General features: G+C 34.9%; 1 protein-coding gene and 1 pseudogene across 1 annotated transcript; one reads left to right on the forward strand and one right to left on the reverse strand.

Annotated features, from left to right (window-relative positions):
* The first annotated feature begins 344 nt into the window (after nucleotides 1-344).
* On the forward strand, nucleotides 345-11250 carry LOC107897660 (protein HEAT INTOLERANT 4). The gene is made up of 14 exons (XM_016823177.2): nucleotides 345-793; nucleotides 1174-1212; nucleotides 1316-1369; nucleotides 1503-1566; nucleotides 1842-1900; nucleotides 2596-2720; nucleotides 2905-2964; nucleotides 7873-7931; nucleotides 8074-8153; nucleotides 8904-8942; nucleotides 9153-9215; nucleotides 9304-9351; nucleotides 9444-9572; nucleotides 10754-11250. Exons 1-14 carry the CDS (start codon nucleotides 611-613, stop codon nucleotides 10799-10801), a joined length of 1050 nt encoding a protein of 349 aa, XP_016678666.1. The 5' UTR covers nucleotides 345-610; the 3' UTR covers nucleotides 10802-11250.
* A 14676-nt stretch (nucleotides 11251-25926) lies between these two features.
* LOC107958789 (protein argonaute 4A-like) lies at nucleotides 25927-30496 on the reverse strand (annotated as a pseudogene).
* Nucleotides 30497-72089: the final 41593 nt, after the last annotated feature.

Here is a 72089-nt window from a genome sequence, read left to right on the forward strand (position 1 = left end):
CAGCTAATCTGACTTGAAAGTTTTGTTGGATTGGATTTTTAAGTGATGTCTCCCCTAGTAGGGCCGAACAAAATTGAAAAATAGAAAATTTATTTAAATTGTAGTGTCTGGTTTGAGTTTTCTAATATTACTATTATTTGAAATGAACCGAATTATATATTTGATTTAATTTATAATTTTATTATATAAATTAAAAAAATAAAAAACCAATAAATAAATTAGGCTCAATTACCTTTAATATTCGACTTAGATGTAGTTTCCTTTATATTCTTTCAATTTTACCCATTGGGCAAAACTTTTGAAAACGTTTCAAAAAGGCCCGTGAATTTCAATACCCGCGCCTGCCCCCTCAAAACGACAAAAAGGGAAAAAAAAGACCTAAAAATTGGCGTTGGATTGACGCTCAGAAAACGCCCTGGCAGCAGCGCCCATATATTCAATTTTGTCCAAATACTATACTATAGATTTTGAATCCGGATCCACCGCCATCCCCCATAATTACACACTCACCCCTTTTTCTTTCTCCCTCTCTCGGCTCAGCTTTGCCGTTGCCGTTGCCGTTGCCGTTGCCGTTGCTGGTGCTTTTCTTCTTTTTCCCTTTAATAACCAAATGAGGAAGGGAGCTAAGAGAAAAGCCGCTTCTCATGAGCAAGAGGAGAAGCAAGTAAAGGCTTCGTCTTCTTCGCAAGAGAATCTCAACAACAACAACCGTAAACCTGCTCCCAAAGCTAAGCTTGCTAAGACCTCCAAGCCTCAGCCCGAGCCTGAGTATTTCGAAGATAAGCGTAACTTGGTATTATTATTTTTCTCTACATTTCCCTCCAAGTTTTACATTTGTTGTTTTGGATTGCCTTTAGGGGTTTTCTTTTATGACTTCACTGTTTTGGTTTATTGAATATCTGGATAGATACGAGGTTAAAACATTAGGTTTTAAGGTTAATTTCTTGGCGCTATTGACTTTTTTTTCCTAATTAAATTTGAGCTTTTAATTCTGGATACCACCGCGGTTAAATTTAAAATTTTATTATATAAGCTTTCGCATTCTTATGTGAAGTGTAGAGTTTAATGGATTCGAGGTTGGAACTTAAATGTTATTTATTTAGATAATTAAATGGGTGAAGTTTTGCTTTGTTAAATTTGTTTTGATGAAAATTGTCGATTTGTGTTGCGCAGGAAGATTTATGGAAAGCTGCATTCCCTGTTGGAACAGAGGTTGGAATTTTGAATTTCGATTTGAATGTTGAATATTTGGTAGTGTTTTTTAAATGAATTTAAGTTCTGTTGCTTATATCGTTTTCCTTTTGTTGTTTGGAAGTGGGATCAACTGGACTCTGTTTACCAATTCAACTGGAACTTTTCGAATTTAGAAGTGAGTTGCAAGAACTTTTTTGCCTTAACTCTTTTCTAATTTTAGCTGCTACTTTGCTACTTTTGTTTTCCCTGTATCATGTGAAACTTGGTGTAGAGCTAACTGAATATTTTACTGTTCTTTTTCTGGTCAGGATGCATTTGAAGAGGGGGGGAAACTATATGGAAAGAAAGTTTATCTCTTTGGTTGTACAGAGCGTAAGTAGCCACGGTCCTCGTACTTTATACATTTCTATGGACACTTTGCGGGTACTTGTGGTGATATTTTTTTTTTTAAATGCTGTTGCATGCTTTACCTCTTGTATTGTTATTTAACTTTACTGTGCTGAAAAGTAAGAATGCTTGTCCTAGGTTCTTAATTTGACCTTAGTTCTCATAAGTTTCTTTCTTGCATCATGTAGTTTCAATTTCTCTGACCTGTCTTTTTGTTCAACAATTACATACTTAATTTTAATTGTTTTCTATTTGTGCAGCTCAATTGGTCCCTTACAAAGGAGAAAACAAAGTCATTTGTATACCTGTGATTGTGGCTGTAAGTTGTCAAACATTGTTAAGAAGTGATTTTAATGCTTGTCACGCTAAATTGATTCAAGGGATTTTTCTTTCTTCATCATGTGATTAGTGGGCAGAGTGATAATAGCATCTTTAACCATCTTTTATGTTAAAGGCTTATTCAATGGTACCTTTATGTGGCTTTGAAGTTATATATTCCCTTGCTGTTCCAATTTTGACATTTTCCTCTGACAGTTCACTCTAGCTGTTTCTTTGAGGTGCAAATCTCAAGCTTAGAATCTCATAACTAGGAGCTTTTGCCCCTTGGATAAATGGTTTCTTTACTTCACCTCTATAGCCGTGGATGTGATTTTGTCACACAGCTTTTGATGGCCATAAAAAAATACGTGTTCTGGGCCACTTTCCATATATATATATTTTTCAATGCAGAAGGCCATCTCTGTAAATTATAATTTTCTTTTGACAGAAAGAGTTTATAATTACTATATTGTTGCTTATCTAGTGTGGACCAAATTATTAACTGTCTAGAATGTTAATAGTTAAAATCCACATAACTTCCCTTTAGTTCTCTTTGTTGCTTTTTCACTGATTTATTATTCTCGACAATTGCAATGACAAATATTAATGTTTAATGAGATTGGTTTGTTGAAAATAGTTCTTTATTGGTTTGTTGAAAATAGTTCTTTCTGCCATGATCTGATTGTATCTTTTCAGGTTGAGTCTCCTTTCCCACCTTCAGATAAGATTGGTATTAACTCAGTGCAGAGAGAAGCTGAAGAGATTGTTCCCATGAAACAAATGAAAATGGACTGGGTTCCATATATTCCACTTGAGAAAAGGTACCCAATTTTGATCTTTTTTTAGTCATATACAAAGTAGACCTTTAATTATTTAATTTAATTTGTCTGAATAGTATGCCAAATTGATAAATGAAATTTTATCTAATTTTCATTTTATTATTCTGCATTTGAATTGATTTAAAATCAACTTTTGAGGTGATTGTATATTTTTATTGCTCGACAGAGACAGCCAAGTTGATAGATTGAAATCTCAAATATTCATCTTAAGCTGCACTCAAAGAAGGTATGATTGGCACACTAACACTTACAATCCTCTTTATTTTTGTTTCTTTTGTATGCAATGGTCAACTACTTCCAATCACAGTGTCTTTATCTCAACTGCTTTTTGTTTGAGACTGCCAACTGGGTTACACTCACTTATGCTTCCTTTGAATATTTATAAAAAAATTGCTATGTTAAAGGTAGGCTTCTATATTTTGTTGTGTGGCCGGGGTTTTAAGTGTTGGAATCAGGTTTGCTTTTTGTGAGAATTCGCTCCATGCATTCTGATCAGCTTGTTGTGGTGCCAAACCAATACTTGCAGAGTACATTAAATAAGTGCTGAGTATTCAGTTCTGTTTACTCGGGAATAACAATATAATAGAAATATCTGGTCATCCAGAGGCTTGAATGCTTAGCAATATGCATTTCTAATAATTGGACCCTCTTGGTTTCATGGTTTCCTAATGGTCCATGTTTGGAGACACTATTTCTATGTTTTAGCCAAGCAGTATTGTGAAGGCATGTGCCTAGGTGTGCCTGATTGTCAGTGTGCATTTCTAATAATTGGACCCTTTTGTTTTTGTTGTTTCCTATTGAATTGTCCATGTCTGGAGATTACTGTTTCTGTGTCTATGTATGAGCTAAGCAGTATGGTGAAGGCATGTGCCTAAGTGTGCCTGAAAACAGAAGCTCCTTAAACCCTTTCGGGTGAGGCACAGTTGATTAGGTGCACAGTTCTTGCACCTAGGTGCATATTTTTTCATTAGAGGTTAGGTGCAGGAAAAAAGTCTTTGTGATTGCAGTTCTCTTTAATTTATTTTATTTTGAAGTTCTTTCATTAGCTGTACCTTTACTAGTAATAAATGGGATATTATACTCTTATATTTCAAACATGGGACCATAAGGAACTATTTCAACAACAGACGTGGGACATTGAACTTTCTTCATTCAACAATAGACACGGGACTATAAGAAATCATTTACACTGGCCAATAAAGAAAAATAAATATCTCATGTTTTGTAGATGAACAAGTTTTAGGAAGAAGAATGATTCTCTCTTATTACTTCTAATCTCAATACAGCCTTTTAAAGAATAGCAGGAAAAAATAAAAAAGGAAATAATCTCTAGAAATTAGCCTATACCTAAAAATTAGTAATTTGATTATGGCTAATAGTACAAGGAAATTCCTAGCACTAATGTAGAAAATCTGCTTAATTTAAGGAATTCCAACACTCCCCCTCAAGCTGGAGTGTAGATGTGAATCCAACCCAGCTTGCCTATAATTTCTTCGAACATTTTTCTTGAAATGCAACCCCTTACCAAGAGTCCCTTTTAAGTATCTCAATATCCTGTAGGCAGCTTCCAAATGTTTCTTCCGTTGATATCTCCCCCTGTCTACTTCTTCTCCATCCTTATCAGTTCCTAATTTAAGGTTGGGTTCCATAGGAGTCTTGTCTATGTTCTTTGGAGTTTCTACAGAGTCAACATTAGAAACAAAGGCATTGTAGGATTTAGACAAGTTTCCATAGGATACAAACCGAGAAATGGGATGTTGAGTGCAGCTCCTAGTGCCCTTTCTTACTGCAATTGGAAGATGGATGGAAGATGAAGGAGGTGAAACTTCTTCCTTAGGACAGTCCTCGGGTAAAGATGGCATAGGCACTGCTGTTTTGGTCTTAGGCAGCTGATGTCTCCGAGAGTATACACGAAGTCCCTGAGTTTTTCCTTGTTGTTTTTCAGAATGAGTGGGCTGTTTTTCTTCATTAGTATGATTAATCACCCTTGTTTCTTGTTGCTGAACAGTGGAGATAGGAAAAACAGGTTCCAAAACAGGAATAACAGTGGCTGTAGGATTTTCAGCAGGTTTTGTAGTTGTGGTAGGGCTGACAGGTTCCAAAACAGGAATAATAGTGGCTGTAGGATTTTCAGCAGGTTTTGTAGTGGTGGTAGGGCTGATAGAGTCTTGAGGTATAATGAGAAGATTGCTCAAGGTCTCATCTTCACTAAGTATCTCCCCCTGAAGATGAGAGGCTGAAAAATATGGCTCGTTTTCGAAGAAAGTAACATCAAGGGACACAAACATCCGGTGTAAGGTTGGAGAGTAGCACTTGTACCCTTTTTGTGCAGGTGAGTAACCAATAAAGACACAAGTGTGAGCTCTAGGATCAAGTTTAGATCGGTTAGGTTGATGGTTGTGGACAAATGCTTTGCAACCAAATGTTTTGGTTGGGAGATTAGGAACACGAAACAAGGGAAAATTTTTTTGAGAAGTATGTAAAGGTGTTTGAAAGTTTAATACCTTTGATGGGAGTCGGTTTATAAGATAACAAGCAGTGAGGACAGCTTCTCCCCATAAATACTTTGGTACACCCATAGTAAACATAAGGGCACGAGCCACGGCTACAAGGTGTCTGTTTTTCCTCTCGGAAACCCCGTTTTGTTGAGGGGTGTCAGGACAAGAACTTTGATGTATGATTCCTTGCTCAGAAAGATAAGGACTTAGGATAGAATTAAAGTACTCTCTCCCATTATCAGTTCTAAGGGTGTGAATATTTGAATTGAACTGAGTTCGAATCATTGAATGAAAATTTTTGAAGACTCTAGAGACTTCGGATTTTTCTTTAAGGAGATAGACCCAACAAACTCTAGTGTGGTCATCAATGAAAGTTATGAACCACCTAGCCCCTGTGATGTTTTTTACTCGACTGGCTCCCCATAGATCGTTGTGAATTAAAGAGAAAGGTTGAGATTGAACATAAGGTTTCAAAGGATAAGGGACACAAGTGTGTTTAGACAGTTGGCAAACTTCACAGTTCAATGAACTAATTTTCTTATTTAGAAATAGTAGAGGAAACAGTTTCTTCAAGTACATGAAATTCGGGTGTCCTAGTCTACAATGCCATAGCATGATAGAATCGTCTTTTGATGTAGATAAGGCCATCCCTTCTTTTGAACTGTTTTTGTTCCAAACATATAAGCCATCATTAACTTTAGCAGTGCTAATCATCTTCCCCGATTCCTGTTCTGTCCCCATTCCAGCCACCGGCGAGTAAGATCCATCAGCTATGCGAATCCGAGAGTGATCATAACAAGGTAAATAGGTGTGAAACAAACTTAGATTACCTGTCATGTGGTCGGATGCACCCGAGTCTAGTATCCAGGAAGTTGTGATAGGTTCGTGTGTAGTATTTAAAGCAGTACCTTGAATAGCTAGTGACCCACTGGCTGTAGGAGTCCCAAGTAGTTTATGAAGAGCCTCAAGTTGAGTTTTGGTTAGCCTAACATTCTGAGCATCTTCTTCAGTAGTAGATATCATTGCTGCCTTGTTTTCTTTCTGTTTTTTTTCTTCAGGATAGCCATGGAGTTTGAAGCATTTCTCCTTGGTATGCCCAACCCGATTACAGTGGCTACACCATGGCCTTTTTGAACCAGAATCAATTCCATCTTTGAACCCTTGAGATTGAGGGCCTCTTGAAATAAGAGCAGAGTTCTCGGAAGGATGATGACCAGCTACGGTCAATGGTTTTAATTCTCTTGCGTCTCCCAACATAATAAGACGCCGTTTCTCTTCCCTCCTTACTTCAGCAAATGCTTCTCCTATGGTTGGCAGTGTGGTTCTGCCTAGTATTCGTCCTCGGACCTCATCAAGATCACGATTTAGTCCTGCTAGGAACTCATAGAGACGTTCTTTGTTAAGATGATCCATGAACTTGGTGTGTTCCAAGCCCTCGCCCCAATCAACTTCATAATACATGTCTAACTCCTGCCATAAGATCTTTAGGTTGTAATATTGAGTGACTTCAAGTGTTCCTTGTCGAATATCTTTCAACTTTAATTTGATCTCGAATACTTGGGAAGTATTTCCAAGATCCGAGTAATTCTCCTTGATTGCATCCCACATTTCTTTGGCGGTTTTGAAAAAAAGATATGTTCGGCTTATATGACCTTCCATCGAATTTATAAGCCAAGCCATAACCATTGAGTTGTTAAGCTCCCAAGTTGCATAACCAGAGTCAGTTGATGCTGGTCGAGGAATTTGTCCATTAATGTACCCAATTTTTCCTCGGCCACGAAGAACCATAAGGACAGATTGTGACCATTGCAGGAAATTTTTTCCATCTAATCGATGATTTGTGATTATAAGAGAAGAGTTAAGGTCACCTTGTGGGATTCCTTGACTGTGATTTTGAGTTATTTGTGAGATCTCAGTCTCAGAGAAATTTTCGGTGTGACCCATGGGAGTAGGGTTTCTAAGAACAAGAGAAGAGAAGAAAGAGCAGGATCAAATGGATTCCTGATGCTCTTGATACCATGAACAAGTTTTAGGAAGAAGAATGATTCTCTCTTATTACTTCTAATCTGAATACAGCCTTTTAAAGAATAGCAGGAAAAAATAAAAAAGGAAATAATCTCTAGAAATTAGCCTATCCCTAAAAATTAGTAATTTGATTATGGCTAATAGTACAAGGAAATTCCTAGCACTAATGTAGAAAATCTGCTTAATTTAAGGAATTCCAACAGTAGATAAACTGGATAACACTTTAGAGTTTCTTATCATAATTATATATCAACTTTATTTATATATAGACACACACACACATACACTCACAAATACAATGACACATGAATATATTATGCGTTGCTTCAGTTAGGTGAGCGCTTCTTTAGTTCTTTTGTGCCTTAGGCAACATTGGGTTTTAGGTGCCTAGAGTGCACCCTTGTGTCCTTGACAACTTTGGAGCTAAGTCAACCATTTGATATTTAAACAATTCTTAAATTTCTATCTTCAGAGTGTAAGAAATTATTTTCAGTGCAAGCTTATGGACTTCAATTTTCTTTATATTATTTCATCTCTCCTGAGAGTGGGTCTGTATGTGTTTGGATGCTTGCATTTCAGCTTACCTTTTGTATTTGGTATTCTTTCTGCAGGGTTGCTTTGAAACAAATGAAAATAGATCGTCTCAAGAAATACGAGTATTGTCTGCCTTGTGAGTCTCTAGATACCTCTGGATGTTAAATTGCTTCATATGTCTGCTGCTTGTTATAATGACTTGTCAAATAGGAGACTGAAAAAGAAGGAAAAGAACCCCTTATTTATTGCAATGTTGTTTGGCCTGTCCCTATTGACAGATTTTTACCAGCCTTTGAAGGAAGATGAGCTTGAACAAAGCACTGAGGTTCAAATAATTTTTCCAGCAGAACAAAAGCCGGTAAGTTCTTTGTATTTTCTGAGAACATTAATTATGACTGATACTTGACTTTATGGATATTAATTTGTTTATGGGTTGGATAGAGTTCTTTGTAAGGGTTGAGCTTATCATGCTTTGGTGAATGGACTGTTGCATTCAGTGTAGTTGGAGGTACCATTTTATGGCTTGTGGCACATGCTTACATGAGTTAAGCAAAGATTTGATTGCTAAAAAATTGATTCACACCATAAGCATGTGCATATGTACTTATGCATTCGTCTATGATGCTCCCAACAGTTAAAAGTAGGAGGTTTGAAGTTCAAACCTTGTGAGGAGTGGGTTTTCCAAATGTACCCTTGCATCTTTTATTCTTATAAACTTGAAATAGAGATTCATTTATAAATGTTGAAAAATCAGTCTTCTCCTTAGCATGATATAGAAGTCAAGCATAACTAAGCATCATTAGTCTCCTAAGTTTTCTTCACCTATGGACATAATCCACTTCTTTTTTTTGAATCATGTACTGCCCTTCATCAAATGAAAATATATCATTTAAAGAAAAAGAATTGAGAACCAAAAGGCAACTTATTTGAGGTATGCATTGCACCTTAATAGAGTATCTTCATTGGAGTTTGTTTTGCTATAATGTATTGTGCCTTGGTGTATAGGAAATCCTTGATTCCACAGCCTGTAATAATTTTTATTGGGATAACCAAGGCAGCTATTCTGCAAGATATTATGTAAATTGACACATCCTTTCTGTTCTTGCAGGTTTTTTGTGAATTTGATTGGGAGTTGGATGAACTTGATGTAAGACTCTTAACTCTTTCATCATTATGCTGTAGTCTAACTAGCATGACTTTTTTGGTGGTGATGTTTGAATTATTTGAATTGGTAGCTTGGAATGTTTTCAAAAATAAGTTATTTATGCATTAGACTTTAGTCAATCATTTTACTTTTTGGCTGCTGTTTGCTATTGTCATAGTAATTAGGTACTAAGCTGTATCTACCATTCTGCAGGAGTTTACTGATAAACTGATAGAAGCAGATGAATTAGATAAAGATCAAAAGGATGCTTTTAAGGTGAAGCTGATTGAAGATCTACCAATGTCCTTTGGATTTTATGTATTTCCAACTACTAGTTCAACCTGACATACTTTGGGTTTTGTAGGATTTTGTCAAAGAGAAAGTTCGAGAAGCAAAAAAAGCTAATCGGCAGGTATTTTTTTTTTGGCAACATTGCTTCTTCGATTTGGTTGGGGAGCATGATTTTGGATAGGTTGATTAATTTGGCCAATTCAATTCTTATAGGCAAGAGAAGCTCGCAGAAAAGCCCTTGAAGAAATGAGTGAGGAAACTAAAGCAGCATTTCAGAACATGAGATTTTACAAGTTCTATCCTGTTCACACTCCGGATACTCCTGATGTGTCAAATGTAAAGGTAAGGTTTTACGAGTTACTGCTTTATCTATATTTTTGTGTTAGAAAAAGGAAGTATTTTTAATCATTTATTTTGCTAAATAATGCCTTAGAGCAATATTTAACTTGTTTTATTAGCCCTAGTTATTTCTCATGCATAAAGTTGTAATAGTTATGAGTAGATTTTCTTTATAGTAGTCATGGTGTTATCAGAGCTTGTTGCATAATAAATTAAAGCCTTTTGATTTCTTAGAGGACACTGTCAATGATAAGTAGCGATTACATGATTTACTTAAAGTGTCTGAATGATAACATTGGCTTGGTTTTATTTAACCAGTAATGTTGGCTAAGTTTATGTTAAACTGAATGGGTTTGATGGTGGCACGAATCATAAAATTTTCTGTAGCACCTATACTCTTTGTTGGATTAAGTTTTATTCCCAGTGCTTTGTAGTTTTCTCTTGGAAATCAATTGAATTACATACTTCCTCTTTAAGTCATTCAGATACAAAACAATGAAAGGTGTCTGTAACTTCTCCTCCAGGACCTACCCCCGCCCTAGAGTAGTTAGGTGGGAAATTAAAATTAATCTTTTTTTGCACATGGTTCAATTTTTGGTCCAGGGTACAATTAATTTGGCATGGGCTACAATTGTTGCTATAGCCTTTTATTTGTCCTCTTAATTCTGGTAGTATAATTCTGTCTGGCCAGAAGATCCTAATCCCTTGCGCATCCATGTTGTATATAACCCCTAGAAATACTCGTAAAACATTTCTTAGTAAAATTCATTAATTTTCATGTCACTTTTTTGAATTTGAATTCTAACCAACTTCACATTGTTGCCAAGACTTGGTTGGAGTATTGGTTAAAGCTGTTGTCTATTACCCAGGTGGCATGGGTTCAAACCTTGTCAACCCCTTGCCCCTCCCCCAATATTGTTTCATAAAGATAGCCAAATTTGCATTGTTAACCATAACAATTCAGTCATGCATTTCATGAATTGAAGTTCTCAATAAGAAATTTCTTTACTAGGTAGCAGCTCATCTTCAGTCACTTGTCCACTAAAGATTTAGAATTCCAGATGTCAGATTTATATTTTTAGTTGCCAGAGGCATAATACATTCGCCTTACTGATTCTATTTAGAATAACAGCATGACTAGTGACTTAAATTCGTTTTTTCTTATTGGCGATTCTACCTTGCAGGCTCCTTTCATAAACAGGTATTACGGGAAGGCACATGAGATTCTCTAATGGAACCTTTATATTAAAGCATGAAGATGTAGTGCAGTTTGAGGGGTGCTCTGAAAAGCCTGCTTCGCTTGTAAGAGTGTCATTTGTATGTTACCAGGAAGTTTTGGGAGTATGCCTCTGGTGCCCCATCACACTCATTTCCTAGGAGAAAAGGGTTAAACTTAAAAAAACTCCATAACTCTTAGATAATTAAAACCAGGCCCTTTGCAACCATCGCAGGAATTAGTAGAATACTCTATTGAGGCTTTATTTTTTTCCCCCACAATTTGTAGAATATTCAACTGAGCCTTTTATTTTTCTCCCAAAAATTTTGAAGGAATTTTTAAGGCTTGAGGTGCTTAAATCGGCCCACAGCTTGACATGTCATGGTTTTACACTTATTAGCGATCTTCTGTTCCGACTTAATTGTAATAGTAGAGTATTCAAATGCATTTTTCCCCCTTATTAAATCTCTGAATCATTTCTGTTGACACCATTTTTTGATGAAAACGGGGTCGACTTGGATTTTGGAAAAAAGAATGAAAACGGGAGTCGCCACCAATCTTTTTTGATGAGGTGTGATCGGGTCACCTCGAAGAGTGGTTATTTTTAATAAACGATTTAATTTTTATTAAAATAACGATTTTGGTCTACGAAATTCAGAAAAAAGGGTTCGGGAGTCGGTTACGCACGAGGAAGGATTAGCACCCTCGACACGTCCAAAATTGGTACCTTAGTTGATTATTTAATGTCTTTATGTCGAAAATTAAAAACTCGAAAAGAATTTAAAAATAAGATCCTTCTTTATATTGCGTTATTTTTAAAAAAAAAATTACTTGGATAAGTCAAAATGAAAAATGCCTTCTTATCTCGAATTAACAAGATGTCACATCCAGTAGGTTAGGACACGACACCTTGTATTTTTTGAGAGTAAGCTTTCCTTTTATTTTTTTATTTAAACCTCATTTATTTTAATTTTAAAAGGATATTCGATTACTTAGAATCAACGAGAAAAATCGAATCTCAGTAAGTTAGGGCACGATTTTCTCGAATTTTCTAAATACGGAATATTGCCTTTACTTTCGAAAAATCCTCATATCGAGAAAACCACGTTGTCATATCCGATGCGTTAGGACACAACATATTGAAATCCCGATAATGAGTTTTTATTTATGTTTTTATTAAAGAGCATTCTCGAGCATTTAGATTCAACAGAAAATTAGAACCCAGCACGTTAGGGCCCAATTCTCTCGAAGATCCCAAGTATCGAGTATTGCTTTTATTTCCAAAATTTTCCTTTTTTACGAATTCGGGTAAAAATTGATGTGACGGAATAACAATTACGATAATGCGAGTAAAAATAATACGAGCGAAGATAACAAAATAAATATATAAAAAATCAATTATATACAATAACAAGTAAATAAACAAAATAAAAAAAACTAAAACATTTTAAAAAAAAAATAATAATGGACACATAAATAAATAAATAAACATAAAGTAAAACAATAATAATAATAAAGAAATGAATAAAATTATAAAAGTTTTAAAAATGTATGTATGAATTTTAAAAGATTTAAAATACAAAAAAAAAAACTATGTAGGTATATATATATAATGAAAATATGTATGTCTATACGTATATACATATGTGTATGTATAAGAATTATAAAATATGAAAACATAATTACATATATATAAATAACATGCGCATGTATGTATATATATTACATAAAGACAAAAAAATATAAATATGTATATTATAAAAATAAAATAACGTAAGTATGTACATACATTTATAAGTATATGAATTAAAATATGTAAATATATAAGTATATATATGCCTGTAGAAAATATGAAATATAAAAAATATATACTTAAAATAAATAAAGAATATGTACATGTATATATATATAAATTATAATAAAATATTAGAATAAAAATGAAATAAAAATATTAAATATGAAAAAATATATATGTATACGCGTACATAATAAAAATATATACTAATACATAATAATAATAATAGTAATACTAATAATACTAATAATATAAAAATGACAAGGATATTTAATAAAGATATAAGAATAAACGGAAAAAAAAGGACTAAAATTGAATTAAAAACAAAGTTGTGGGGCAAATGTGAAAGGAAATAAATAGAAATGGGCTTATTTGAACGCGCACAAAACATAGAGGGACCGAAACAACAATTATTCCATTCCATTAAAACGCAGCACATTAGCGGGGACTAAATCGAAAAGCGCGAGAAATTATAGGGCCAAATTGGAAACAAGAAAAATGACTTAATTACAAAACCCTGAAAAAGCGGAAGGACTGCGCGCATAAATATCCCATTCAAACGAAAACACGCGGATCCTCTAGCGGGTCGGGTCGGATGGGTCGAGCATGGTCAAAACGACGTCGTTTTGAGGCTTAAGTGTAGCCCCAAAACGACGTCGTTTTGGAGGGCTATATAAGGCCTAAAATAACCAAAAAGAATCATTTGGGGAGAGGGAAAGAAAAAAAGGAAGAGAGAGGGAAGAGAGAAGGGAGAGAGAAGGGAGGGGAGAAGGGAAATCCGGCCAGGGGGGCCGGTCACCGGACGGCCACCGGAGGCTCGCCGGCGCCGGCGCCGGCCACCGCGTGCGGTGGCCGAAAAAGGTAAAAAAAATTCTTATTTTTTTATTTCTTGTATTTTTTTATATATATATTAATATTTATGTATGGAAAATAGGTTTAGAAAACGAGAAAAAAAAATAAAGAAAAAGATTACCTTATACTTTGTAGTTTTTGATTTTTTGACAACTTTGAACTTCTGATTTCAGTGTTAAAATCACGGCTTGTACATATGTTTCATTCTATCTTGGTTATTGATTTCTTTTGAACATTTGAACGAATGTTAAAACGAAAATAGAAAAGAAAAAAAAAAAACCCCATCATACAATTTTGATTCGGGTTTTTATAACCCACTTTCATCTAATTTCTTATTGTTTCTGCTTTGTCTCTTTGCATGGGATGGGCATGATGGAGGTGACAGAGGCATGGGGTGCAAACGGTATGGGCAGTGCCAGGTTTTGGGCAGAGGAGGAAGTGGGGGCTGCGTGGTCGCGCACATGGGGCAACGGCGCCAGAAAATTTTTTAGAGACTTGGGCCTATCGGGCTTCACTGTTTTGGGCTGGTGTTGGGTTTTTAGTGTTTAGGTAGTGGGTCTGATTGGGACTGGGTTTTGGGTATTTGTATCTAGGTTTTGTACTTTGGACTTTATTTATTTGGTTTATTGGGTTTTGTTATTTGAGTTATTTTATTGGTATGGGCCCGGGCAAATTTTGGGCTTTACACTTTCGTCTACAATTCATAACGACATCATGTAGTGTCAACCAATCCATACGCAGAATTACATCAAACTCTTCAAACGGTAAAAGCATCAAATTTACTGGAAAATAGTAAACCCGAACCATTAAAGGACGACTCTTGCAAACTTTATCTACTAGGACATACTTGCCTAAGGGGTTCAATATTTTAATCACAAACTCAGTAGATTCAATAAGCAAACTCTTACTAGACACCAAATTCACACAAATATATGAATGAGTCGATCCAGGATCAAACAATGCAACTACATTAGTGTCATAAAGAGAAAATGTACCAGTGATATCATCGGGCGATGACGCATCTTCGCAAGAGCGAATCACATAAGCTCTAGCAGGTGCTCTAGCCTCTGATCTCACTGTAGAATCTCTCGTAGTACTGTGATTATCACTCATACTTCTAGTGTTTCAGTTTGGTCTCCCTCTAGCAGTTGTATTGCTTGATCTTGCATTCTGAGATGTATCTTTCTCATTTAACTCAAGACAATCTCGAATAAAGTGATCTTACGAGCCACATCTGAAACAAGCTTGGTCATTCATTCTACATTCACCAAGATGTCATCTTTCGAATCATTGACATTCAGGTCTATTGAACCTAGCATTACTAACGCTCGCTATTGACGTAGCTTGAGCTTTAGAACTTGAGTGTTGCTTCCTACAATCTCTATTGCAATATCCCACCGAAGCAATCGAATGATTATACAAATCTCTTGATTTCTTTGATGAGGATTGATATGGTTTGCTTATCAATCTCTTTCTCGAATCTCTAGCCTCGAAATCAACCTTTCTTTTTTCTTTGCCAAGTTTTTCGGCTTTACAAGTTCTGTCAACTACCACAACGAATTCCTTTAATTCTAGAATCTTGACTAACAGTCTGATGTCTTTGTTTAACCCATCTTGAAATCTCTTGCACATATGGCCTCAGTTGAAACACATTCTCGAGCATATTTACCAAGTCTCACGAACTCTCGCTCATACTCTGTCACAAACATACGACCCTATTTTAACTCTAAAAACTCGTTGCATTTCTAATCAATGAACCATTAACTGATATATTTCTTTTTGAACTCAACTTGAAAGAATTCCCAGGTCACTCTTTCTCTCGACACCACTGATACTAGGGTATTCCACCACTGATATGCTATGTCCCTCATAAGTGATATGACACATTTTAAACACTCTGTCGGTGTGCAAGAAAGTTCATCAAAGACTCTGATAGTGTTTTCAAGCCAAAACTCGGCCCTCTCAGGATCATCATCTATATTATCTTTGAACTCTTCAGCTCTGTGTTTTTGAATCTTATCAACTAGTAGCTTGAGGTGGGGGTACAGGTTGTTGAGCAGCCAGATTTGTTCGAACATACTCTGTAAACCACTTATTCATCATCTGGAAGAAGGATTTTTTAGCCTCTCCTCCTTGGCTACCCGATACGGGTCTAGACTCAGATTGCGCAACCCCGTGTACAGAGGCTAGCGCATTACTTTCTACATCATCAGCTACAGCTCGATTGGGATCCATTTACTATATCAAAACACATTTCAAGCTATCAGGAGTAATCATACTATCACAGGTTATATATGGCATGTATATCTAGACTCTTACATACGCTATGTTAGTCCTAGAATCGATTAAACCGTAGCTTTGGTACCAATAAATGTAACACCCATCACTCGTATTCAACGATGAAATAGGGTTACGAAGAATTACTAAATATATTATACAGTTACACATACATTTCACAAACATTTCCAAATTTCATATAATCATCAATCAATAATATTCATATCATCCCTAATACGAGCCTACAATGCCCAAAACATGCATTTGGGGTGGTTCGAAACTAAACTGATAACTTTAGACTAAACTTTTGTAACACAAAGAAAATTTTCTCAAAAACAGGGGACACACGGCCTTATGTCTCACACGGCCAAAGACACGCCTGTGCCACAGGACTTGTCCCAACCCATGTCCAACCCTATGTAACTCTCTGACTTGGATCACACAGCCAACACACACACACCCGTGTAGCTAGCCCGTGTGCCCTAAAAATGCCACTCACGCCTGTGTGCCAGGCCGTGTGCTAGGCCGTGCCAAACCTGTAGGGTATACTGACTTATGCCACACGGCCATGTCACACACTCGTGTACTGGGCCGTGTGGAGCATACTGACTTGATTTTAATTCAACACCAGGGGACGCACGACCGTGAAACTTGACCGTGTGTCACACACGGCTGAGACACACCCGTGTCTCTACCTGTGTGGACAAAAAATAGGCTATTTAGCAAGCTATTTTTCCACCCAATTTGCATATACCTACATCAATCCAATTGACACCAAAACATAGTATATATAAGCATTCAAACCAACTAAATCAACCCTAAATCATGCCAACTCAATTCCATTATCCACAATATACACAAGTCACAAAATGGGTCATTACATTATACCTAATTCACATATACAATTCAACTAATTAAACATTTCCAAACATGCATCATTATGCTTAAATATACAAGCATATATTTTCTCTAATATCAACCATTTCACAACCACAAAAACTACTAACAATAAGCATTACAAAGCAAACCTCAATCACAAAATATAAGTCATATGCACACATATATATATATATACAAAACCAAACTAGCCAAATTAAGCCAATTTTCATGGCTATATACAAGACTAAACTTTAAACATTTACAAGCCAATTCTAATGGCTAAATTCATCATCAACTTATATATCAAAGTGACCAAAGTTCCTATACATGCCATATATTCTAAAAACATAGATTCAAAAGTACCAAATCGATAGCTTGATAGTGTGATGAAGTCTCCAACGACCCCTGAATCCGAGCTAGCTTTGAAATCACAAAAAACACGAAAAAAAAAACAGAGTAAGTTTTATAGCTTAGTAAGTTCATATGATTCATAACTATAATTACCAATTCAATCACAATTTAAAGAACATAAATAATACATTAAATTCAACAAGTTGTACATTGCCATAATTCTATGTATCATGTATAAATTTATCACTTTCACTTACCTTTCATATGAATTTATTAATTGTTACTTACTTGGGAAACTTTCACAAGTATCTAAAATAATCCATATAATTGCTTCCATCCATGCACCATTATCTTTTCCCATTGAACCATTCGGAATAATATCGGATACTAGCAAATCTCACACCAAAGTGCCACATACATAGCCAATACTATATCTATCTCATATCATATATATGCTCACTCTCGAGCTATCAACGGGCCTGCTCACACAAACTGTCAGTCAAGACGTAGCTACACGGTGCTGCTCACACAAGCTGTCAAGTAATAGCAACACATTCTAGTATACTCAGCCACCGATAGGATGTACAGGACCAGCACCCGAATCATATAATCACAATAACCCCTATTGACATGTCACTAGTATCCTATCTATTCCTAAGGTTCAACCGGGATTCTCACAGTGTCAATGCTTTGTCGATAAATTCTACAGTGTTGTAATATCATATTTAAGCATATAAACACATATAATGTTAAGCTTATGAATCATACAAACTTACCTTGGTTCACAAAAACGATAAAATAGGTCAATTAGTCGAGTACTTTGTTTTTCCCCCAATCTAGATCCGAATTTCAAATTTTCTTGATTTATGTGTAATCAAATTTAGCTTATTTAATAATCTTTCTATTCAATTTAATCCAAAGCACTCATTAAAGCACATTTATACTTTTGTCCCAAGTACTTCACAACTTTTACAATTTAGTCCTTATTTCATAAAAACACAAATTAATGCAATTTAATACCAACCCATGCTAGTTGAATTTTCCTAGTACACATATCAGCCTATATTTTTCATTTATTTCACATTTTAACCACAAAGTTTTGACATTTCACAATATAATCCCTAATTTGCATTTTCACTAAAAATCACATAACAAAACTTGTATAATTATCATCAAACATTCATAATCTATCATCAAACATTAAAATACTCATAGATTCCTCAATGTCAAAATTCTGAACCTTTAAGAATTTTGAAAAATAGTCCCTGGGCTAGCTAGATTAAGCTGCAACGAACTCAAAAACATAGAAAACATTAAAAACGGGATGAAATCACACTTACATGCATGGATGATGACTAGTTAAAGCTTGAAGCTATTTTAATGGCTTCATTTTAGCTAATTTCAGTTTAAAATAAAGAAGACAAGATGAGTGTTTTATTTTTCTTACTTTAATTTTAGTTTATTTGGTTATTTACTAAATTAATCTTAAGTAAATAATACTAATGATGTCCATAAAAGTCCATTACCACTATTAATGGTTTAATTACAGCATAAGGACCTCTACTTTAATAATACATAGCTATTAAATACCTTTATCTTATGGAACAAAACTTTTACACTTTGCGCGATTTAGTCCTTTTTACCAAATTGAGCACTTAAACAATAAAATTTCTTAACAAAATTTTCACACAATTATATTATCATTTTGTAAACATTTAATAATAAAATATTTATTTTGACTTTGGAACTGTAGTCTCGAAACTACTACTCCGATTTGACCAAAAACGGGTTGTTGCAAAACATGCTTTAGAAGTGGGTCGGGACTAAACCGATATCTCAAGAAATTCTTGGAAAGCTTAGAAAATTTTACAAAATACAGGGGACACAAGCCTATGTAGCCAGGCCGTGTGTCTCACACAGCCAGTGACATGCCTGTGTCATAGCCCGCGTCCGACCCCGTGTAACTCCCTGACTTGGGTCACACAGCCAACCACATGCCTGTGTGACCAGCCCGTGTACCCTTCGAAATGGCCACACACGCCTGTGTGCCAGGTCGTGTGCTAGGCCATTCCAAACTTGTAGGGTATACTAACTTATGCCACACGACCAAGTCACACGCTAGTCTGCTAGGTCGTGTGGAGCATACTGACTTGATTACTAATTAAACACTAGGGGAGACACGGCCATGTCACCTGACCATGTGTCACACACGACTGAGAAACACGCCTGTGTGGACAAAAATAGGCTATTTGTCAAGCCATTTTTTTCACCCAAATTTTCAATCACCTACATAAACCAAATGACACATAACATGGCATAAATAGGCATTCCAACCAATCTCAATCAAGTCTAATTCATGCTATTTCCATACCAAAAATTATAATGCTCATAACATCATAACTTGCCTATTCAAAACATGCCAATCACATTCACAATTTTACCTAAATGATTAACTTCATACATACATTATCTTCCCATAAAACCTAAGCATATTAACTTCCAATTTCAACCATTTGACATCCATAATGCTAATTCACAACAAGCATATAAATGGTAATTATCAACCACACAACAAAAGGCCATTTGCACAAATATATACATCACCAAATATGCCAAAATAAGCCAAATCAAATGGCTATACACATAACAACTATTCATCATTTACAAGCCAACTCACACGGCTAAATCCATTACTAACATATACCAAAAAAACCATAACTCCTATGCATGCCATATAACCAAAAACAAAAGCTCAAAAGTACCAAAGTGATAGCTTGATAGTGTGATGAGATGTAACACCCTACCCCGTATCCGTCGCCAGAATTGGGTCATAAGGGCATTACAGAATAAAACACAATTCTGAAAAATTGAATAAACATTTAAATAATCACAAGAATATGTTTCAGAAAATTCACTAAGATTTAAAACGTAAGCTAACGCAACTTTTAATTTGAACATTTCATATTACTGATAAAAATTAGGCATAACGTTCACAACTAACTATATTAAATTATAATGCATCAACAATTCTATAAATACAGCATTAACATGGAAATTTTTATGAACGACATATATTTTACATACAATACTATTAATAGCAAGCATTTGACATAAAGTCAACTTACTTCATCTCTTGGTCTGACTAGCTATCATATATATGTTATACGCATTCATTTTTTACACTTATTTAACTAGTTCATATAACCATTAGCATATAAGTATTAGACATACATAATTAGTAATACATCTCCCGTACCAAGCTCATGAAAATTTAATTAACATGTAAGGCCAAATGCATGTATGCATGTACTAACTTATTGTATAAATGAGCATTACAATTGTGACTTGCATATGCTTTTCTCTTTACCTAATATTTTATAATTTATATTAATCCAATGTCATTCATAATAGGCTACATGACCGAATGTACATATAATCAAGAAAATTCTATTATATATTATAATTACGTCCTGTATATAGATTCAATTTAAAACCTAGCATACATGTATTTATGTAACATAACCATCTTATGTTGATGTAAGGTACGCATTTACCCAAAAAGCCAAGGCCACACTTGATATTAAAGTATCCAAAATATATCAAATGCTTGATAGCTTAAATCGTGAACCACATGCAGTATTTATCGTTATTAATTAAGCTAATCAAATTAGAATATAAACACCTAACATTAAAACAATGTCACATCTTATATTTGCCATCACATGAAAATGAATGTACCATACATACGTTTTATCTATACTCATTCAAGGCTGAACCTTGTTGCCTAAAAATCATATAAGCACCCAAACTTCCATCATAAATTATCAATAGATAGAATCATTAAACATTTGACTAAGAATTTGTGTAGCCTATTTTAGCATAATATGCAAGCCATTATCAAAACATATAGTGCTCATCACATACATTATGCATTCAAGGCACACCACTTAGTAACCAAGATTAATATAAGTTTTACCTATCATAACCGATCACTAATATAATAATTTAGCCATTTTCGCATGGCTTATATACATAACCAACTTTCAACATTTTCGAAATAAAAACCAGCCTATACATGCCATAATACGGGTTTAACTATTTAAATACCGAGGCTATTGATAGTATGATAGGCTTTGCTGATGATCCCCGAACTTGTAACTTGAATCCAAAATCTATAAAACAAAGTATCATATACACAAAATAAGCTAACATAGCTTAGTAAGTTTAAAGCAAATAAACAATTCCAAAATATAATCAATTCATTTCAATTTAAGTCGTATTGTATTAATAATGCCAACTTTAGCTTTGAACTTACAAATAAAATGGATAATAGCATTTTCTTGTATAAGACTAACATAGCCGAATGCTATGACATCATAATAACCAAATGTAAAATCAACTTTCTAGATTAGATTATCACTATACGATCCAACACATATATAGATATATATTCGCATAACCACAAGAATCCAACTATTATTGTCATGTGCCTTTACTACTAGTATGGATGAATATATGTATGATTATATATATTTATGTCCAAACTTTATTTCATAATATTCATAACATTCGTTCGAATCAAATACACTTGTTCATTTCACATAAATTTGTCTTTTGCATCACCTAAAACTTGTCAAATTTCAAGTCTCACACATACCTTAATATCAATAGCTAACAAGCTAAATCATACCTGGCTTTTAACTCATTTACACATTCAATCGCAATTTACCTTTTCCCGATGAACCATTCGGAATTGGATAGGACACTCGGATAATTACATAGATCGTACAACACCAACGTCCCAGACGTGGTCTTACATGTAGGCTCAAAACGATGCCACTATCCCGGACAAGGTCTTACTCGTAAATACATATCAGAATCACAATTTGATGCCATGGGTTTACTTGTTCACATATACCGAAATCCTATGTCATGACATATGTATCCTAGCTATTCCTAAGGTTCGTACGGGGCTTTCGGACATCGCAACTTGATCGTAACGAATTCAAAAACGTAGAAACCAAGCCTTTTCATATTCGGCTATTATCAAATATAAGTTCTAACATTTCATAACAGCATGTATATTTAATATTTAACTACAATTAAACACGTCTATTTGCTTATAAACTTACCTCGGACGTCGTAAAACGGGATGGGGCTGTTGGTCGACAACTTTTGTTTTTCTCCGGTCCAAATCCGATTCCTTTTGTTCTTGATCTAAACATATTCAAATTAAGCTCATTCAAATATATTTTCATTCAATTTAATCCAAAAACACATAAATGGGCAAATTAGTATTTTACCCCTGATATTTACAATTTTTACAATTTGTTCCCTATTGCACAAAACACAAAATATGCAAAATTTCCTTATACCCATGTTGGGCCAAATTTTACCCATGCTTATACAAGTCCATATATTTCATTTATTTCACATCTTGGCCCCTCAATTATTTTTTTTTGCAATTTAGTCTTAAATACTCAAAATCATCAAAAACTCTAATACAAAACATGTTAATCTAAAACATATATTCCAAATTTCATCATCAAACAACAAAAATCACAAGCTCTCAACAATGGCACAACTAAAAATATTCATCAATATAAAAAATTCAAGCATGGATTTTGTAGAACTCGAAGCAACGATCTCAAAAACGTAAAAATCATCAAAAACCTAGTTAAACTCTTACCTTGATTGAGCTTGAAAAGCAGCCGAACCTAGGTTTTATTTTCTTTTTCTTTCTTGTTTTAGTTTCAGCAATGATAAAAATAAAATGGGCATGGCTTTCTCTTTTATTATTATTATTTATGTTTTATGTTATAATATATTTTATTAACTTATGATTTATTTTACTTATTTATCCATACTAAAGTTATAACAAAACCATATAATATATGTCCACTACCGTCCATTTAATAAGTCAATGGGCTATTTACCACTTAAGGGCTTCCTTTTATAAAGCTAATAACAATTCGACCCTTTATACATTAAACTACCAATATTTAATTTACTCAATTAAGTCCTTTTATTAAATCGGATACCTAAACGACAAAATTAAATCACGAATGTCGAAACCATTTTTTTTAAAGGGAGGTTTGAAAAACGGGGATTGACTTTTTGAAAAATGAAAATGGGAGTTGCCACCAATCTTTTTAGGTGTGATTGGATCACCTTATAAAATGTTTTGTTTTAAAACGTTAATTTTGGTATACGAAATTATGAGAAAAATAGGTTCGGGAGTCGGTTACATACGAGGAAGGATTAGCACCCTCGTAACGCCCAAAATTGGTACCAAATTGAATAATTTTTTGTCTTAATGTCAGAAAATTTGAAAAGATTTTAAAACTTGAACAATTTAAAGTTGAAACTTGAGATTCCTTTGTTCCGAAAGTATACAAACATCACATCCAGCATGTTAGGACACGATGTTTTAAATCCTCGTAACTAAAATTATCTCATGATTTTGAAAATTTATTAAAAGGATATTTGGTTATTTAGTCAAACGAAAAATCACAACCCAGTATGTTAGGGCACTATTTCTCGAATTTCTAAACACCAAACATTGCCTTATTTAAGAAAAACTTTTTCAATTAAATGAAATATATTTTTAAAACAATGAATAATATAGAATTTAATAAAAAAATAGTTTGATATAATACTAAAATTATTAAACAAATAAAATATAAAAGAGAATTAAAAATCAAGGAAATAGGGATTAAATCAAAATAAAAAAAGGTTGAAAATGAAAATGAACAAAGAATAAATAAGAACAAACTGTAGAAAATAAGAACGCAAGAGGGAGAGAAATTTGAGTGAATGCTCTTAAGAATTCTTATTGCTTCCCCAAAACTCAAGTGTGTTTACAATGAAGGGAGAGGTCTCTATTTATAGTTGAGCCTCCCCAAATCCAACGGTACAGATCAATTACATCAACGGTTAAGATTAAAGGATATCTATAAATTAAATCTCCAAGATTACAAAATCATATCTTCTAAGATTGTATATCATATCTAAGATTGCAATCATATCTAAGATTGTATCATATCTAAGATTGCATATCACGTCTAAGATTGCATATCATTGAAGATTATATTTCCATATGAGTCAAACTTGTAGATGGACATTAAATCTTTTCAAGTAATGGGCCATTCCGATCGGGCCAAATTATATTTGTAATTCAGGACTGAACTTGGACTTCGTTTTTTGGGGGGGTTTATTATTTTTGTTTTTGGACTTATTTCTGGGCCCGGGCAAAATTGAGTGTCTACAGCTGCCTCTCTTTGCTCATTGCTGTGTAACAGGAATAGAGCAAAGGCTATAAAAAGACCAATTTTGCCCGGTTTTGCCGAGTCTTGAGTTCTTGATCTTCTTTAACTGGCCTCTTGACTGCTTCAATCTGCTTCTTGCAAACTCATGACTGTCATGTTGATATATTCGATCTGCTCTCCATCAAACACAGAGACGCCAAATCTGCTTCTTCAATTTGTTCCCTGACAATACAGAGATGCCAAATCATCTTAGATTTGCTTCAGCGTAAACACGCGAAAGCCAAATCAGCTATGTCTTCGATTTTCTCCTTGTAAGCACAATGATACCAAACCATCTTGGATCTATTTCAGTCTAATCATCTGAAGGTTAGATCTGCTATATGTCTGTCCTCCGTCGAATATGGAGATGCCAAACTTCGATTTGTTCTCTGACAATACAGAGATGCCAAATCATCTTAGACTTGCTTCAACGTAAACACGTGAAAGCCAATTCAGCTATGTCTTCGATTTCTTCCTTGTAAGCACAAGGATGCCAAACCATCTTGGATCTTGCTTCAGTATAAACATCTGAAGGCCAGATCTGCTATGTGTCTGCCCTCCGTCGAATATGGAGACGCCAAACTTTGATTTGTTCTTTGATAATACAGAGATGTCAAACATCTTAGACTTGCTTCAACGTAAACACGTGAAAGCCAAATCAGCTATGTCTTCGATTTGTTCCTTGTAAGCACAAGGATGCCAAACCATCTTGGATCTTCCTTCAGTATAAACATCTGAAGGCCAGATCTGCTATGTGTCTACCCTCCATCGAATATGGAGACGCCAAACTTCGATTTGTTCTCTGACAATACAGAGATGCCAAATCATCTTAGACTTGCTTCAACGTAAACACGTGAAAGCCAAATCAGCTATGTCTTCGATTTGTTCCTTGTAAGCACAAGGATGCCAAACCATCTTGGATCTTGGTTCAGTATAAACATCTGAAGGCCAGATCTGCTATGTGTCTGCCCTCCATCGAATAGGGAGACGCCAAACTTCAATTTGTTCTCTGACAATACAGAGATGCCAAATCATCTTAGACTTGCTTCAACGTAAACACGTGAAAACCAAATCAGCTATGTCTTCGATTTGTTCCTTGTAAGCACAAGGATGCCAAACCATCTTGGATCTTGCTTCAGTATAAACATCTGAAGGCCAGATCTGCTATGTGTCTGCCCTCCGTCGAATATGGAGACGCCAAACTTTGATTTGTTCTTTGATAATACAGAGATGTCAAATCATCTTAGACTTGCTTCAACGTAAACACGTGAAAGCCAAATCAGCTATGTCTTGGTCTATTACCCTACTGCTTAGGGGTTAAGGTGCATCATCTTCGATTTGCTCCGCTACCGCTTAGGGAAATAAGATCTGCAAATTTAACCTGTTACCCTACTGCTTAGGGGATTAATGCGAGTCATCATCGATCTGCTCTGCTACTGCTTAGGGAGATAAGATCTGCGAACCTTTTACCCTACTGCTTAGGGGATTAAGACGAGTCTTCGATCTTCTCCACTACTGCTGAGGGAGAATAAGATCTGCAAATTTAACCTGCTACCTTACTGCTTAGGGGATTAAGGTGGGTCTTCGATCTGCTCCATTACTGCTTAGGGAGAATAAGATCTGCAAATTTAACCTGTTACCCTACTGCTTAGGGGATTAAGGCGCTGAATTTTGTAATTTTCAATCAATCTTGCTACATTGTCCACTAGGGAATCCACCTATAGAATTGATTTCCTGGAATTTATGCTTATGCCAAATAATTAAGATGCCATGATCGAAATGAGTCAAATGCTCCTAATTAGACATATTATGATGCAAAATGTTTATGAAAATAACTCCTATTTCAGACGTCATCACTCATTCATCTATCGAGCTTCCCACCTCATTCTTCTCGACATATCAATCATACTCTGCTCGTATGCCTCGAATCTTCTCCTACAATTTGGTCTACCCTAACATTCCCCAAATGTTACGACCCACTGAAGATGTTTATAAAATGATCCTTTCTTAAGATCAATATTGCTTAAAACGTCCAACCACCTTTTGGACTGAAGAAGAAAATCTCCCGAGTATCTCCAACCCATACATATGAGAATTCCTTAAACAATTGTCTTGTTTCAGTTTCTTGTATTATTTAGAAATTTCCAGAGTAATATGCAAAACTTCGTTTGTGAAGATATTTTAGTTCATCTATCATTATTTCAATGCAACATGCTTTATGAATAATGGGAGACAAATAAATTGATCCTGAGGATAATTAGATTTGGACAAATTATTGGAAGGAATGCAAAAAGATTAACCTGAGAACATATCTTTGTGAAGAAAAAGAATCCAAAGATAGAAAATATGACAGAAATCAGATGCCCCAGATATCGCCGCTTGAGCGTCTATACACCAGCTCCATGAAGACTTTCTTGAGTTCAACATGTGTTTAAAAGATCCAAAGTAATTCTTTGATGCTTCTATATACTTCACTTCTCGTCAAATCTGGTATAGCAAGGTCACTGCATGACTTTCCAAATTTGAGCTGCCCTTTTGGGTTTTCAACTCAAAACCCATTTGGTCTCAAGGTGCCCTTTGCTGGTTTTCACCTTGGCCTCTCCATTTTTCTTTTTCTTTTTTTACTTTTGAAATAGAAGTCCCAAATTGCCCTTTGCAGGTTTTCACCTTGGCTTCCTTCAAACAAAGTACTCCTTGACCGAGTCCGAATTCACTAGATCAGATAAATTCTTCCTATCCATTTCTTGTCAAAATCAGTGCACCTCTAGAGAAAGCCCTCTTCCTAACATATGTCCCTTCCCAATTCGGCATCCTTTTGCATGGGAAGGATCTCTTTCAGCACAAGGTTTCCTTTATGAAATCCTTTTGGACGAACCTTCTTCGTCATAAGTCTGTGTCATCCATTCTTGGTACGTTTTCTTAGGATGAATACTTTCAAGTTAAGTTTACTAGAGGTATTTAATTCTTGACTCCATCAAAGCTTGGAGGAAAAATCTTGATTCATAAACCCATGAAAGGGATTACCCCAGCAGCAGTCCTGGCTATTGTGTGTCAAACCCTACAAAAAGATGGTTCAATGATTCTCAGCAGACAATAATGAAGTTGCTGACTTTATCCTTCACCCTAGAAAGCTGAGGTACAGAGATTACTCCCGGAGCATACATCCCACCATGTCTCGATGATGTTTCTGAAGCAGCCCTAATCTTCATAAATTGCCTCCAACTGTGAAGCTGCCAAATGAACGTAGCAAATAGGAGCCACAACAAATATGGCTGTGGTGCTCCTTTGATACATATAGGATAGAGAATGAACAAACTATTGCAGATCATCAGCCAAAAACCCAGCCTGGTCTAAAAGAACATGATAGTAAGTCTGCCTCGTGATTCCAATCATTCCAGCATGGGTACCAAGGTAAAAATCATTGTTCTTTGGATGGCATACTTTGTTGTCAATGACAGTACCATGTAGCACATTGTCAGGAGATCAATTCTGAACAAACTTGGTATGATGGTTTTTTGTACAACAATAACCATAATCTTTAGGGTTTCGCTTCTCGTCAAGGAACTTGCAAGCCTCAACAACTTGATCAAAACTTGATTGAATTGAGACTCGCTAACCCCATCCCTGAAAATAATGATTTGATCAGGTTTCCTCTTCCCTGAACTTGTATAGAAGTCTAAGAGAGCTTCCTTCATGAGACCGTCATCCACTTTGTCAGAAACTGGTTTTGAAGAAAGAATCTATCCTTTTAAGCTCAGAGACTATGTACGGCCTGATGACCCATAGCTAGAAATCAATGGCCACCGCCTGGAGATAACCATCGCAGCTATTAACGGCACATCAGACTGCTTGGGAAAGCCAAACAATGCACCCATTCCAAGGATGATGGTTGGAACCTTTGAAACAACTGGAATTAAAGTTGTTTACCCCAGCGTAAGCATAGAGAGTAGGCGGTAGTTTCTTATGCCAATTTTTACCAGTCTCGATCATCTTCTGTAATTTTCTTTTTCTTTTTCTTTTCTTTTGGTAACCTTTGTTGTACTGTGGTATGGCGCATTATCTTTGAAAGACTGCAAACTTTTGGCATTGTGCAGTTATATATAATCTTTTTCTTTTCTTTTCTTTTCTTTTTGAAATGGATGACTTTTGACTTTGTAATATTGGCATATGAAGCTATCTCCCTCCTAATGGAGCAGTTGACGTCCACAAAGATGAGTCATTGTTAGCTTGAAACTTTTAACGAGCTCGAGCCCATAACATACATGCCCCATAAGTCTTGACTCCCTTAAATTTGGCGTTCATTGTACAACTGATGTGATCCCTTTTCATGGTGGACCAACAGTGCGCCAAAACCTCATGTTTATTCTGGCAATTGCAAATCCTCTTGCATGCGTTTTTGGACCACATTTTTGAATTCCCATAATAGTCTCAACAAGGTCTTGTCTTGTCTCCTCAGCTAATTCCAATTTCACAATCTTTCCTTCCTCTAAGGCTATATTTCCTACCACCACTTCATGGGGTAAAAACCATTTTCAACAAATTCAGAAACAAGTCACAATTTCTGTCACCTTTAAAGTACTGAGATTCCTCTAAACACATATCGCACTCAAAAGGAACTCTGAATCTATAGTATCGTTGCTTGTGTCATTGATATTTAGGGATCTATGATAGGCACACAAAAGAATATACAAGGAATAAATGAATTCAAGAATGACTATTTACATGAAATGAAAATTTATAAAGAATGTCAAAGGTCAAAAGAATTAGAATGAAAGAATATTTACTCGGATAAATAATAAAAGTATGTTTTATTAAAAATAAAAATATCTGAACATGAGCCCACTTCTCAAAAGAAATCTCATTACTCCTAGGCTTTAGAGCAATAAGAGTGTTCTGAATATTACTCCGTAAAATTCCTAAAACTTACAGGAAGTTCTTCTACAGTCCAATTGTTTAAAGAACTTCTCGATTCGTAAGGGTGAATGCGCTCAAGGTTTCTTTGTTCAGTCCCTTCCTCATTGATGATTTTCATTTCCAAACACCCCCTTTTTCGGGTAAGCTATCCCTCTTGATACAAAAGTCAGGGATATGTAAGGGAACGTCATTAATTCCCATTCAACTTCTTTTTCACTCAGCCGTGACCCTCTTCTCTCTCTCTCTTTTTCTTTCTCTTTTTAATAACTTTAACTAATTAGGGTCTTTTTATGGATTTAAATGCATGTGATGTGATGCAATGCGAATGCATGAATGCAAAAGAAAAGGAGATGTTGATGTTGAATTCAATTCCATTAGAATAACTTTTCTAGAAAACAGATTTCTTTACATGAAAATAGATTACATATGCGATCTTGCCCTTCATAGTCCAAGTAAACGCTGATCTTTTCTTCATGGTCGAATCCTGTAAATTCTCCAAAAGATGCCTTTGCTAGCTCCTTGCTGCTTAATCTGAGCCTCGATCTCTTGCTCGTTTATCTCTATGATACTCATCAAAAAGTGTCGGCTCTTGGATAATCTTCGTTAGCAATTAAATCAAGTCATGTATTCATTCGTGGACTTTCGGCTTTCTCTCGTCATGCTCTTGGATAACCTTTGTTGGCTTGAACCTCTGGCAATTACATCATGTATTCCTCCGTGGACTACCAGCTTTCTCTCATCGTGTTTACTTGGACTATATTCAGACGACCGCGTTATAATCTACTTTATCAAGAAATTTGTTTCCTTATGACAAACTATTCTATTTAGGAATCGAATTTCGAATCAACACCTTCTTTTCTTTGATGTAATGTAATGCAAATGCATGAATACAAAAAGGTATCAATCTCAATTCAGTTTCATTTTAGAAAACGTTATTTAAGGAACAAAAATCTTTTCATAAAACGAATTACAAATACGCTTTCGCTCGTAGGCCCAGAGTCTTAACCCTATCTAATTACAAAGCTAACTCTCGACCTCTATCTGAACTGTAGCTCATATTGGTGCTCAATGTGCTTGCCCTTTCTACCAGTACCTGTAAATGATCAGTTATCTTTTGAATTTGAATTACGGCTTCACCTATGAAGTAAGCTCTACAGCCAAAGACACCTTCTCCAATGTCTGTGAAGTTGCTCTGATTACCTTGAAAGAAAGATTGGCGAACAAGCAGGCATTCCAGCTCCGCAGCATACTGCCTTAAAATGATATCAAACATCCTCAGTGCTTCTTTAGATTCTTCAAATTTTGCCTCCCACAGAACATTTTGAATTGCTTGCATGGGTATCTTCACAGCATAGCTAATCTTCACTTTAAAAGTCTTTAAACAATACGATCTTCTTTAATCTCTTTCTTTTATGCTCATTTGGGCTGTCCCAGCCATTAGGTCTTGCATTTCCATTATTTCTGATAGGTACAACATCCTAAAGTACCACAGTAAATTCCAGCTTGTTGTTTGGTAGCGGTCCTATAGTAAGTGAGCTTTTCTACCATCATAAGCAAAATTCTTTCCATCCAATTCAATTTTGTATGTCTTATACCCCTACAATCCACGAGGTGACTATCTTCATCTGTAATGGTAGAAGTGTCCCATAGTACTCCCCACGCTCACCTTGAATTGTTCATCTATCTTCATGTCAAGCAAATATTGCAATTCCCCATAACTGTTGTAGAACAATTGCTTGGCTTCGTTACTCCATTAATCCCATATTTCCTTTAACTCTTGCAGGTTATTTTGCATCACACTAATGAGAGTGTAGTCCTATAATTCTGATGTGTATCCTTCGATGACACTATTTCCTTTTTTTATCTGGGTTTTCTCTGACCAAGCACAAACGAAAAAGTTGTCCTCCACTTTATTAAGATATTTGTTCCCCATTAAAAAACTTTCTAACTCAGAAATCGAACCTTGGATCAACACCTTTGAATGATAAATGACATGCAATGATAGAAAAATAAGAAAAAACAAGTCAGTGTCACATATATATAAAAAATATAATAAATAAGAACTTATAAAGGTAGGCACTAAAGGTCATCATCATACTACTTGGGGCAAGCACTTAAAGTCCACTATATGTAGTTCGGTTCTAAAGTAAAGGTACCTGAACCAGCAGATTCCTTGATCCTCACTAATTATAGGCTCATATGGACAAGGTTCGGTTCAGGGGGACACATTTCCCTATGGCCATGCGGAGGTGAAAACCTCACGAAAGCATAGTTTCTCACTCCCACTTAAGGGTGTGACCACAATGGTCATGCAAATGCAATGTGTGCATAAACAATAACAAACATATGCAACTAACACATGTAAAAATGACATATTTTAAAAATTTTCCAAATTTCTGACGTTAAGACAGAAAATAATCAATTCGGCTTGACTCTCTTATAGGTCCCCAGTGAGTCGCCAAGCTGTTTTAACCATTTTTTTTAAAGGGAGGTTTGAAAAACGGGGATCGACTTTTTGAAAAATGAAAACGGGAGTCACCACCAATCTTTTTAGGTGTGATTGGATCACCTTATAAAATGTTTTGTTTTAAAACATTAATTTTGGTCTACGAAATTATGAGAAAAATAGGTTCGGGAGTCGGTTACGTACGAGGAAGGATTAGCACCCTCGTAACGCCCAAAATTGGTACCAAATTGAATAATTTTTTGTCTTAATGTCAGAAAATTTGAAAAGATTTTAAAACTTGAACAATTTAAAGTTGAAACTTGAGATTCCTTTGGTCCGAAAGTATACAAACATCACATCCAGCATGTTAGGACACGATGTTTTAAATCCTCGTAACTAAAATTATCTCATGATTTTGAAAATTTATTAAAAGGATATTTGGTTATTTAGTCAAACGAAAAATCGCAACCCAGTATGTTAGGGCACTATTTCCCGAATTTCTAAACACCAAACATTGCCTTATTTAAGAAAAACTTTTTCAATTAAATGAAATATATTTTTTAAAACAATGAATAATATAGAATTTAATAAAAAAATAGTTTGATATAATACTAAAATTATTAAACAAATAAAATATAAAAGAGAATTAAAAATCAAGGAAATAGGGATTAAATCAAAATAAAAAAAAGGTTGAAAACGAAAATGAACAAAGAATAAATAAGAACAAACCGTAGAAAATAAGAACGCAAGAGGGAGAGAAATTTGAGTGAATGCTCTTAAGAATTCTTATTGCTTCCCCAAAACTCAAGTGTGTTTACAATGAAGGGAGAGGCCTCTATTTATAGTTGAGCCTCCCCAAATCCAACGGTACAGATCAATTACATCAACGGTTAAGATTAAAGGATATCTACAAATTAAATCTCCAAGATTACAAAATCATATCTTCTAAGATTGTATATCATATCTAAGATTGCAATCATATCTAAGATTGTATCATATCTAAGATTGCAATCATATCTAAGATTGTATCATATTTAAGATTGCAATCATATCTAAGATTGTATCATAGCTAAGATTGCAATCATATCTAAGATTGTATCATATCTAAGATTGCATATCACATCTAAGATTGCATATCATTGAAGATTACATTTCCATATGAGTCAAACTTGTAGATGGACCTTAAATCTATTCAAGTAATGGGCCATTCCGATTGGGCCAAATTATATTTGTAATTCTGGACTGAACTTGGACTTCGTTTTTTTTGGGGTTTATTATTTTTATTTTTGGACTTATTTCTGGGCTCGGGCAAAATTGAGTGTCTATAGTAAAAATTTCACAGATATAAATTCACACAAAATAAACACAGAAAATAATTTTAAAATAGCTTTCTGACTCGGATTCGTGGTCCTGAAACCACCGTTCCAATTAGGATCTAAATCGGACTGTTAAAACTCTCCCCCCCTAGGGATTTTCGTCCCCAAAAATCTTACCGGAGAATAGGTTCGGATAACGTTCTCTCATTGTATCCTCTGGCTCCCATGTTGCTTCCTCAACTCCATGCTTATGCCACAATACTTTAACTAACAGAATCTTCTTAGTCTGCAACTCTTTAACCTCATGAGTCAAGATGCGAATCGGTTCTTCTTCGTAGGTCATATCAGATTGAATTTCAATCTCAGATGGACTAATCACATGTGAAGGATCAGATCGATATCTTCAAAGCATCGAAACATGAAGCACATTGTGGATCTTTTCTTACTCAAGTGGAAACGATAATCTGTAAACAACTGGTCCGATACGCTCTATAACCTAATACGGCCCAATAAACCTCGGGCTCAATTTTCCTTTACGACCGAATCTGAGTATTTTCTTCCACGATGAGACTTTCAAGAAGACTTTGTCTCCAATCTAAAACTCTATATCTTTACATTTCAAGTCCGCATAAAATTTCTGACGATCTGATGCTGCTTTTAAACTTTCACGAATCACTTTCACTTTTTGTTTAGTTTCTCTGATCAAATCAACCCCATGTATCTTATTTTCACTAAGCTCAGTCTAGTACAATGGCGTACGGCATTTACGACCATACAAAGCCTCATAAGGTGTCATTTTGATACTCGATTGATAACAGTTATTATATGCAAATTCAATTAGAGGAAGGTATCGTTCCCACGTACTTTCGAACTCAAGAATGCTACATCTTAACATATCCTCTAGTATTTGAATGATTCGTTTAGTCTGACCATCTGTTTATGGATGGTAAGCAGTACTGAAATGTAATTTCATACTTAGTGCATCTTGCAACTTCTTCCAAAACAGTGATGTAAACCTCGGGTCTCTATCTGAAACAATAGATATAGGCACACCATGTAATCTCACAATCTGAGAGACATACAATTCAGCTAGCTTATCAAGTGAGTAGTTTGTAAGTATCGGAGCAAAATGAGCCGATTTAGTCAATCTATCAACAACAACCCAGATTGCATCTTTCTTGCTCGGTGTCAACGGTAAACCAGATACAAAGCCCATCGTGACTCTATCCCACTTCCACTCGGGTATCATGATAGGCTGAAGTAATCCTGAATGCACCTGATGTTCAGCTTTTACTTGTTGACAAACTAAACATCTTGCAACAAAGTCAGAAATGTCTCATTTCATACCATGCCACCAGTAAAGCTATTTTAGATCATTGTACATCTTTGTACTACCTGGGTGAATAGATAACTGACTACTATGAGCTTCATTCAAAATCATCTGAGTCAACTCTGAATTTCTTGGAATGCATATTCGATCTTTGAATCTCAAACAGTCATCAGCATCAACTCTGAATTCTAAATTAGCATCCATCTCACACTGAGCTCCTTTTGCAATTAATTCATTATGAACCTTCTGGGCATCACATAATTGTTGAACAAACAATGGTCTAGGTTTCAATTTAGCCATTATCGAACCATCATCGGACATGGCTGAATGCGTATTCATTGCATGCAAAGAAAATAGTGATTTTCGGCTTAAAGAATCAGCAACAACGTTAGCCTTTCTCAAGTGATAGTTAATCACAAGCTCGTAGTCTTTTAGTAATTCTAACCATCGATGTTGTCTCAAATTCAAATCTTTCTGAGTCATCAAGTATTTCAGGCTCTTGTGATCAGAATAAACATGAAATTTCTCACCAAACAAATAGTGGCGCCAAATTTTCAAGGCGAATACAATGGCTGCCAATTCTTGGTCGTGTGTAGGATAGTTCTTTTCATGTGGCTTCAACTGTCTTTAGGCATAAGCTATCACTCTGCCTTCCTGCATCAAAACACATCCCAAACCATTTAATGATGCATCACTATAAATAACAAATTCTTTACCCGATTCTGGTTGGACTAGCATTGGAGCTTTAGTCAAAAGGGCTTTCAACTGATCAAAGCTTTTCTGGTACTTCTCTGACCACTCAAACTTAACATCTTTTTGCAATAGCTTTGTCATCGGAGCTACAATCATAGAGAAACCTTTCACGAATTGTATATAATAACCAGTAAGTCCCAGAAAGCTTCGGATTTCAGAAACATTCTTCGGAGGTTTCTAATCCAGTATAGCTGAAATTTTGCTCGGATCCACACAAATACCTGAGGTTGATACTACATGGCCCAGAAAACTGACTTCACTTAACTAGAACTCACATTTACTGAATTTCGCATACAACTGCTTATCTCGTAAAGTCTGCAACACAAGTGTCAAATATTCAGCATGTTCAGCTTCATCACGAGAGTAGATAAAATGTCATCTATAAAAACAACCACAAACTGGTCCAGATATGGTTTGAAGATTCATCAAATTCATGAAAACAGTAGGTGCATTAGTGAGTCCAAAAGGCATAACCAAAAACTCATAATGTCCATACCTTGTTTTGAAAGCAGTCTTTGGCACATCTGAATCTTTAACCCGCAACTGATAGTAGCCTGATCTCAAATCTATCTTCGAAAATACTGCAGCCCCTTTCAATTGGTCAAACAGATCATCAATCCATGGTAACGGATACTTATTTTTTATAGTTACCTTATTAAGTTGTCTGTAATCAATACACATTCTCATAGTTCCATCTTTCTTTTTTACAAACAACACAGGTGCACCCCACAAAGAGAAGCTCGGCCACACGAAACCTCTATCTGTCAATTCTTGCAACTGTGTTTTCAATTCTGTTAATTCTGTAGGAGCCATTCTGTATGGAGCTATGGATATCAGAGTCGTCCCAGGCATTAACTCAATACAAAGCTCTACTTCCCGAATAGGTGGCAGTCCCGGTAATTCTTCTGGAAACACATCCGGATTCTCACATACAACAGGTACTGATTCAATATTTCTTTCAGCCGCTTTACTGTCCAGTACATAGGAAAAATAAGCTTCACACCCTTTCCTCACATATTTCTAAGCTAGCATCAAAGAAATCACTGCTGGTAACCCATACAAATCATTAGATTTAATCTGAATAACTTTATCATTCTGGCTCCGAAGATCAATGGTCTTCCTTTTGCAGTTCACAATAGCGTCATGTAAAGATAGCCAATCCATACCCAGAATTATATCGGACTCATCAAATGGCAACAACATCAAATCAGCCAGGAAGCATAGATCTCGAACCATCAAGGGACAATTCTTACACACTTTATCAACCATAACACACCGACCCAAGGGGTTTGACACTCTAATCACAAACTCAGTAGACTCAATAGGTACAGTCTTGCTAAATACTAATGTCTCACATACATAAGAATGAGTAGAACCAGGATCAATCCATGCAATTACATTAGTATCATAAAGAGTAAATGTACCAGTAATAATATCTGGGGATAAAGCCTCCTCTCGTGCACGTTTAGCATAAGCTCTGGCAGGTGCGTGAGCGTCAGATCTGATTGTCGTATCTTTAGTCCCTCTCTGACTGCCACTCGTATTACTAACATTTCTGGGTGGTCTACCTTGGGCTGCAGTGTTACCCGATCTCGTATTCTGCACTGGATTTTCCTCAGCTAACATTGGCCAACCTCAAATATAATGATCTATCGATCCACATTTAAAATAGGCCCAATCATGCAACCTGCAACTTTCGGGATATCGTTTACCATAGTGCTTGCACTTAGTTTAATTTGATTTGACATTATGTAATAACCCAAAATTGGGTCTAGTTGGAACAGAGGTTTCGGGACTGCAAAATCCAAGATAGAAATAATTATTTTATGATTATTTTGAGGTCTATGATATGATTTCATGATTGTGTGAAACTTTCGTGAAGAAATTCTATGCATAAAATGCTCAATTTGAAGTTAGGCACTAAATTGAATAAGTTGCAAAACTTGCATTCTAGAAGTTTCTAGTATGAAATTTCTTTGAAATATTAATTAGGAGGTCTTAAATAGAAATTTGACCAATTTCTAAGTGAAACACAAAAATTGGACATGGATGGAATTTTTGAAAGTTTAGTAAGGAAGGGCATTTTGGTCATTTGGTAATTAAAAGAAATCAAAAGGGAAAATAAAGTCAAAATTGACTCATCTTTTTCATAGAGGCCGAAATTAGAATGGGGGAAGCCATGGCTAGGGTTTTCAAGCTTTCCAAGCTCAATAGTAAGTTTTTTCTAACCCCGTTTTTCAAGTTCTTTACGTTTTTGGAATCCCGATAATGTGATTAAGCTTATTCTAGCAATAATTTAAGCTAGGGTTCATATTTGGAAAAATACCTGTGACAGCCCTAAAATGACCCTAGTCGGAAAGCGGTTTCGGGATCGCTAAACCGAGTCACCAAATTATTTGAATATGATATTTATTGTCTAAATATGTGAATATGAATGTGTGAAAGTTTTGAGCTTCGATTTAGTCGATTACATGTGAATTTAGTAATAGGACTTATGTGTGACACTTTTGAAATGTGATAGGTTAATCCATAAGGATCTATTAGTGCATGTAATCAAAAGGGTGGACTTGCATGTCAATTTCCCCCATTTAATTACTAGTGGCCAGCCATGACAAAGGGTGATGGGCAAAACATGTCATAAAACATGTTGTGCTAATGGTTTATGGGAGAAAGGATAAAATAATAATGGGAAGGTAAATGATGACAAAAAAAAATGGTCTCATCCATGCCCCCCCCCCTTTGCCGTGAATGGAAGAAAGGAAACAAAGAAAAAAAAAGTGTTCATCCTTGAACATCTTTGGCCGAATAGAAGAAATAAAGGAAGGGAATGAGCTTGGAGAAAAATCGGCTATGAAGGCTTACTGGATTAAGGTATGTTTAGTGTTGCTTTGAAAGTTCATACATCCCTTGGATGATTAGTCTAAATTCTAACTATCTCATGGATGGATTTGGGATTATTAGAGAGTTAGTATTCGACTAAGAGGCTTCAAAAGTTTTAGTTGAAGCCTTGAGACTATTAGCATGTTAGCTATATAGATGTGTTATGAGGCTTGAGGTGTTAGGTAAATTTGAACTCATCACCAAGTTCTTTAAGCAATCCAAGCTAAAAGTTTCGATATTGAGGTATCTTGAGCATCCGGCCATGGTAGGAAGTAGAAGGGAAAATATGGTTGTTGTTAGATGAAGTAGAGTCTAACAAATGAGCACATATGTGCATTAGTTGCTAGATGGAGAAGAATCGGCTAGCAAGTTGTGTGCTAAGGCCGAATATAATTTTGTATATTAATGAGTAATGCATGTGTTGAATTGATGGAAAGGGAGAGGATGCTTTACTAGTGTATATATGTGTATTGGCCAAGTTTTGAACTTGAAACAAAATGGTGTTTAGTCAATACAAGTGACCATACTTGTAGAATGTATTAAGTGTTGCAATCGGCCTCAACATAGACATGTATGTTCGGCCACATGAATGAGTACATAAGTTGATGTGTATGTTCGGCCATAAGTAAGCATATTGGTGGCTTAATCTTGGCTTAGACAATCGGCTAAAAGAGAGTGTGGGTTAATATGTTGAGTTGATTCATGATTTCATATGTATGTGACTTTAATGTCTAATGTATATATATATGGGTTAAGTGCCTTGATTTTCTCTTTTCGATGTTCAAATGATTAAATCAATTTATTTGTTAAATTAAGCTCAAGAGCAAAGGGGAACTAAATCCGATAAAGGGAAGGAAAAAAGTGATCGAATAGCCGCCGAAATCGTTCGACCACATCCGAAGTAAGTTTTAAGTGATTAAACGTTGAGTAAATTCAGTCATAATAGGACATAATGAGTTGATTTAATAAGATATGATGTGGCCATGATATGTCTTAAACTCAAATGGTAAGTTCATAAGTGTTTGGACTTGGAAATTTAAGAGCAAATTGTAATAATTTGCTTTGGACAGCAGCAGTAACGTGATTTTAGAAAATCACTATAAATTGTTGGTGTGGAATTATAGGCTGAATAAAATATGTAATCAAAGCTTATTTAGTCTAGTTTCTTATAAAAGAGACCGTGGAAGCAAAGAAATTTCCTATAAAGAGATATTTAAAGTTGTGTGGGACAGTGTCAGAATGACTCCGAAATCCCCTGTTCTGTATTTAGAAAATCATTATAAATTGTACAAAAATGGTTATAAGATAAAATTTATATGCTTAGACTCCTTAATGAGTCTAGTTTCAAATGAAATCAAATACAACACATTTTGAATTCTGTAAAGTGAGAAATTTGATTCGTAGTGAAGAGTGGTCAGATTAGTCAAACAGTGAAACAAGGGAAACTTTAAGAAAAATCTGGTATTGATTGGCCAAACCTAAAATTCTGAAAATTTTATGGATGGAAGATATACGAGTCTATATTCAGGGAAAATTAACGGCAAGTGATTTGGAGTTTTGTAGCTCCAGTTATAAATAATTTAGTGACTACTGCTCAGGAAAACAGCTCGTAGTGAATATGTGATTTTGTTGTAAACATGGATAAAACTTGTTTTAGTTACTCATAAGCTATTGATTAAACCCATACGTGAATTCTAAATCGTGATATTGTAAAACGATACATGAGTGTTAGATGGATCTTTGATATTAAAATTTGTGAAATTGTAAGTTTATGAGTATTCGAATATGAAATGATAGTATGGCGTGAAATTGAATTATTCATTGGGAAATGATTAATGTAGATTCGGCCAACACAAAGTGTATACATGATAGTATATGTGATATGTGAAGTATATTTGGATAATTGTGATGTGAATGTATATATATGTGATAAGGCCTAATGGCTAATGTGATGAATGTGAAAGTGTATATATGTGATAAGGCCTAATAGCCGATGTGATGAATGTGAAAGTGTATATATGTGATAAGGCCGAATGGCCAATGTGATGAATGTGAAAGTGTATATATGTGATAAGGCCGAATGGCCGATGTGATGAATGTGAAAGTGTATATATATGTGATAAGGCCTAATGGCCGATGTGATGAATGTGAAAGTGTATATATATGTGATAAGGCGAAAGTGTATATATATGTGATAAGGCCTAATGGCCGATGTGATGAATGTGAAAGTGTATATATATGTGATAGCCTAATGGCCGATGTGATGAATGTGAAAGTGTATATATATGTGATAAGGCCTAATGGTCAATGTGATGAATGTGAAAGTGTATATATGTGATGAGGCCTAATAGCCGATGTGATGAATGTGAAAGTGTATATATGTGATGAGGCCTAATAGCCGATGTGATGAATGTGAAAGTGTATATATGTGACAGGGCCGAGTGGCCAACGTGATGGATGTGAAAGTGTATAAATGTGATAAGTCCTGAAGGGCAATTGTGTCAGTACTATATCCGGGTTAAAACCCCGCAGGCTTTATGCGAGAGTATTATCCTGATTAATGTCCGTAGGCTTCGTGCTCGTACTATATCCGAGCTTTAAAGACCCGACGGCTAAATGTTAGGATTCAAGTAAGACTTTGATATTGAGTATCTGCATTAAGTTACCATCAAATAAGTATTATGTATTCAAGATGTTCAGGTACGTATTACTTACTCATCGGTGGAGTGATTTCGAGGTGAATTATGAGTATCAAAGTGGTAGGTAAATGTGATTAATATTATAACTCCAAATGTGAGAATGTGCTTTGGAAATATTTGACCATCTAGGTCATTATTATTCGAAAGTATATATGTGGCAGCCAAGTGTTGCGTTTAATGATATTATAGATCGAGATGAAGCTCTAGATTAACTTCATCGAACAGTTGAAATGAATGACCAATAATAGTGATTGAGAACACTTTGTCTTGCTTAAAACTTACTAAGCATTAAATGCTTACTCCGTTCTTTGAATCTCTGTTTTATAGATTTTGGTTCGTCAGCTATCGGACTCGGGATTATTGAAGTCGAAGTCGCCCACACTATCAAAGCCCTTTTGGTACACTTTTGGTTGAACTCTAAAAATGGCATGTATAGGACTACCCTTTTTGTAGTGGGTCATGGACCCTTTGGATTTGTATAATTTTGGATAGCCATGCGAAAATGGCTTATATATGTTTGAGCATAATGTTATAATCATTTGGTATGGATATGGTTATTGAGAGGTGTGGATATGCTTAACAAGGATTGGCCATGGGAATGGTTAATCACTATCATAATTTGTGCTATTTATGCTAAAAGGGCTAGTTGAATCATGGAAACTATGAAATAGGTAAAGTCTACCTTAAAGGCAGATGCTGACAGTAGCAGTGATGTAGATTTGGAAAATCACTAAAAATAGTAGGAATAGAATTAAATAGTGAATAAATTATTTAAATGAACCTTGATGAATCCACTTTCATATGGAAGAAACGAAACGGTCATATGAGTGGTATGTTAAGAGATAATTAGGTTTTTGTGAGACAGGGCCAGAACAGTTTCTGGATTCCCTGTTCCGACTTTAGAAATTCATTATAAATTAACCAGAGATAATTAAGAGTCATGCCATATATGTATAGATTCCTCTCTGAGTCTAGTTTCTATAGAAACAAACGGCATCAGTATTGAATCCCTGTACAGGGAGATATCCGTATTGTAATGCATGAAGGTCAGTGTAGTCGCACCCTGTAACAGAGGAGACTTTAACTAATAAACTGTACTAATTAGCCCGACCAAAAATTCTAGAAACAAATATGTAGATGGAAATAGGAGTCTAGTTTCAGGGAAAAATCACGAAACTGATTTTCGAGTTGTGAAACTCAAGATATGATTTTTAAGGTGACAGCGACACAGTTAGCCAGCTGTCTGGAAAAATTTAAAATGGATTGCGATAGTAAGCGAATTTAGTCTGTGAACGCCTCGTGTCCGACTCCGGCAACGGTCTCGGGTACGGGGTGTTACAATTTTATTGGTATCAGAGCTACGGTTTAGTCGATTCTAGGACTACGTAATACGTTTGGGTCTAGCTATACATGCCATTATGTGATTATTTGATAGTGTGGTGATTTCTGACAATTGAAAATGTGTTTATTTATTGTAATGAATTCCGATCCCGATCGAGCTGTAGCAGATGGTATTGAGAGGACTGAGACATGCTTATGACGTGTCAATATTGAGAAGGGTATAACATAAGTAAGTTTTGAGTAATTGAATTTGGTATTTAACTTAAAATGCCATGATATACATGTATGATAGATGAATGATGTCCCATTGTCCGTATCATAATAAGGTTATTAGAGAAATGAACAAAGGAAGAGATTGGGGATATATGCTTTTGTGTGATTGCTTTTTGAGCTAAAAGTTTAGTAAAATAAGCATACATGTATTAGATTTGAATGATATTTACGACTTAAAGTCAAGAATCATGTTATATGTTTACATGTGAATGAATTGATTAAATTATAAATGTGATTTGTGCCAGGTGAAACATGATAACATGTGAATAAATATGTATGAGACTCAGTGATGTGAATCCGAGTTTAAAGACCCGCTGACTATATGAAGAGATTATGTCCGGGTAAAGACCCGATGGCTATGTACAGAGATTATGTCCGGATTAAAATTCGCTGGCCTTGTGTGGAGATTTCATCCGAGCTAAAGGTCTCGACGATGATCCGGGCTAAGTCCCGAAGAGCATTCGTGCTAGTGATGTATCCGGGCTAAGTCCCGAAGAGCATTCATGCTGGTGATGTATCCGGGCTAAGTCTCGAAGAGAATTAATGTAACACCCGTACCCGAGACCGTTGCCGGAGTCGGACACGAGGGGTTCACAGACCAAATTCGCTTACTATCGCAGTCCATTTTAAAATTTTCCAGGCAGTTGGCTAACTGCGACACTGTCACCTTAAAAATCATATCTTGAGTTTCACAACTCGAAAATCAGTTTTGTAATTTTTCCCTGAAACTAGACTCATATTCCCATCTACATATTTTTTTCTAGAATTTTTGGTCAGGCCAATTAGTACAGTTTATTAGTCAAAGTCTCCCATGTTACAGGGATTGACTACACTGACCTTTGCGCATTATGACTTGGATATCTCCCTGAACAGAGCTTCAATACTGAAGCCGTTTGTTTCTATAGAAACTAGACTCAGAGAGGAATCTATACATATATGGCATGACTCCTAATTATCTCTGGTTAATTTATAATGAATTTACAAAGTCGGAACAGGGAATCCAGAAACCGTTCTGGCCCTGTCTCACGAGAACCTGAATATCTCTTAACATACTGTCCATATGATCATTTCGTTACTTTCCTATAAAAATAGATTCATCAAGATTCGTTTACATAATTTATTCATTATTTAATTCCAATCCTACTATTTTTAGTGATTTTCCAAATCTACATCACTGCTGCTGCCAGCATCTGCCTTTAAGGTAGACTTTACCTATTTCATAGTTTCCATGATTCAACTAGCCCTTTTAGCATAAATAGCACAAATTATGATAGTGATTAACCATTCCATACCAAATGATTATAACATTATGCTCAAACATATATAAGCCATTTTCGCATGGCTATATACATTAACCAAAATATTCTTCCGCCACTAGTCTATTTTATACATGCCATAAGATAATCCAAAACATAACAGTACCAAACAGTGGATAGTGATAGTGTGACTAGTTGCTGACGATCCTCGAGCCTGTAGCTTCGCAATGAGATCTATAAAAAAGAGGAAACAGAGTAAACGGAGTAAGCATTACAATGCTTAGTAAGTTTTAAGCAGTGTCAACAGATAACAATCAAATTATAACATAGTTGTTCGTATTTTTATTTCACTCTTCCTTCGGGCATACCATCCCTTTTACCGAATATGCACGTCTCATCATATACAATAGGCAGATAAACTTTCACATAAAAGTGAGCTCATGTGACATAGATATATCGTATGATTTCACATAACCTCTCACACTGATCCGATGTCACATAATCATAGGAATAGTCTCATAGATTGCTCTCGTATGCATCACATAACTACCTTATGATTTAGCGCAAATCAATCTCACATATAAACTTGGAGTACATACCTGTTTAACCTTTCGCATTGAGTATATTTACAAGCAATTCTTATTACGAAGTCTTACCCGGACATAATCTCCACACGAAATTATCGGGTCTTACCCGGACAAAATCCCCACACGTAGTCATCGGGTCTTTAGAGCTCGGATATAGTACGAGCACGAAGCTTACGGACATTAGTCAGTGATAATATTCTCGCATAAAGCCTGCGGGGTTTTAACCCGGATATAGTACTGACACAAATGCCCTTCGGGACTTATCACATTTATACACTTTCACACCCATCACGTTGGCCACTCGGCCCTGTCACATATATACACTTTCACATTCATCACATCGGCCATTAGGCCTTATCACATATATACACTTTCACATTCATCAAATCGGCCATTAGGCCTTATCACATATATACACTTTCACATTCATCACATCGGCCATTAGGCCTTATCACATATATGCATGTTCACATCCATCACATAGAATCCTAAATCAAAATATAGATTTTCATGTATTCACATCACAATTATCCAAATATACTTCACATACCACATATACTTTCACGTATACAAACTGTCTTGGCTGAATCTACATCTATCATTTTCCAATATCACAATTTAGAATTCACGTATGGGTTTAATCAATAGCTTATGAGCAACTAAAACAAGTTTATCAAGGTTTACAACACAATCTCAAATTCAGCACAAGCTGTTTTTCCTGAGCAATAGTCACTAAATTATTTATAACTGGAGCTACAAAACTCCAAATCACTTTCCGTTAATTTTTCCTGAATATAGACTCATATATCTTCCATCCATAAAATTTCCAGAATTTTAGGTTTGGCCAATCAATACCAGATTTTTCTTAAAGTTTCCCCTATTTCACTGTTTGACTAATCTGACCACTCTTCACTACGAATCAAATTTCTCATTTTACAGAATTCAAAATGTGTTGTATTTGATTTCATTTGAAACTATACTCATTAAGGAGTCTAAGAATATAACTTTTATCTTATAACCATTTTTGTACAATTTATAATGATTTTCTAAAAACAGAACAGAGGATTACAGCGTCATTCTGCGCTGTCTCACACAACTTTAAGTATCTCATTGTCAGAAATCCCTTTGCTTACACGGTTTCTTTTATAAGAAACTAGACTCATTAAGCTTTAATTTCATAATTTATTCAGCCTCCCATTCAACTCCAAAAATTTATGGTGATTTTCTAAATTCATGTTACTGCTGCTGGCCTGAGCAGGTTTATCACAATTTTACTCTTCTGACATATCCTTTTAGCACTTCATAATATCATATCCATTTGGCAACATATCATATCAATAACTTACCTATACTTCATAATAGCCATTAGGCTATATGCATAAAAATTTACAATAGAGTTATGATTCTTTTAATATGTGCTTAACATATCATACTCAATCACATTATAGGCTTTAATACTTAAAACTTACAAAGGAATCAAACTCAAATACTTAAGAACTTACCTTGAATTTGATCGACTTAGTACAAATCGGCTATTCAACTACTTTCTCTTTTCCCCTATCCGAAGTTGGTGTCCTTTGTTCTTGAGCTAGATTTAAACAAATTCAAATCATTACTAATCCATAATTCATGCACCTTATTTCGGGTATATCAAAAATCATTCAACCAAGTATTCAAATATAGCTTAACACCAAATTCACATTCGGCACTCTATTAACGCAACATAACCATTTTCACCTTGTTAACACATAATCGGCAAGGTTAAATCCCATATACACAACTTAAGTCCATCCTTTAACAATCATAATTCACTATAAGGCCGAAAGCTACCTAAACATCACTCTCAAGTCTCTTTTTACCATTTAACAACCTTAAAGCTTACCTAATAGTCAATTTAAAATTAAAAAAAACAACATCCAAAATTTAACACAATGCCACATAGCCGAATACCACTTTTAGTAATGAAATTCATCTTTAACACAAAATTACTAAGCCTCACTTAATAATTAACTATTTAGAACTCTCAAACATCAAATACTTCAAATTTTATGCAATCCACACCATAGCCGAAATTCTTAATATAAGAAATTGAGTTAAATTTGAGCTAAATTTAAGCTCCCAATCATAAACTAAACTTATAACTTTACACACTCAATAATTTTAACATTATCAAGTCCATCCAACACTTATCCAGCAACTTTTAACTTTAAAAACAAATCCCTAGCTCAAAAACACATGAACCGAACTTAATACGCCACTTAGACCAAAATTAGCAAATGGGTTTCGGCTAGATAAAGAAGTGAAGCTCGTATTCATCAAAATTTAACAAAATTACAATGAAATTACCTTAGAAATTGGCCTCCAAAAGACCGAACATTCCCAAAACACTTTCCCTTTTTTCTTTCTTTAGTTTCGGCTAGAACCCAAAAACAATGAAGTCTCCACTCCTTCCCTAGCTCACGGCACTTCAAGAAAAGAAAGAAGATGAAGACTTTCTCTTGCTTTCTTATTTTATTCCCCCTTTCTTTTTTTTTTGATCTATTTTAATCATTTACTAATAAAAGCATCATTAAAAATTCAACTTAATGGAAGAACCATCCTTGCTTGGCCGGCCACTACTTGAGGTTTGGGTGATTTGACATGCAAACCCAAGTTTCCTCACTTTGTTATCATTTGATCCTTACATATTCCCCTATCATATTTTCTTAGGTTCTCAACTAAGTCAATCACATGAAATTCACCGTCATAAGTCTAAATTAAAACATCAAATTTACACATGCACTATGGTTTAAATTCATGAACAATTACATAAAAATCACATTAATATACCTTTGATTTATGAACTAACCATGGCCGAATGCCTTGGCTTCTTCTTCTCCTTTTTTTTTCTTTCACTAGTTACAGCAATGGGGAAAAGAAAGATGGACATACCTTGTTTCTATCACTCTTTCCTTCTTTTAATTATTCTTTCTTCCATAATATAAAGCCATTAACTATTATCATGCTAAAATAAAATGCATATAATATCTATCAACTATCATTATGGCCGGCCACTAATTAAAAGTGGTCCATTTGACATGCAAGTCCCTCATGTCAATAACTCATGCATTATTTGGCCACTTTAAATTTCACCTATCACATTTTCAAGTCTTATCACATGGGTCCTTTCTTATAAATTAACACCGCCTTGATAAAATCAAGGCACGAAATATTTGCACATACAAATTCCACATTCAATAAGCATAGAATATAACATCTGATTATTTTTGTGACTCGGTTTTGGGGTTCCAAAACCACTTTCGACTAGGGTCAAATTAGGGGTGTCACAATTCATGCTAGTGATGTATCCGGACTAAGTTCCGAAGAGCATTCGTGCTAGTGATATATCCGTGCTAAACCCCGAAGAGCATTCGTGCTAGTGATGTATCCGGGCTAAGTCTCGAAGAGCATTCGTGCTAGTGATGTATCCGGACTAAGTTCCGAAGAGCATTCGTGCTAGTGATATATCCGTGCTAAACCCCGAAGAGCATTCGTGCTGGTGTTATATCCGGGCTAGGTCCCGAAGAGCAATCATGCTAGTGACGTGTATTCGGGCCTTCGTGCCTAGTAGGCTTCGTGCCGGTAATTTGAGCAAAGTTTAAGTATTCATTACTATACGAATTCAAATTTAAATGAGATGATATGTTTAAAAGTGTTCATACATGATGTTTATAGACTTGGTTAAGTCATTTCAATGTGTAATAACGAATGAATAAGAGCACTATGTGTGTGAATGATTAGAGGCACTGTGTGTGTGCGAATTCCTTTAATCGAGCACTATGAGTGCGAGATCGGTCAGTGGGCACTAAGTGTGTGAAGTGGAATTCATGTAAGACCTCATCTGGGATGAAGGCATTGATTTGAGATAGTGTGTAAGACCATGTCTGGGACATGGCATCGGCTCGATATGTGAGCATATGTAAGACCATATCTAGGATATGGCATTGTAAGAGCTATATGTGCTTAATGAGTATCCGTAATGATTTCGAATGATTCAACGGGTATCGTTAACAGTGATTAAATGTGCTAAATGAATTCAATGTTCAGGTATGTGGAAGTTGATTTCCTGTTGGAAATAGGTTAAGTTGAATAGTGAGATATGATGGAGTTATAAAGGATATTTATTGGGATGTTTGAGTATATGTGTACTTTCGGTCAGGTTACAGCTTATACATGAATGAAAATGTGGGTTACAAATATGTGGGTTGATGATGTGAATTATACATGTTAATATGTACTTAATATGTGTTTGAAATGCAATTGTGAATTAAATTAAGTGATTATTGCTTATGAAATCAAGAAAATGAGATATATGCACATACTTGTAGAAATGTTTATGTATTTGTTTTAAGATAAGAAAATGATTTTATAGATCGATGCGAAATCAATAATGAATTACAATTGCTATCGATGAGCTAATGTCTTTGTGGATATAATTCAATAAGAGGACGTTATCCTAAACTATGCATCGGTAGAAATTTTCGGGGACGAAAATTTCTTAAGTGGGGGAGAGTTGTGACAGCCCTAAAATGACCCTAGTCGGAAAGCGGTTTCGGGATCGCTAAACCGAGTCACCAAATTATTTGAATATGATATTTATTGTCTAAATATGTGAATATGAATGTGTGAAAGTTTTGAGCTTCGATTTAGTCGATTGCATGTGAATTTAGTAATAGGACTTATGTGTGACACTTTTGAAATGTGATAGGTTAATCCATAAGGATCTATTAGTGCATGTAATCAAAAGGGTGGACTTGCATGTCAATTTCCCCCATTTAATTACTAGTGGCCAGCCATGACAAAGGGTGATGGGCAAAACATGTCATAAAACATGTTGTGCTAATGGTTTATGGGAGAAAGGATAAAATAATAATGGGAAGGTAAATGATGACAAAAAAAAAATGGTCTCATCCATGCCCCCCCCCTTTGCCGTGAATGGAAGAAAGGAAACAAAGAAAAAAAAGTGTTCATCCTTGAACATCTTTGGCCGAATAGAAGAAAGAAAGGAAGGGAATGAGCTTGGAGAAAAATCGGCTATGAAGGCTCACTAGATTAAGGTATGTTTAGTGTTGCTTTGAAAGTTCATACATCCCTTGGATGATTAGTCTAAATTCTAACTATCTCATGGATGGATTTGGGATTATTAGAGAGTTAGTATTCGACTAAGAGGCTTCAAAAGTTTTAGTTGAAGCCTTGAGACTATTAGCATGTTAGCTATATAGATGTGTTATGAGGCTTGAGGTGTTAGGTAAATTTGAACTCATCACCAAGTTCTTTAAGCAATCCAAGCTAAAAGTTTCGATATTGAGGTATCTTGAGCATCCGGCCATGGTAGGAAGTAGAAGGGAAAATATGGTTGTTGTTAGATGAAGTAGAGTCTAACAAATGAGCACATATGTGCATTAGTTGCTAGATGGAGAAGAATCGGCTAGCAAGTTGTGTGCTAAGGCCGAATATAATTTTGTATATTAATGAGTAATGCATGTGTTGAATTGATGGAAAGGGAGAGGATGCTTTACTAGTGTATATATGTGTATTGGCCAAGTTTTGAACTTGAAACAAAATGGTGTTTAGTCAATACAAGTGACCATACTTGTAGAATGTATTAAGTGTTGCAATCGGCCTCAACATAGACATGTATGTTCGGCCACATGAATGAGTACATAAGTTGATGTGTATGTTCGGCCATAAGTAAGCATATTGGTGGCTTAATCTTGGCTTAGACAATCGGCTAAAAGAGAGTGTGGGTTAATATGTTGAGTTGATTCATGATTTCATATGTATGTGACTTTAATGTCTAATGTGTATATATATGGGTTAAGTGCCTTGATTTTCTCTTTTTGATGTTCAAATGATTAAATCAATTTATTTGTTAAATTAAGCTCAAGAGCAAAGGGGAACTAAATCCGATAAAGGGAAGGAAAAAAGTGATCGAATAGCCGCCGAAATCGTTCGACCCCATCCGAGGTAAGTTTTAAGTGATTAAACGTTGAGTAAATTCAGTCATAATAGCACATAATGAGTTGATTTAATAAGATATGATGTGGTCATGATATGTCTTAAACTCAAATGGTAAGTTCATAAGTGTGTTTGGACTTGGAAGTTTAAGAGCAAATTGTAATAATTTGCTTTGGACAGCAGCAGTAACGTGATTTTAGAAAATCACTATAAATTATTGGTGTGGAATTATAGGCTGAATAAAATATGTAATCAAAGCTTATTTAGTCTAGTTTCTTATAAAAGAGACCGTGGAAGCAAAGAAATTTCCTATAAAGAGATATTTAAATTTGTGTGGGGCAGTGTCAGAATGACTCCGAAATCCCCTGTTCTGTTTTTAGAAAATCATTATAAATTGTAAAAAAATGGTTATAAGATAAAATTTATATGCTTAGACTTCTTAATGAGTCTAGTTTCAAATGAAATCAAATACAACACATTTTGAATTCTGTAAAATGAGAAATTTGATTCGTAGTGAAGAGTGGTCAGATTAGTCAAACAGTGAAACAGGGGAAACTTTAAGAAAAATCTGGTATTGATTGGCCAAACCTAAAATTCTGAAAATTTTATGGATGGAAGATATACGAGTCTAAATTCAGGGAAAATTAACGGCAGGTGATTTGGAGTTTTGTAGCTCCAGTTATAAATAATTTAGTGACTACTGCTCAGGAAAACAGCTCGTAGTGAATATGTGATTTTGTTGTAAACATGGATAAAACTTGTTTTAGTTACTCATAAGCTATTGATTAAACCCATACGTGAATTCTAAATCGTGATATTGTAAAACGATACATGAGTGTTAGATGGATCTTTGATATTAAAATTTGTGAAATTGTAAGTTTATGAGTATTCGAATATGAAATGATAGTATGGCGTGAAATTGAATTATTCATTGGGAAATGATTAATGTAGATTTGGTCAAGACAAAGTGTATACATGATAGTATATGTGATATGTGAAGTATATTTGGATAATTGTGATGTGAATGTATATATATGTGATAAGGCCTAATGGCCGATGTGATGAATGTGAAAGTGTATATATGTGATAAGGCCTAATAGCCGATGTGATGAATGTGAAAGTGTATATATGTGATAAGGCCGAATGGCCAATGTGATGAATGTGAAAGTGTATATATGTGATAAGGCCGAATGGCCGATGTGATGAATGTGAAAGTGTATATATATGTGATAAGGCCTAATGGCCGATGTGATGAATGTGAAAGTGTATATATATGTAATAAGGCCTAATGGCCGATGTGATGAATGTGAAAGTGTATATATGTGATAAGGCCTAATAGCCGATGTGATGAATGTGAAAGTGTATATATGTGATGAGGCCTAATAGCCGATGTGATGAATGTGAAAGTGTATATATGTGACAGGGCCGAGTGGCCAACGTGATGGATGTGAAAGTGTATAAATATGATAAGTCCCGAAGGGCAATTGTGTCAGTACTATATCCGGGTTAAAACCCCGCAGGCTTTATGCGAGAGTATTATCCTGATTAATGTCCGTAGGCTTCGTGCTCGTACTATATCCGAGCTTTAAAGACCCGACGGCTAAATGCTAGGATTCAAGTAAGACTTTGATATTGAGTATCTGCATTAAGTTACCATCAAATAAGTATTATGTATTCAAGATGTTCAGGTACGTATTACTTACTCATCGGTGGAGTGATTTCGAGGTGAATTATCAGTATCAAAGAGGTAGGTAAATGTGATTAATATTATAACTCCAAATGTGAGAATGTGCTTTGGAAATATTTGACCATCTAGGTCATTATTATTCGAAAGTATATATGTGGCAGCCAAGTGTTGCGTTTAATGATATTATAGATCGAGATGAAGCTCTAGATTAACTTCATCGAACAGTTGAAATGAATGACCAATAATAGTGATTGAGAACACTTTGTCTTGCTTAAAACTTACTAAGCATTAAATGCTTACTCCGTTCTTTGAATCTCTGTTTTATAGATTTTGGTTCGTCAGCTATCGGACTCGGGATTATTGAAGTCGAAGTCGCCCACACTATCAAAGCCCTTTTGGTACACTTTTGGTTGAACTCTGAAAATGGCATGTATAGGACTACCCTTTTTGTAGTGGGTCATGGACCCTTTGGATTTGTATAATTTTGGATAGCCATGCGAAAATGGCTTATATATGTTTGAGCATAATGTTATAATCATTTGGTATGGATATGGTTATTGAGAGGTGTGGATATGCTTAACAAGGATTGGCCATGGGAATGGTTAATCACTATCATAATTTGTGCTATTTATGCTAAAAGGGCTAGTTGAATCATGGAAACTATGAAATAGGTAAAGTCTACCTTAAAGGCAGATGCTGACAGCAGCAGTGATGTAGATTTGGAAAATCACTAAAAATAGTAGGAATAGAATTAAATAGTGAATAAATTATTTAAATGAACCTTGATGAATCCACTTTCATATGGAAGAAACGAAACGGTCATATGAGTGGTATGTTAAGAGATAATTAGGTTTTCGTGAGACAGGGCCAGAACGGTTTCTGGATTCCCTGTTCCGACTTTGGAAATTCATTATAAATTAACCAGAGATAATTAAGAGTCATGCCATATATTTATAGATTCCTCTCTGAGTCTAGTTTCTATAGAAACAAACGGCATCAGTATTGAAGCCCTGTACAGGGAGATATCCGAATTGTAATGCATGAAGGTCAGTGTAGTCGTACCGTGTAACAGGGGAGACTTTAACTAATAAACTGTACTAATTGGCCTGACCAAAAATTCTAGAAAACAATATGTAGATGGAAATAGGAGTCTAGTTTCAGGGAAAAATCACGAAACTGATTTTTGAGTTGTGAAACTCAAGATATGATTTTAAGGTGACAGCGACACAGTTAGCCAGCTGTCTAGAAAAATTTAAAATGGACTGCGATAGTAAGCGAATTTAGTCTGTGAACCCCTCGTGTCCGACTCCGGCAACGGTCTCGGGTACGGGGTGTTACAATACCCATAGGTGAAATGTGTTTATTTTGATATTTTATGATAGAATATGAGGTTTTAAATTATGTTAGATAACTTGTGCTACTCGGTTTTGAGTAAAAACAAGTAAAAGGGCTTAATCGGTAAAAATACCTAATAGTCATAAGTATATGTTAGAGTGAGAATTTGATGTTGCCATAGAAGGGAAAAGTGATCAGCATGTCATAAAACATAAGAATAAGGGATGAAGTTTAATTCCTGAGCCTAGGGGCAAAAGTGTAAATATGCAAAAGTTTAGGGGCAAAATTGTAATTTTTCCAAAGTTTGAGTTAAGGACTTTTTTGAATAGTACATAAATTAAATAAGTAAAATATGATGTTTTAGATCCCGAAAAATGATATTTGAACCTAGAATGAGAGAAAAATTGAAAATTGGGAAAGTTAGTAAAATGGTCGTTTTAGTATCGAGGTAAGTTCATATGTATAATAAGTATTAATTTATGCATGTTTGAATGTAAAATTGATATACTTATTATAATTTCCGATTTGTTGAAAGTATGTAAGTTGGTATGATAATAATACAGCAATAATGCTGTAATTTATATTTGAAAGTTAAATTTAGTGAATTAATTGAATTATGTTAAATTAAATGATTATGGTGCCAAGTTTGTGAATTGATTTAAAAATATGTCTATGGTACATGAAGTGCATTGAATTATCATACATAAATGTGATTTCTATGATTATGGATATTATGGGAAATTGTAAGTTCATATGATTTTTAATAAGGCAATGTGTAATTTATGTTATTGCCTTGATATTAAATGAGATGTAAGTTTATATGTAAGTAATACATCAACATTACTTGTATTATGATATTTTATAATAATATTGGAAATATGCTTGTGGATAATTACTTGATTAGTGAAATTTTTGGAAAAGAGAGAGAAATCCCGGTTGAACCTTCAGAAAGATTGGATGATACAGATAGTATGTACCTAGGTCACATGTATGGTGCTGAGTGCACATCATATGTACAAGAGAGCTACAAGACATTATGATGTAGCTAGGTCGCATGGGTGATACTATGTGTACACCATGTAGACAAGAGAGCTACGGGATATATGTAGCTAGGTCGCATGCGTGGTTCCAGGTGAATGACACCATGTAGACAAGAGAGCTACGGGATATATGTAGCTAGGTCGCATGCGTGGTTCCAGGTGAAGGACACCATGTAGACAAGAGAGCTACGAGATAAATTGGCTAGGTCACATGAGTGGTACTAAGTGTTCACCATGTGTACAAGAGAGCCGAACTATATGATGGGTGGAGCTATGTGCTGAAACTACCAAGTATCAAGGATTGATCTAAAGTGTTCAACTGGAGACTCTCTATGTATTTCTTTGTGAGTTTTGTGATGAATAAGTGTAAGAACTTGGCTATGTGAATGATGTGTTCATTAAGTGACCAGGATGTGGTAAGGTTATAAACAAGTAAGTTATACATGAGGATGATTTCATGGTGACCTTGTGATCATAGGCCTATACTTGTGATGTATGAAATGTGGTGAAAATAATTTGTGATATGTATGTTAAAATGAGGTTAATACAAAGAAAGTGTGAAAGAGTGAATTAGCAATAAAATTGTTTTGGACAGTAGCAGTGATCTGATTTTGAAAAATCACCAAAAATATTAGAAATTGAATCAGAGACTGAATGAGATATCAAATTAAAGCCTAATGCATCTATTTTCATATAAAAGAAACAGAGAATGAAAAGGAGTTCTATATTTTGAGATATTTATGTTTTTGTGAGACTGGTTCAGAATGATTACGTAATCCCCTATTCTGACTTTGGAAAATCAAAACAATTTGGATAAAAATAATTATAGAATTAAACTTATATTTTTAAAATCCCTAATGAGTCTATTTTCAAGATAAATCAACAAGAACATTATCTGAGTTCTTTACTGTGAGATAATTAATTTTTAGTGAAGAGAGGTCAGAACTGTCAGAAATTGAAACAGGGGAAATTTTAATGAATAAACTATACTAATTGGCTAAACCAAAAATTATGAAAATTTTGTGGTGGAAAGAATGTGAGTCTAGTTTCAGGAGAAATTTACGGATCTTAATTTGGAGCTTTGTAGCTCGAATTATAAATAAGTGAGTGACTATGACTCGTGTGGACAGTTTGATGTGAGCATTTATTAGTAAATTGTGAAATCGTACTTACAAGAATGCTATATACATTAAGGGTGTGGAATGGAGAGGAGGAGGAGGAAAATAAATATATGTGGAATACATGAAAACTATGGTATATGAAATATTGATTTAATGAAATAAATGATATGTGTTTATAAGAAAACAAAAAGAGAATGATATGTATCATGACATGTATATATATATGACTAGTCTCAATGTAATGCTTGTTGGGTATGGAGTTGAATTGAAATGTTTCAGGAAAACATGTTATTTTGTGCATCTGAATTGTGGTATTTTATAAAGATATGATCTAGTTTTAAATATGAATGCTTGATGATTAAGCTGAAGATATTTGGTAAGATGATAATCATGGTATAAATGTATAAGTGGTACTATAATCAACAAGGTAAAATGAGTATGAGAAACACATGTATGATGACATACAAATGCTATGTTTGTGGTTTAATTGAGAATATTTAATCATTAAATGAATACCATGTTATATGCTTTTGAATTTGTATAAGTGTGTAAGAGATTACGGTTGACCAAAGCTTGGAAAATAGCCTAGGTATATTTCACACAAGCAGAAACAGAACCATGTGTCTCAGCCGTGTATGGAACACGACTTTGGGACACGGGCGTTTGGAGCCTTAAAGCATGAAATTTCCAAGATTTTTGTAAGTTCTTGATTTAGTCTCGAACCCTTTCTAAAGTATGTTTTAGGCTTCGTAGACTCAAATAAGGGACTATGTGTAAGTGAATGAAAGTTTTGAAATATGAATGAAATTTTATGGCCCGTATTTTAGTTCAATGTTTGTATGTTTGTCCGGTAACGCCTCGTACCTTATCCCAGCCTCGGGTACGGGTAAGGGGTGTTACACATTACCCACACTCGCTACTGAGGTAACTCTCGAGCTCACTGGTGGTCTATTCTGATCCTATCTGGAGTAACCTGAAGTGGCTTTAGAACGGCTAAAATCATTTCGAAACTTCTTTGATGCAGATTGGAATGACTTACCGGATGTTCTTTTGCGTGCATCTCTAGCTTCAAAGTCAGCTTTTCTTTTCTCTTTCCCGAGCTCTTCAGCTTTGCAGGCTCGCTCAACAAGTACCACAAATTCTTTTATCTCAAGTATGCCAACCAACAGTTTCATATCTTCATTCAGCCCATCTTCAAATCTTTTACACATTATGGCTTCAGTAGAAACACACTCTCGGGCATACCGGCTGAGTCTCACGAATTTCTGCTCATACTCCGTTACTGTTATCCTACCCTGTTTTAGCTCCATAAATTCTTTACGCTTCTGGTCGATAAATCTCTAACTGATATATTTCTTAAGAAACTCAATCTGAAAGAATTCCCATGTCACCTGCTCTCTCGGAACTACTGATACTAGGGTATTCCACCAGTGATATGCTATGTCTCGGAGTAAAGATATAGCACATTTTAAACATTCATCTGGAGTATAGGACAACTCATCAAACACATGGATGGTATTATCAAGCCAGAACTCAGCCCACTCAGCGTCATCATCATCAGTGGCTTTAAACTCTTCAGCTCCATGTTTTCTGATTTTATCAACAGGTGGTTTACTCAATCGCAATGGCTCACTTACTTGAGGTACAGCAGGCACGGAAGATAGATTAATCAGGGGTGGAGGTTGTTGTGCAGTTGGGTTAGTTCGGATATATTGAATGAACCAGTCATTCACCATTTGATAGAAGGCTTGTCTAGCCTTACTTTCTGGATTACTCGAAGTCGGTCGAGAATCAGCCTGCGCTATCCCTTGAGCGGGAGCAGGCGCTACACTCTCGACATCATCAGCTACAGCTCTGTCAGGATCCATTTACTATATGAAAACACATTTCAAATGTCAGAAGTCATCACACTATCACGGCATATAATTATGGCATGTATAGCTAGACTTACACGCGCTACGTTAGTCCTAGAACCGACTAAACTGTAGCTCTAATAACAATAAAATGTAACACCCCTAACTCGTATCCATTGCTGGAATTGGGTCATAAGGGCATTACAGAATAAAACACAATTCTTAAAAATTGAATAAACATTTAAAGAATCATAAGAATATGTTTCGAAAAATTCATTAAGATTTAAAACGTAAGCTAACGCAACTTTTAATTTGAACATTTTATATTATTGATAAAAATTAGGCATAACGTTCACAGGTAACTATATTAAATTATAATGCATCAACAATTCTATAAATACGGCATTAACATGGAAATTTTTATGAACGACATATACTTTACATATTAATACTATTAATAGCAAGCATTTGATATTAAGTTAACTTACTTCATCCCTTGGTCTGACTGGCTATCATATATATGTTATACGCATTCATTATTTACACTTATTTAACAAGTTCATATAACCATTAGCATATAAGTATTAGACATACATAATTAGTAATACATCTCCTGTACCAAGCTCATGAAAACTTAATTAACATGTTAGGCCAAATGCATGTATGCATGTACGAACTTATTATATAAATGAGCATTACAATTGTGACTTGCATATGCTTTTCTCTTTACCTAATATTTTATAATTTATATTAATCCAATGTCATTCATAATAGGCTACATGACTGAATGTACATATAATCAAGACAAGTCTATTATATATTATAATTACGTCCTGTATATAGATTCAATTTAAAACCTAGCATACATGTATTTATGCAACATAATCATCTTATGCTCATCCAAGGTACGCATTTACCCAAAAAGCCAAGGCCACACTTGATATTAAAGTATCCAAAATATATCAAATGGTTGACAGCTTAAATCGTGAACCACATGCAGTATTTATCGTTATTAATTAAGCTAATCAAATTAGAATACAACCTAACATTAAAACAATGTCACATCTTATATTTTCCATCACATGACAATGAACATACCACACATATGTTTTATCTATACTCATTCAAGGCCAAACCTTGCTACCTAAAAATTAGAATATGCAAGCCATTATCAAAACATTTAGTGCTCATCACATACATTATGCATTCAAGGCACACCACTTAGTAACCAAGATTAATATAAGTTTTACCTATCATAACCGATCACTAATATAATAATTTAGCCATTTTTGCATGGCTTATATACATAACCAACTTTCAACCTTTTCGAAATAAAAACCAGCCTGCACATGCCATAATACGGGTTTAACGATTTAAATACCGAGGCTATTGATAGTGTGATAGACTTTGCTGACGATCCCCAAGCTTGTAACTTGAATCCAAAATCTATAAAACAAAGAATCATATACACAAAATAAGCTAACATAGCTTAGTAAGTTTAAAGCAAATAAACAATTCCAAAATATAATCAATTCATTTCAATTATAATCAATTCATTTCAATTTAAGTCGTATTGTATTAATAATGCCAACTTTAGCTTTGAACTTACAAATAAAATGGATAATAGCATTTTCTTGCATAAGACTAACATAGTCGAATGCTATGACATCATAATAACCAAATGTAAAATCAACTTTCTAGATTAGATTATCACTATACATCCAACACATATATAGATATTTATTCGCATAACCACAAGAATCCAACTATTATTATCATGTGCCTTTACTACTAGTATGAACGAATATATGTATGATTATATATATATTTATATCCAAAATTTATTTTATAATATTCATAACATTCGTTCGAATCAAATACACTTGTTCATTTCACATAAATTTGTCTTTTGCAACACCTAAAACTTGTCAAATTTCAAGTCTCACACATACCTTAATATCAATAGCTAACAAGCTAAATCGTACCCGGCTTCTAACTCATTTACACATTCGATTGCAATTTACCTTTGCCAGATGAACCATTAGGAATTGGATAGGACACTCGGATAATTACATAAATCATACAACACCAACGTCCCAGACGTGGTCTTACATGTAGCCTCAAAATGATGCCACTGTCCCAAACAGGGTCTTACTCGTAAACACATATCAGAATCACAATTCGATGCCATGGGCTTACTCATTCACATATACCGAAATCCTATGTCATGACATATGTATCCTAGCTATTCCTAAGGTTCATACGGGGCTTTCGGACGTTGCAACTTGATCGTAACGAATTCAAAAACGTAGAAACCAAGCCTTTTCATATTCGACTATTATCAAATATAAGTTCTAACATTTCATAACAGCATGTATATTTAATATTTAACTACAATTAAACACATTTATTTGCTTATAAACTTACCTTGGACGTCGTTAAACGGGACGGGATTGCTGGTCGATAACTTTCGTTTTTCCCCGGTCCAAATCTGATTCCTTTGGTTCTTGATCTAAACATATTCAAATTAAGCTCATTCAAATATATTTTGTTTCAATTGAATCCAAAAACACATAAATGGGCAAATTACCATTTTACCCCTGACATTTACAATTTTTACAATAAACACAAAATATGCAAAATTTCCCTATACTCATGTTGGGCCGAATTTTACCCATGCTTATACAAGTCCATATATTTCATTTATTTCACATTTTAGTCCCTCAAATTGTTATTTTTGCAATTTAACCCTAAATACTCAAAATCATCAAAAACTCTAATACAAAGCATGTTAATCTAAAACATATATTCCAAATTTCATCATCAAACAACAAAAATCACAAGCTCTCAACAATGGCACAACGAAAAATATTCATCAAAATAAAAAAAATTCAAGCATGGGTTTTGTAGTAATCGAAGCAACGATCTCAAAAAACGTAAAAATCATCAAAAACCGAGTTAAACTCTTACCTTGATTGAGCTTGAAAAGCAACCGGACCTAGGTTTTATTTTCTTTTTGTTTCTTGTTTTAGTTTCGGCAATGATAAAAATAAAATGGACATGGCTTTCTCTTTTATTATTATTATTATTTATGTTTTATGTTATAATATATTTTATTAAGTTATGATTTAATTAACTTATTTATCCATACTAAAGTTATAACAAAACCATATAATATATGTCCACTATCGTCCATTTAATAAGTCAATGGGTTATTTACCACTTAAGGGCTTCCTTTTATAAAGCCAATAACAATTCGACCCTTTATACATTAAACTACCAGTTTTTAATTTTCTCAATTATGTCCTTTTAATAAATCGGATACCTAAACGACAAAATTAAATTACGAAAATTTCACAGATAAAATTCACACAAAATAAACACAGAAAATAATTTTAAAATATTTTTCTGACTCGGATTCGTGGTCCCGAAACCACCGTTCCGATTAGGGTCTAAATCAAACTGTTGGATGAGATCTTTTATAGTGTGATGAGAACTCTGATGACTCCCAATCCGAGCAAGCTTCGATAATACTATAAAACACGGAAAGTAAACAGAGTAAGCTATAAAACTTACTAAGCTTGAATGCTAAGCAAGTAAAACTTACCAACCAACAATTCAATAACATAAACATCATATAATTGTAATTCAAATTTTGATCCAAAACTTAACACATATATTAAATCCAAAGATTAATCACAATTTCCATCAATTTCTTCGATTTGATGATTGTATAGTTCACGTACATACCTGTACAACTTGTATCAATCTCATACTCTTCCATATCCTTGATATACCCATTGGACCATTTGGAATACTATTGGATACTCGAGAATCTCGCACCCTAAGTGCCAATACATAGTCGAAGCTATCTCAATCTCATATCACATATAATGCTCACTCTCGAGCTATCAACGGTTCTGCTCACACAAGCTGATAGTCATGACGTAGCTACACGGTGCTGCTCACACAAGCTTATGAGAATCTGCAACACATGCTGGATAATTCAGCCACTGGTAGGACGTATGGACCAGCACCCAAATCACATAACCCCTAATGACATGTCATTCGTATCCTAATTTATTCCTAAGGTTCAACTAAGATTTCTCATTGCTGAATCTTTGTCAAACATTTCTGTACAATCATATTCATCAAAAATTCAAATATAAAGCATTTAAAACACAATTAGAATAATGTTTATTAACATACAAGCTTACTTCAATTACAAAAACGACGAAATAGATTGATTAGTCCAAAACTTTGTTTTTCCCCCGATCTAGATCCGAACTTCGCTTTTCTTGATCTATATGTAATCAAATTTAGCTTATTTCATTATCATTCCCAAAAATCATATTATGGCAACTTTACACTTTTGCCCCTAATATTTCAATATTTTTACAATTTAGTCTTTATCTCATAAAAATAAAAATTCATGCAATTTTAACCACAAAATTTACACATTTCACAAATTAATCCCTAATTGGCAATTTTACCAAAAATCACTTTACAAATGTTGTTTATCTAACAACAAGCATACATTTTCTATCATCAAACATCAAAATACACCTATATTCATCAATGAAAAAACCCTAAAATTTTAAAAAAAATTTCAAATTAGTCCCTGGGCTAGCTAGATTAAGTTACAACGATCTCAAAAACATAAAAATCATTAAAAACGGGACAAAAATCACTTACATGCAAGCTAGAGAAGGAGCCGAATGGTTCAAGCCCTAAAATGGTGTCTTTTATTCTTTAATTTAAGTGGAATAAAGCTTGAAGAAGATGAGTGTTTATTTTTCTTTTATTTGTTTTAAGTTTGTTATACTAATTACTATATTAACCTTTAATATATAACCTTTAAAGCCATTAAAAGATGTCCATCTTTGTCCACTAACTTTATAAATGGGCTACTTCCCACTTATGGACCTTTACTTTAAAGTTCTATAGCTATTAGACACCTTTAGCTAATAGAACATAACTTTTACACTTTACGCAATTTAGTCCTTTTTTATCAAATTAAGCATTCAAACGATAACATTTCTTAACGATATTTTCACACAATCACAATATCATGCTGCAGATATTAAAATAATAATAAAATAATTATTTTGACCTCAAATTTGTGGTCCTGAAACCACTGTTCTAATTTGACTAAAAATGGGCTGTTATAGCTCTCCCCCTTTAGTTATTTTCGTCCTCGAAAATCTTACCAAAAAATAGGTTAGGGTACTATTTTCTCATACCTTCCTCGGGTTTCCACATAGCTTCTTCAATATCATGATATTTCCATAGAACCTTAACTAAAGCTATGCTTTTATTTCTCAACTCTTTAATCTCTCGAGCCAGAATTCTGATTGGTTCTTCATTATACGTCATATCAGGTTGAATTTCAATCTCTGTCGGAGAAATTAAGTGTGACAGATCTTATCTATATCGGTGAAACATCGACACATGAAACACATTGTGAATCTTTTCTAACTCTGATGGTAAAGCTAGTCGATATGCCACTGGTCCTATTCTCTCAATAATCTCATATGGCCAGATGAATTTGAACCATCATCAGACAAGGTTAACTCCGTGTTCATCGCCTGCAAAGCAAACAAAGATTTTCTACTTAGAGCATCCGTGACTACATTCACTTTCCCTAGATGATAATTAATTACTACTTCATAATCTTTTAGCAATTCGAGTCATCTTCGTTGTTGCAAATTCAAATATTTCTGAGTCATTATATACTTCAAACTCTTGTGATCAGTAATCTCACCAAATAAATGATGTCCCCAAATTTTCAAAATAGCAACCAACTCTAATTCGTACGTCGGATAATTCTTTTCATGCGGTTTCAATTATATGGAAGCATAAGCTATTGCTTTGCCCTCTTGCATCAAAACACATCCCAAGCCATTTAATGACACGTCACTGAAATTATAAAATCTTTACCCGACTCAGGCTGAACTAAAACTGGTACTTCAGTTGATAGTGCTTTCAACTGTTCAAAACTCTGTTGACATTTCTTGAACCATCAATCTGTAGTAATCGAGTCATCGATGTAGCAATAATCGAAAATTATTTTACCAAACGCTAATAGTAGCCAACTAATTCTAGAAAGCTTCAAACTTCAGACACATTTCTTGGTGGTTTCTAGTCCACAACTACTGAAATCTTATCGGATCAACTCTTATACCTTCCGCTAAAACAATATGCCCCAAAAATCAAACTTCTCAAAGCCATAACTCGCATTTATTGAATTTAGAAAACAATTGTTTGTCTCTCAAAGTTTGTAACACAATCCACAAAAGTTTAGCATGCTCAGACTCATCTCGGGAATAGATCAGAATGTCATCAATGAGTACAATAACAAATCTGTCTAAATATGGTCTAAAGATTTGATTCATCAAATCCATAAAAACTGCAAGAGCGTTAGTTAATCCGAATGGCATAACAAGAAATTCATAATGCCCGTACCTGGTCCTGAATGCAGTCTTTGGCACATCCAAATCTTTAACCCGCAACTGATAATAGCTAGATCTCAAATCAATCTTTGAAAATATTGTTGCTCTTTTCAATTGATCGAACAAAAATTCAATTATCAGCAACGAATACTTATTCACAACTGTAACCTTATTAAATTGATGATAGTTGATAGACAATCTCATCAATCCATCGTTCTTCTTTGTAAATAACACCGGTGCACCACAGGGTAAAAAACTAGGTCATGCAAAACCTCTATCTGTTAACTCTTGCAACTGAGATGTCAACTCTTTCAATTCTGTTGGAGTCATTCTGTACGGTGCTATCAATGTCGGTGATGTTCCTGATACTAATTTAATAGCAGACTCAACTTCTTTAATTGGTGGAAACCCATGCAATTCTTATGGAAACACATCTAGATACTCACAAACCACTGGTATTAATTCAATCTTCAATTCAGACACTTTTGTATTGAGTACGTATGCAAGATAAAAATCACTACCTTTTCTCACATATTTCTGAGCAAACATTGAAGTTATCACAACAGGCAACTCACTCGACTCATCAGATTCAATTTGAAGAATTTCATTATTATGACATTTCAATTCAATTTTCTTTCATCTACAATTCACAATAGTATCATGCAAAGTCAACCAATTCATACCCAGAATCATATCGAATTCATCAAACGGTAAAAGTATCAAATTTACAGAAAAATAGTAACCCCGAGGCATCAAAGGAAAATTCTTGCAAACTTTATCAAGTAGGACATACTTGCCTAAGGGGTTCGATACTTTAATCACAAATTCAGTAGACTCAACAAGTACAGACATATGATTTTCCGACTAACACAACAAATTTTTTCAACTCTAGAATCCCGACTAGAAGTCTAATGTCTTCATTCAACCCGTCTTTGAATCGTTTACACATAATTGCCCTTGTGGAAACACATTCTCGAGCATATTTACTAAGTCTTACAAACTCTCTATCGTACTCAGTCACAAACATTCGACCTTGTTCCAGTTCCAAAAATTCCTTGCACTTTTGGTCGATAAACCTCTGGCTTATATATTACTTTCTGAACTCGGTTTGAAAGAATTTCCATGTGACCCGTGCTCTTTGCACCACAGGTATCAAAGTGTTCCACCACTGATATGTAGTGTCTCTCAGAAGTGATATGACTCATTTTACACATTCAGCTGGCGTGCAAGATAGTTCATCAAATACTCTGATCTTATTCTTAAGCCAAAAGGATCATCATCAACGGTAGCTCTAAACTCTTCAACCCCATACTTTCAAATTTTATCAACAAGCTACTTACTCAAGCGTAAAGTTTCCAAAACTTAAGGAGCTACAGGGACCAATTGGGGAATAGGTAGGGGTGGAGGTTGTTGAGCAGCTGGATTAGTTCGGACAAACTCAGTAAACCGCTCATTCATCATTTAGAAAAAGGCTTCCTTGGCCTTTCCTCCCTGACTACCCGATATGGGTCTCGACTTAGATTGCGCTACTCCGTGAATAGAGGCTGACGTATTACTCTCAACATCATCAGCCACTACTCGATGGGATCCATTACTATATAAAAACACAATTTAAACTGTGAGGAGATATCACACTATCATAGGTTATATATGGCATGTATAGCTAGACTCTCACATACGCTACGTTAGTCCTAAAATCGACTAAACCGTAGCTATGATACCAATAAATGTAACAACCCTCACCCGTATTCAACGTTAAAATAGGGTTACAGAGCATTATCGGACTTATTACACAAATAAACATACATTTCTCATACATTTTTTCATTCAAATATAAATCATTCACAATCATTCATATCGTCCCTAATACCAGTACCACCCCTTAACCCTAATTTGTCGCCGGAACAGGGTTACGAAGCATTACCGAACATTTCAAAATAAATATGAACAATCATATAATATTATAACATACACATCATAAATTAATCATAATGTCCCTTTATTGAGCCCTCGAGGCCTAATTCATGTGTTAGAAACAAATCGGGACTCAATCGGAAACTCAGAGAATTTTTCACGAAATTTCATAATTTTCCTTAAGTGCAGGGCTCACACGCCCTTGTGACCCTATGACATGCCCGTGCTTAAGGCCGTGTCCTAACTCCTGTAACTCCCTGACTTACCTCACATGGCCAAACCACAAGCCCGTGTGCTAGGTCATGTGCTTCACATGGCTGAGACACACGTCCGTGTCTCTGCCCGTGTGGTAATATCTGAGCATTCTATTTTAAATTTAAAAGATGCAGGGGACACACGGCCTAACCACACGCCCAAGTGTAAGCCATGTGTCCCACACGTTCTGGTCACATGCCCGTGTACTCGGCCATGTGGACTCAAAATGAGCCTTTTTCATTAAGTTTTACCTACACTGCAAACTTAAACCACAAGCAATTCAACAACCAATTTTTCAACCGAACTAAGACACAATCAAATACATCCAAATCATGCTAAATAATCAACCTAATTAAGCTAACCTATGTTCATTTATAAATACTTCACATATATTATCCAAATCAATCTAATAGTATACTATTTAAACCAATTCCATTTTCACATTAATTCAAATCTAAACATACCATTTGTTAATATTAAAACATAACACATAAATTCATATGTATTCAAGGAATTTCATATTATAACATCATTTACAATCATTTTCCAATATGGCTTACAAAAATAACCTAAGTACATGCCATATACCAAAAAGAAAAGTATTTCACCATAATGAGTTCGGGATCGGCCTTGGATGCTGATTCAACGTTCAAACTTTAACCTAACCTACGCATGGAAATAAATTGTATGTTGAGTAAAAACTCAGTGGTATTTCTATAATCTGAATACTTAATAAACAAGACTTTATGATATTATATATTTGAATCACATAACGAAAATCATTCAACTAATAATCAATTTCATAAACAATCATTTATAACATTTTCAATACCTATCTCTTACTAATTCAATCTCATAATTACTATTCAACAGCATTTCTCAATGGAATACACATATCATCTCATTTTATCAATAACCATTACTTGCACTCATAATTCATACATTTCATATCCATATTTCAATTCACTTTCTCATTTCAAATCACATATAATATCATCCAATATCAATCATAATTCCATTTCATTTAATTACGCCTATTAACAAAACTTGGACTTTAGGGGATACACGATCCAACCAAAACACACCAGTATGGCACCTAGTGCCTCATCAGATAATTAGAAGTAATAAATTGACACCCAGTGTCTCATCGGCCATGCCGAAGTAAATTGGTACCCAGTTCCTCATCGAATTTATCCGAATTAACAATATGACACCCAATGTCTTATCGACTCAAAGTCGAAGTATCCCTGAACATGTCCAATGCTATGGCATGCCAACTATATCCGACTCAGCCCGATATAGTTAATAGGGTTTCGATTTCAATTTCTCAATTTCCAGTCAATACACATTTCAATTCAAATAATCACATATATTCATAATTCAATTCAATTCAACACTAATACTCACCTCAATCCCATTTACAATAAATATAATAATAAATACAATAGTTAATAATTATAGAAATACAAACCGTAATTTCCAAATCACTCTTCATCGTCTTTCTCTTTTCCTTTCTTAGCTGAGGTCTCCGGCACAACTTTAGCTACGGAAATCAAAACAATTAAAATTTATCAATACACACAATTTCACATTAAATATTTAAATTATATTCAACTTTTATTTAAATTCCAATTTAGTCCTTAATTTAAACTAACTCCTTTTCTTACAAAACTAAATTCATATTTTAGTCAATTTCCACTTTAATCAATTTCAACTCCCTAATTTCACCATAAAACCTTAGTTTTGAAATTCTCTCAATTTAGTCCCTATTTCTCAAAACTCATTATCTATTTTACAATTCAATCCTTTTCTCAATTCTAACTTAAAATTCTATTAATTTAACCCTTAATTCTTCAATTTATTCAACATGAACAACATCCAGAAATTCACTAATTTTCAAAATTTCAACTTAAATCAAGTAGTATTTTATTTTTAGGATTCCAAAAACATAAAATTCTCAAGAAAAAAGAGGCTAAATTGACTTACCAATTAACTTTTGAACTTGAAACCCTAAATTTCCCTTTTCTTTCTTTTCTTTCACTTTTTCCCCTGTTTCGTTTGCTATTCTATTTCTTTTTTATTCTTTTTGTTTTGTTTCTTTTATTTTATGTTGTTATATTATTATATTATATTATAATAATAATTATTACTTAAGTAATAAGTAAATATATATATGTATTACAAATGTATGTATATATTTCTTACACATATATTTTACAATTACCATACACTTGTATTTACTTTCTACTATACAAGTGTTTCATATGGTTTATTTTCTAGTTTAGTCCCTTCACTTTCCTTTTAATCTATAATTAAACTTTCACACTTTACTATATGTAATCCTTATACGTAATTAACCATAATTCAAGCTAATTCTCCTAACTAAAACCTAATTAACCACACAACGAATTTTGTAAATATTTTTAATAAATATTTATGAATCTGTTTTACGAAAATGGTGATCCAAAAATGCACCTTTTCGATACCTGTAAATTTTGGGTCGTTACAATACAAGCTTACGAGGCCCAAAATAGGCTTTAGAAATGGTTCGAGACTAAACCGATATTTCAAGAAATTCTTGGAACACTTAGAAAATTTTACAAAATACAGGGGACACACGCCCATATGGCCAGGTCATATGTCTCACACGGCCAAAGACATGCCTGTGTCACAGGTCATGTGGACATTCGAAATGGTATTACATGGATGTGTCCTAGCCTGTGTTTGACCCCGTGTACCTCCCTGACTTAGGTCACACGGCCAAACACATGCCCGTTTGACCAGCCCGTGTGCCCCTCAAAATAGCCTCACATGTAACATCCTAAATTAGGGCCTAGTCAGAATTGTGGTTTTGGGACCAAAAATTTGATGTTAAATTATTTATTTTATGATCATTATGAGGTCTAGGATATGAAAATAAGCATGTGTTAAAGTTTCATGAAGAAATTCTATGTGTAAGGTGTCCAACTAGAAATTAAGGACCAAATTGAATAAATTGCAAAACTTAGGTTCTAGAAAAAATTAGTATGAAATTGCTATGGATTATTAATTAGAGGTTCTTAAAGAGTAATTTTCCCAATTTTTAAGTTTTTGGACAAAAAGGGCATGTATGGAAAATTTTGAAAGATTAGTAAGGAAGGGCATTTTGGTCATTTGGTAATAAAATTAATAAAAAGGGAAAAATGAAGCAAAATTCAGGCATATTCTTCTCCATGCTGTCAAAAATTGAAGGGTATCCATATCTAGGGTTTTCAACATTTTCAAGCTCAATAGTAAGTGCTCCCTAGCCCTGTTTTTAACATTCTTCGTATTTTTGAAATCCTCGTAACATGCTCTCTCTATTTCTACCCATATTTCAAGCTAGGGTTCATGTTAAAAAATTTACCCATGCATGATATGTTTGTATTTTGATGATTTATGGAGGAATATGAGAGTTTAAAGGATAGTAAACAACTTTTACTAAGTAGTTTTTTCATGGAAATGGCTTAAGGGACTATTTTGTAAAAGTTGTGAAAATGGGTAGAAAAATGTGAAATGAAAGAAAATGTGGGCTGCTATAGGAAAGAAAAATACTTGGCTAGGCTTGGGTAACTTAAAAAAATTTCATGCATTTCATTATACGAGCCTTAGTACTAAATTGTAAAAGTGTTAAAGGTTAGTGGCAAATTGGTCATTTTGCCCAGGGGTGAGTTTTAAATCCTAAAATGAAAAATATGATGTATTAATAGTAAAATTTTATTGATATAGACCCTGAGGAACCAATTTTGGAGGTCGACTGTGGAAAATGAAAGGTTTCAGAATAGCCAAAATACGAAACCGAAGCAATTACCAGGTAAGTTCGTATAACCTGATGTAAACTCTTAATATACTTAAATATGCATGTTCTTGAATATATGAAAATTTAGATATTCACTGACGATAATTTATGTAATGTGCTTATGTAAATGAAAGATGATAAATGTCCCGATTGAAATAGAAAAGGAAATCCGACGGATAAAGTATAGCTTACATGACATGAGATCCTGCATGTGTTGCAGAAAAGGATTTAGCCTAGACGGCTAATCTGATGATCTCAAAATAGAAAGGATCTAGCCTAGATGGGTGTTTCTTGAGTGATCGAGCCTCCCGAAGAATATGGGTGCATTAAGGATCTAGCCCGGATGGGTAATCTAATTGAGGACTGAATTTAGCCTGGACTGGTAATTCAGATCCGAGCTTATGAGAGCAATTGTTTTTTAAGGGATTTAGCCTGGACTGGTAATCCCGTCGAAAGATATAAGGTTCATAGGAGTGCGTACTAGAGATGATCACTTGTATAACTTGACGGTAATTGGGCTATCCGTCGAGATTTCTGAGAAATTCAACGGGATTAACAGGAGAAATAGAAATGGAAGTATTGAATTGATGAGCTCATCTAAGACTAATGACATGATGTATTGTTATGAGATTAACTTGATGAATGAGTGCATGTGATAGGGAAACTATTTCATGCTTGTTGGAATTAGTGCCTAATATGGTTGTATGCTAATTAACCGGTAAGTTTACTTTCTAGTTATTTGGACTTACTAAGCATATAAATGCTTACCCCCTTCTCTTTTCCTTGTCTTACAGAGCTCGTGGACTCGTGAAGATTGGAAAATGGTTGGAGAATCAACACACAATCAACTTGTCCTTTTTTGGTATATAGATACTTCTATTTTGTTTAATGGCATGTATAGGATTTTTGGTTATTTTTGTTATATGTGTCATTTGGCTAGCCAATGTAACGGCCTAAATGGTATACTTATTCTTTTGTATATGGCCATGAGATATGGCTCATATATATGTATGTAGTAAACCTAACAATGATGAATGTTTCATGAGATATGATGATGAAGTTTATCATGGATGGATGATTGAAATGGAACCTAATAATTTGAGAGTGGACATAGCATATAATGGTATATGGTTATAATATGGCCTAAATGTAAAAAATAAAATGTGTTATGTTAATCCCTAACACAAAAAGGATAATTTAGCATGTACTAAACTGATGAGATGAGGTTAACATGCAATGAGTTATGTCAAGGTTGTTTAAGAGTATAATTAGGCCATGTTAAATACCATTAAAGTCTCTAAGTGTATATGGATGATAGAGGGTGACTAAAGGCTTGGAAAATAGCCCTAAAAAGGTCCACACGGATAAACATATGGGCATGTGTCTAGGCCGTGTGTGACACACGGTCAGCCCCCATGGGCTTGTTGCCCGGCCGTGTGTCCCCTACACTTAAAATTTTAGGTCAATTTGCATGGTAGTAAACAGATGAGTAGAGACACGGCTGTGTGTCTCAATCGTGTGGAGGACACGGCCTAGCACATGGGTGTGTGCCTTGGCCGTGTGCCTCAAAATGAATGATGATGTCATAAACAGAATGTCTGGGTTTTTGGACACGGGCGTTTTTAGGCCGTGTGAGGGACATGGGCCAGGGACACGGGCGTGTGCTTGGCCGTTTGAAAATCCCTGTAGGGTCGAAATGAAAAATAAATCCAAATAATTCAACATAGGTAGGACAGACGGGTGTGTCCCTAAGCTCACGGGCGTGTGCTTTGCCTCCATACGGGCGTGTGAGGCATAACCCTAGTAATTTTTCTAAAATTTTCTATAGTTCTTGGTTTAGTCCCGGGTTGCTTTTATTGTATGCTTTAGACCTTGTAGGTCCATAATCGGGACACTATGGTGATGTTTGGTTAGTTTTAAATTAGAATGAAATTTTATAACCTATATTTTCTGAAAGTGTCTGAGTATGTATCTGGTAACGCCTCGTACCTTGTCCCGTTCTCGGGTACGGGTAAGGGGTGTTACATCACACCCCCATGTGCCAGGCCATGCCAAACCTGTAGGGTATACTAACTTATGCCAGACGGCCAAGTCATATGCCCGTTTGCTAGGTCGTGTGGAGCATACTGACTTGATTTCTAATTAAACACCAGGGGACACATGGCTGTGTCACCTGACCGTGTGTCACACAAAGTTGAAACACATGCCCGTGTCTCTACCCGTGTTGACAAAAATAGGCTATTTACCAAGCCATTTTTGCCACCCAAACTTTCAATCACCTACATAAACCAAATGGCACATAACATGGAATAAATAGGCATTCCAACCAATCTCAATCAAGTCTAATTCATTCTATTTCCATACCAAAAACTATAATGCTCATAGCATCATAACTTACCTATTCAAAACATGCCAATCAAATTCACAATTTACCTAAATGATTAACTTCATACATGCATTATCTTGCCATAAAACCATAAGCATATTAACTTCCAATTTCAACCATTTGACATCCATAATGCCAATTCACAACATGCATATAAATGACAATTATCAACCACACAACAAAAGGCCATT

The sequence above is a fragment of the Gossypium hirsutum genome, chromosome A11 (assembly GCF_007990345.1).
Source record: "Gossypium hirsutum isolate 1008001.06 chromosome A11, Gossypium_hirsutum_v2.1, whole genome shotgun sequence".
Classification (NCBI taxonomy): Eukaryota; Viridiplantae; Streptophyta; class Magnoliopsida; order Malvales; family Malvaceae; genus Gossypium; species Gossypium hirsutum.

Coding starts and splice junctions, on each gene's coding strand:
- LOC107897660 (XM_016823177.2), top strand. CDS start 611: ATGAGGAAGGGAGCTAAGAGAAAAGCCGCTTCTCATGAGCAAGAGGAG. Junction 1,567..1,841: donor TCTCTTTGGTTGTACAGAGC/GTAAGTAGCCAC, acceptor CTATTTGTGCAG/CTCAATTGGTCCCTTACAAA. Junction 9,352..9,443: donor CAAAAAAAGCTAATCGGCAG/GTATTTTTTTTT, acceptor CAATTCTTATAG/GCAAGAGAAGCTCGCAGAAA.